Here is a 72,089-nt window from a genome sequence, read left to right on the forward strand (position 1 = left end):
TGCACCAGTTTCTGTTGACATTGATTACTTATATATTCATTCCTACAGGAATACTTTAGCAGCATTTCAATTTGATTCATTCAGTTAACTGTAACAGTAACCTTCACAGACAGTGGATTGGCAGCAGTGGAGTCTGATTTTCAAACTTGGCTATATATTTCTATGAAACTCTGCCACTTAAGACCAACAATACACATATTCTAACTTGCAGCGTTATTGTCCCCGAAATATAAGTACAGGTACCAGCACCGCAGTACACCCCTGTTGGGTGAGTGCAATAGCTATACCGCAGTATTACTGGTACACAATGTGTATTTTTGAAACTAGAGTTGTGCAGCGGAAAATAGGTGACTAATCTAGGAAATGGACAGCTGCGCTGTCTGTGAGGCAGAAAGCAGACAGTGACATCAGTGCATGTCCAAAATGGTAAAAAACACACACACACACAAGCTTTTTTTTCAAACACACAGAATGTTCATGCAAGTACTTAGACAGATACGTACTTGTCAGGGATTCACCTTCTTATAAGCAGCAGTGACATCACAATTACTTACTGATTTCTGATGATTTGGCACACAGAGGCAGATTCATGGTGCATCAGTTTAATTACGACTGTCTGCAATTTTAGGGCTGCATTTCTGCAAACAAAAAGCCTTCCTTTTCGCTCATAGCTTATCTTCCATTCAGTGTGCTGTTGCTTCTGCCTGTTCGTGTCAAGAAAGGATAGAGGAAATGTAGATGCTAGTGTCCTATAGGAGGTGGGACTTTAGGTCATAAGGGAGACACGCACAGTCACAGAAGAAGAGAGAGGTTGATAAAGTATCCGTACAAATTCTACTCTGCTACAAAGGGGTTTATCAGTTGCTTGAGGGATTAAAGAGAATTGGTATATGTCTACGCTTGTACATACTGCCCTTTTCGTATGGCCGGCATGAGCTGGTTGTTGAGAGGGGAGAAACAGACATGAGGAAAGGGAAGAAAGATGAAGCAGCAAAGGGATGGGTGGGGGATGAGATAAGGCAGGGGCTTTTAAAAGCAGCTATACGGTATGCTGCTAGTGAGCTAGAGTGAGCAGGATGGGGTAGGGGAGCAAGGGAAATGAAACACGCACATATAGAAAAAAAGTGCCACAGACACAAAATTTATGAACAAAAGTGGAAGCGTACAAGTCCTGCGGTGATTTTCCATGGGAGTTAACTTTTGAGAATAAGGTGGGACATGCAACAATCATTAGCCACTTAGAGGCTACGATTTTCTAATGGCACTGACAAAAGCCAATTTAAAGCAGGGGGCAGGATCTAAGCCCATAGACTGAATGCAGCATGTCTCTCAAGACAGTGCATGTATGCTGCTAGGCTTGACCTACATTTTTGGTTGGGTGAACCGTTCATTGCATGAATGGCTGTAATTTCCTATGAAAAAAGCTGTCCTTTAGTGATTTTGAAGAGAAGTACATAGAGGAGGTGTTACTTCTCTAGAAATAAATAAGAGGAAATATTGCTTCTCAAGCGGAAGACAATAGAAGTACACTGTATTGTCCTACACTAAATCTATACTTATAGGTTGTTTAGCAAATGTGCATTTTCTCATTTCAGTGTAATGCATTTCTGAAGGGTGTCCCTCTGAAGAGATAGGATAAATAGTCTACAATGCAATCTCTTGTGCCTCTTTTGGAGAGTAGGGATTCCATTCTCTAATTCAGCCCTTAACCTCTTGGCTGCTAGGCGTTTTCCCGCTGTGTGCTGGAAAATGCCATTTTAGTGGCACTATGACGAGCTCAGCTCGTCATCAGCACACGACACCCGTGGGTGATAACGAGCTGAGCTCGTCATCAGCATCGAAAGGGTTAGGAGTCATTTCAGCTGGAAAAGGGAAGAAGCAGAGCTCACAGCCTCTCTTTTCTGCAGCAGTGAATGCAGTCTTACATTTCTAGAGGTTGGCTATTGCTGTTCTTAGGGTCCTTCCTTAAAACACATCTGACATCATAGCTATAACAATTGTATGTCTGGAGGATCTGGGGAAGGATTTTACATTGTTAGTGAAACTTGAGCCTCAAATAGAGTAGAGGCCGAATTAAAGCAAACGTTGTTGCTGCACTCCTACATATCAATGCCCAATTTGGAGGCCCCTTCCTCCTATGCTCCTATGCTCAAGAGAAAAAACACCTATCACATCAAAGACACATGTTATGCCAGTATTGGACATGCCCCTTCCCCAAAGTGGGGATCCTTACCATGACTCACATATGTGACACACATGACATTGCAGATAACCCACGATGACCTTCTTATCTAGCAAAGCTGCTCCTGCCATGCAGACCGGGTAACATTTTTTATATAGGTCTGTGTAACAGGCCATCTTCATTTAGGTTCTTTATATTTGTTCATGGGCATATTCCAAATAACTCTTTAGGATGAAACATATATAAATAGCTTACTTTATTGCTGGTGTGTTATGATCAAGCATAGGCTAATTCACTTTGTACCATTTCACACTTTAAGAGAATGAGAGATAATCTGTAGGAGATTAGACATTTATTTGGCATATTACAGTGCCAAAAGCTTTATAGGGAAACAAAGTTCGATTAGCACTCTTAGGGTTTTCTGCAGGAACTGGTCCGGTATTTCCTGGTATTTTTCTCAGTTTAAGTGTCCCGGTGAAACGCACTGGATCTGCAGGGTTACTATGAATCTCTTAGCTTGATGGGGCCAAAACCTGCTGTTTTGCCTCAATGGTATTAAAATGGGGCTCATAACGGGTTCCTTAGTTAGGGGTAGTGTCCGGGGAGAAGTTGGTGTCATAAGTAACCTGATAGCCGTCATTGTACATATAGAGCTTTTGGTCGTTGGGGTTGTAGCTCAGGCTCTGCACTGTCTCCATCATCTTGTCAAGCATTATGCTCAGTTTCCCTTCTTTGCTGGTCTTGGTGTCATACATGTAGAATATCTCCTCCCGTCTGGTGTTCACCGGCCTGGTAGCATAAAGAACTCCACATATCATGAAGGCATTGGTAACCCCAGGTTTATACTGAGTGGTGGTCCAGCTGTTCTCCACGAACAAGGATGAATTAAGCTTTCCGATGATAATATTACCTGCACTTTCCTCTGTGGAGTAAAGGACCCAGGGGCCTTCTTCGTCGGCCGCGAAGTCAATATCCTGCCAGGTGACTGCAGCATAGGAGAATCGGTTGTTGAACGCCGCATTGACCAAGGGCTTGCGTTCCACTGCACTGGTTTCCAAATTCAACTTGCACATGTCCCTGCTGTTGTAGCAGTTGTAGTAAAGGGAATTGTTAAAGGCAATCATGCCACCACCCTGACCACAGCTGCTGTAGTCATACGTGCTGCCGTAGAGTAATCTGGGAAGTGACTTGTCTGTTGGACTTTTATACAGGAGGAGGTCATCATAGGACTGGTAACGGCGGAAGGATTCCATCATCCTTGCATCTCCGTTCAATGGGGCCACCCAGTACATGTCCTTATTAGGGGCCTGAGTGTAGGAGTCCTTACCCCAGCCGCCATATTTAAAGCTGAAACCTTTCCAGTTGAGCTGCACGACAAATGGTTTGCTGACATTCGTTAATCCACCATGATTGCAGGAACCTGTTGTAACAGGGACAAACAAGGAAAAAAATTCAGCATGGTGTGGTGTGACCTTCTGTTTTTATGGTGTGCAATGGCATTTATTATTATGTAAAGAAAGATTTAAAATTATCCCTAGATTAATGTTTGCCTAATTTATGAAAACGGTTGCATTGCTGTGTGAAAAAAGCGATGCAATTGTTTAAACTGCGCCCTCCTTGCGGCAAGATGGATGCATCATATTTACTGTATGACGCATCATGTCGCAAGGAATGACAGATACGTCAGTATTACTAACGTATCTGCCAGTGCAAAACGGAGCAATTGCAGGAGTTGTGTTGGAAGCGTGACGCAACTCGAACAAGGCAGGGAGAGGGCTATGATTATAGCACTGAATAACCCTTACTGCTGCTATGAGGCAGGCGTAAGGATTTGAGCAGTGGAGTCCTAGAATGGAGCCTGGAAATCTGATGGGCAAAACCTGCTCTTAAACAGGCGTAACAAGGGGCAATGCTTCATTTCGCCTTGTTTTTGCTGTTTTCATGTGGACTGCATTGTGCAGCACACATGGAAACAGCAAAACGCCATTGATTGTTGATGTGCAGGACGGTGTCCCTTCCTGCACATAAAGTAATATTTAAAAAAATTACGTTTTCCAACTTCTATGTGTGCTGCATTAAGCGCATAGAATTTACAAAATGCCATTTAAAGATTGTTTATGTGCAGGAAGGGATAACCTCCTGCACATAAACAATTACTTCCCTCAATGCAAGCACCCTTGCACTGTGGTGCAATGGTCCCTCCTTTGGCGCTACGCAGCTAAATTTAGCACCAGCACAGGGGGAAATGCAGGGCTGCACCATATACTTGTAAATATGGTGCAGCCCTGTGTTTCTAAAGTGACGGAGCGTGTTGTTAGACTAATGACACGCTTCGCCACTTTCTTGTAAATATGCCTCTCAATCTCTGTTCCCTAAAAACTGTTGAAGGCTTATTAATGTGCTTTTTCTATGTGCGTGTGTGGCTGTACCTTGTGCACAGGTTCATGCATAACTATGCATAAGCTAAAAACTATGGACTGAAACAGAGTTTGCTTAAATAGGTGTCTTAATTTCTATTGTTCAGAACGGTGTGTCCGGTAAATGGCCTAAGCTTTATTGTTTACTTCTAGAACATGTTAATTTTTCTGCTTTATGTCTCACTTTATGAGATTCCACGCTGCTGAAGCATAAACATTTAAGAAGCTTTTGGGCCAAATGTACTATGAAAGTGGTCACAAGCAGCAGTCGCCAATTGCATACTGGCATGTTGTAAACCACTATTTTATTTTGCAAAACAAAATGTATACGAATAGGCCACTTCACAAAATAATGAATTTCAGGGGGTGCAGAATGACCTACCTATCTGGTATTCATTTGTCAGTTTGCAATTTGTGACCCCTTGTGATTGGCTACAGTCACACAGATGATTGCATTTCAAAACAGAAAATCATTTTTTTCTCAAAAGCAGCCCAACTTCCTTAGGGGTACACTTCAGAAACGGGAGGACCCCACAACCTACTCCCCTGAACCTGCACCCTGATTCGCAGGGGGAAAGAGGTCCAGAGACAACCTTTCCCCATTGTGAATCAGTATCACCCCATTTGACAGTCTGTTATTGATCAATAATTTGCAAACAACATATTGTTTGTAAACCATTTATACATAGGTGACCAAATCATTATTACCCCTAACACTCCATCCAAACTGCTATACAGTAATCATTTGTAAACCTATTTCTGAATCACAAACTGGAGTTGATATTTAACCAAAATGTTTTTTTCATTCGCAAATCCTGTACTTTTGTCAAATTGGAAAGTGTGGAACAGTAAAAAAGCTTGGTACATCTATCTCCTTGTTCTCCAAACTCTCCTTCAACCCTAGCAAGCAATATATTTTATTTTAAATGTAATTTGTTGCACACTGGCGCCCTCTTTTGACTTTTTGTGCTGGCCCTTTATATATAAAAAACAACAGTTGATGGACAGAATGCAGAACAATGTCAAACATTCACCCCAGTACAGAGATCTGGGCCTAAATCCATCGTTTTTTTGCTCACCATGCCATTCCAGTTTGAACCCAGCCATATTTCTTGACCCTGTGCCCCATGGGAACAGTCCAGCCCGAAGGGCCAAGCCAGGTCCTCCCTGGACTGGAAACAAGCATCCTAGAACCGGTTTCGGGCTTTCAGCCCTCATCAGCCAGGATAGCTTGATTCCAGTGGCATGGAGAGCATGGGACTCACGTCTGAGCATACCCATCCCACTCGGGGTGACAAATGCAAAAACAACAGTTGATGGACAGAATGCAGAACAATGTCATACATTCACCCCAGTACAGAGATCTGGGCCAAAATCTATTGTTTTTTTGCTCACCATCCCATTCCATTTTGAATTCAGCCATATGAAAATCTGTCTTGACTGTGTGCCCCATGGGAACAGTCCAGCCCGAACTGCCAAGCCAGGTCCTCCCTGGATTGGAAACAAGCATCCTAGGACTAGTTTCGGGCTTTCAGCCCTTATTAGCCAGGATAGCTTGATTCCAGTGGCATGGAGAGCACAGGACTCACGTCTGAGGATACCTGGGGGTGAGTGTTTGATTTGCTCAAATGCTCCGTCCATCATCCCCTTTGGTATCACTTTGTTCGTCCTAAGTTGGCAGGGTATGCCTAGACGTGGGTCCCTTGCTCACTTTGCCACTGGATTCAAGATAGCCAGGCTGATGAGGGTTATGAACCCGAAACCGGTCCCAGGATGCTTGTTTCCGGTCCAGGGAAGACATGGCTTGGCAGTTCGGTCTGGACTATTCCCATGATGCACAGGGTCAGACTGATTTGCATATGGCCATGTCTGAACTGGGGTGGTGGAATGACCTAAAGAATGATGATGGATTAAACCCAGATCAGTTGACTGGGGGTGATTGTTTGATTTGCTCAAATGCTCTGCCCATCATCCCCTTTGGTATCGCTTTGTTAGCCCTAAGTTGGCAGGGTATGCCCAGATGTGGGTCCCTTGCTCACTTTGCCACTGGATTCAAGATAGCCTGGCTGATGAGGGTTATGAACCCGAAACCAGTCCCAGGATGCTTGTTTCCGGTCCACGGAAGACGTGTTTTGCAATTCGGGCTGGACTGTTCCCATGAGGCACAGGGTCAGACTGAATTGTATACGGCCATGTATGTACTGGGGAGGTGGAGTGAGCTAAAGAATGATGATGGATTAAACCCAGATCAGTTGACTGGGGGTGAGTGTTTGATTTGCTCAAATGCGCCGTCCATCATCCCCTTTGGTATCGCTTTGTTCGCCCTAAGTTGGCAGGGTATGCCCAGACGTGGGTCCCTTGCTCACTTTGCCACTGGATTCAGGATAGCCTGGCTGATGAGGTTATGAACCCGAAACTGGTCCCAGGATGCTTGTTTCTGGTCCAGGGGAGACATGGCTTGGCAGTTCGGGATGGACTGTTCCCATGAGCGACAGGGTCAGACTGATTTGCATATGGCCATGTCTGAACTGGGGTGGTGGAGTGAGCTAAAGAATGATGATGAATTAAACCCAGATCAGTTGACTGGGGGTGATTGTTTGATTTGCTCAAATGCTCTGTCCATCATCCCCTTTGGTATCGCTTTGTTAGCCCTAAGTTGGCAGGGTATGCCCAGATGTGAGTCCCTTGCTCACTTTGCCACTGGATTCAAGATAGCCTGGCTGATGAGGGTTATGAACCCGAAACCAGTCCCAGGATGCTTGTTTCCGGTCCACGGAAGACATGTTTTGCAATTCGGGCTGGACTGTTCCCATGAGGCACAGGGTCAGACTGAATTGTATATGGCCATGTATGTACTGGGGAGGTGGAGTGAGCTAAAGAATGATGATGGATTAAACCCAGATCAGTTGACTGGGGGTGAGTGTTTGATTTGCTCAAATGCGCCGTCCATCATCCCCTTTGGTATCGCTTTGTTCGCCCTAAGTTGGCAGGGTATGCCCAGACGTGGGTCCCTTGCTCACTTTGCCACTGGATTCAGGATAGCCTGGCTGATGAGGTTATGAACCCGAAACTGGTCCCAGGATGCTTGTTTCCTGTCCAGGGAAGACATGGCTTCGCAAGTCGGGATGGACTGTTCCCATGAGCGACAGGGTCAGACTGATTTGCATATGGCCATGTCTGAACTGGGGTGGTGGAGTGAGCTAAAGAATGATGATGGATTAAACCCAGATCAGTTGACTGGGGGTGAGTGTTTGATTTGCTCAAATGCTCCGTCTATCATCCCCTTTGGTATCGCTTTGTTCACCCTAAGTTGGCAGGGTATGCCCAGACGTGGGTCTATTGCTCACTTTGCCACTGGATTCAAGATAGCCTGGCTGATGAGGTTATGAACCCGAAGCTGGTCCCAGGATGCTTGTTTCCAGTCCAGGGAAGACATGGCTTCGCAGTTCGAGATGGACTGTTCACATGAGCGACAGGGTCAGACTGATTTGCATATGGCCATGTCTGAACTGGGGTGGTGGAGTGAGCTAAAGAATGATGATGGATTAAACCCAGATCAGTTGACTTGGGGTGAGTGTTTGATTTGCTCAAATGCTCCATCCATCACCCCCTTTCGTATCGCTTTCTTCGCCCTAAGTTGGCAGGGTATGCCCAGACGTGGGTCTCTTGCTCACTTTGCCACTGGATTCAAGATAGCCTGGCTGATGAGGGTTATGAACCCGAAACCGGTCCCAGGATGCTTGTTTCCGGTCCAGGGAAGACATGGTTTGGCTGTTTGGTCAGGACTATTCCCATGAGGCACAGGGTCAGACTGATTTGCATATGGCCATGTCTGAACTGGGGTGGTGGAGTGAGCTAAAGAATGATGATGGATTAAACCCAGATCAGTTGACTTGGGGTGAGTGTTTGATTTGCTCAAATGCTCTATCCATCACCCCCTTTGGTATCGCTTTCTTCGCCCTAAGTTGGCAGGGTATGCCCAGACGTGGGTCTCTTGCTCACTTTGCCACTGGATTCAAGATAGCCTGGCTGATGAGGGTTATGAACCCGAAACCGGTCCCAGGATGCTTTTTTCCGGTCCAGGGAAGACATGGTTTGGCAGTTTGGTCTGGACTATTCCCATGAGGCACAGGGTCAGACAGATTTGCATATGGCCATGTCTGAACTGGGGTGGTGGAGTGAGCTAAAGAATGATTATGGATTAAACCCTGATCAGTTGACTGGGGGTGAGTGTTTTATTTGCTTAAATGCTCCGTCCATCATCCCCTTTGGTATTGTCTTGCCCTTTTATATATAGGTAGTTATAGTTAGCTTAGCGTTTTCATAGGAAATGCAATTTTTGTTTTGCTTATAATTTAAGCAGCGTTTGACGAAACATCACAAACCTTTCTAGCAAAGTGCTCTTTTCTGCCTAATTTTTGCACAGAACGTGTAAAGGTTATTTTGTTAAGGGGGGGGGGGGTGAGAAAAATTACTACCCTAAAATATAAAATAACATGCATTTTCCATATACTTCTTTCAGAAGCACTATCTCAAAAACTGCTCAACGGAATTACTCCACATTTTGCAGGATGCTAGATCTTGGTCTGCAGAAGGTACATTTTGTGATCTGGTATAAGTCTGTTCAGGAGTTTTTGAGAAACTAAGGTTAAAAAATATTTGTATATCATGGGAGGCAAGCTTTATATAGCTTTGTCTGATCAGGTTAAATCTTTATTAAACTGGGGACAAGAAAGATTTGCAGGTATCTGCTTGTCATGATAAAAAAGCCATTTGCAAAGCTGTTTAATTGAACATGTTATGTTAAATGTTTGGTGCACAAGGGTGATTCCATGGTGGAGCTGGAAACATTGTGGCAGGTGGAGAGAGTGGAGAGAAATTGAATGGAATCTTGTTTGTATTGAATTGTATTGCATTGAAGCATTTGAAGTGTTTACTGTGTACCCTGTGAGTCTGTGACTGGGAGTGTGTTGTATTTTCATTGAGGATATGTGTACAGGGCCAATGTAGTCTATTGATGGGAGAGGTGGAGAGTTTGCAGCAGCAGGCTAGTAGAGAGGTACAGTGACAGCTGTATGTGTAGGTTAACTGTACAGGGATGGTATAGAGTGCAGCAGGGTTTGTCTTCAGAATTATATGTGCCAGCTCAGCAACTGTAATAGCAATGGGGTGCTGCTGAACAGTTTTGCTATTGCTTGACTGAAATGTATGTGTGAGTCCTGGTACTGGGAAAGCTGAGGTGCAGTGCAGCAGAAGATGTCTGCCCATTCCTAGCTGTTTAGATGGAGCCAGTACTAAGTGAACAACCAAATGTTGCAACATGACAGGATTGAGGTGCACGGGCATATCTCACTTCTTGAAGAGCATGTATGGTGAAGACAGGTTGAATTTGCCTGCTCTGCTGACTAGGGGGCTAACCCCAAACTGCTGCCCCCCAGCCCTTTTTTGGCTATTTGGGGTAGTTTGAGCTTAGGGCTCTATAATTTTTTTTTTTTACACAGAAGGTATGCACACCAAACATGTGTCCTTTTTTTCAACATTCCGGGGATTCTAAAGGTAACCAGAGTTTTGGATTCCCTTGGGGGACCGAGAAAATAAGCCAAATATAGCCACGTTTTGATTTGGGGGGAAAAATAGCAAGAAAGTGCTATGGATTTAGTGTCTTTTTTGTTTCCTTAAAATAGCTTCAATGAACAATTTGCTGTGCTAATTTCACTATTTTCCCAGCTTTCAGCAATATGCAGAGATGTATAAAAAAAACATATTTGTACTACAATTTTGGCATTTTTCAAAGAGGTAGCTGATTTTTCCAATATTTTGTGCTCTCAACCTACTTCCAGTGTGTGGTGGAAACCAATGTAAAACTGCTAAGTGATCCAGGAAAGCTATAGATTTCTAAAAAGTAGCCAAAATTCTAAATTCAGCAAGGGGTAATATCTGTGGATCCTTCAACTGTATAAATATAGAAAATGAGTAGGAAAAATGGCAATATGTTTTCATCTGTAACCTTTTGTCATGATTTCATTTACAAAAGTAATGTACCACTATGTCCGCTAGATCCTTCTTGTTCGGAGGTATATAGGGTTTGTAGGTTCTACAAGAACCCAAGGTACCCAGAGACAACAATTGACCTGCACCATACAATAGTTTTTCATTGTACTGAGTATGACCAATTCATATAGTGAAATATTTAGAGTGAAAAAACGGTATCAAGAAAACCTATGTATTTCATAAATGGGCACAAGATATGGAGTGTAGGAGCAGTGTTTTTATTTATTTGTACATCACTAAATTTGTGTGCACCCATACTAGCAAATGATTTAGAGGGTATTTTTCTTTCTTACACACTAGATTTCATTTGGAAGGCTCATGTTTTCGCTGGGGGAAATGGCCATGCCTATTGTGGGCAGCCCCAACAATATATTTTATTTAAAATATATAACCTGGTGTCTATTGGGCTCTCTGCACCCCCAGGGGTGCAGATTGGGGGTACTCACCCCATCCATCCCCCCAGGGGAGCAGAAAGACTGCTGTCCCGTCTATTAGAGGGTTGACACGTGGCCATGCCCTAGTGGGCAGCTTCCACTCCTATATTTTTACTTTAAAAAATCCCTTATACCTAGATGACGTAATTAGCCCCATCTGACCCCAGGAGAGCAGAAAGACTATCTGGCTTTTTTGTTTTTGGTGGGGGTATGGCCATGCCAATTGTGGGCAGCCCCACCTCCATATTTTTATTTAAAAAAAATAACCTGCTGTCTAGTGGGCTTTCTGCCTGCCCCAGGGCTGCATGTTGGGGGTAATTCCCCCAATCTGCTCCCATGGTAGGGCAGAAAGACTGTTGTGATATCCATTTGGGTTGGGGACAAGGCTATGTTTTGGTGGGCAGACCCCAACTGTATATTTATATAACAAAAAGTAGGCAGAAAGACTGACATTTTTTAGGTGGGTTTTGGGGGAGCACAAGCTCTTGCCTAAGGGTCAAATCCACCTATCCCTGGTGGGTAATGGGTGGCTAACTGTTTGGGGATCGCTCTCATGTGGTGATACCCAAGCATGGATCCTCTGAGCGGAGGTACCACTAGAGGGTTCCAACGATACCTCTCCCAAGAGAACCAATACTCGGGGCAGAGATATTACCTCGAGCACTGGTCGCTGAAAGTGAAATGAGCCTATCTGCTCATTTTACTTTCACTTATGCCCTGCGCACTGGTCATCATTACAAATAAAAAAACATTCAGGCTGCTTGGGAAGCTCTTCCCGAGCAGCCCGAGATGCAGAAAAATAGTAAACCCTCTAATGCAAAGCACCAGAGGGGACTTTTTAACCCTTCCCAGTGTCGGCCAATGGCTGACAGATGCATTGGTGAGGGAGTGCACTGACGGCCGTACTTAACAGGTTAATATGGTAGGTAACTCTGTAGTAAGATTGAAAAGCAGTCTCACTACGCACCGTAGGTGGGAGGCGAAGGAGTAGCCTTCCCTTGGTTTTTCTCGCAGTCCTGGAGTCGCTTCCGCAGGGCCATAATTTCTCGCCGCACTGCTAGCACGTTGTTTTTGTCGAAAGATTCCAGCTGATTCACCATCAAGGAAATGTTTTTTATCTGCAAGAAAAGAAAATTTAAGTGGCATCACAAGAGACTAAAACAATCAATTTGTGGTGGGGTGCCAATGGTGCAACCAAATGTGTTTTTGTATGTACTCATAAAAACGTTTGTATTTATTAATAAAAAATGTCTACAGGACTGTCAATGCCCGAAAAGGATTCAATGGGCTTTATTGAAGGAACAAGGAAAACTGCATTCATTTCATGAGGCAATTGAATTAATAAATGTAGGGGTGATGAATGGAGGAGGTATCTAGAGTGGGTGTGTACACACAGCTTTGGGATTGGACATAACAGACTGCCATTTTTCAAGGTGACCACTTGTAGCTTGTGGAGATGAGTATGAGTGGTGTGTTTGCTAGGTAAAGATAGGAATTCAATATTAGTACAACGTTCAGTAGGTTATGGGGTGAGATCAGCGGTGGCATGCATTCCCAATAAGAAGTTTCCAAGAGTCTGTCTTATGCGAACTACAGGCATTTCCAGGATAATGAATTGCCACATATCTGGTGGCAACCATGTCTTAACAGAGTGAGCTCTCATATCAGGTACAATATTCAGCCTGTTGGTACTGAAATATGGCCTCATTTTGAGTTTGGGTGTCCGTGGTGGCGGTCTGGCCACTGCTGCACCGGCGATCCGACCGCCGAATTACAACTTTGGCAGTCGGACCACCCTGGGACTGCTGAAACTGTCAGGGATCAGAGATCCCTGGTGGTAACGAGGCAGTAATGAGGCCGCAATATGCTTGGTGGTGCCCTGCAGCACCGCCAAGCATATTGCGACTTTTGTCACCGCCAGCTGTCTCATGGAGGTTCTTACTCCATGAAATTGCATGCTGTGGGGAAAGAAAGGAGGCCCTACAGGGCCCCCTCTTGGCCCTGTGCATGTGGGTGCAAACAGGGGAACGTTTGTTGTGCCCCCCTGTGTGCATGCACCCCATTCCTGCACGGCATAGACCTAACAGTCCATATCATGCAGGAACGTGCACTGGCGGTCCAGCGGTTGTGCAGTTTAAGGCTCACATATGAGCCTTTAAACTGCACCACAGATGGACAGCCACACTTCCCGCCCGCCAGACCACTAAAATACTCGGAATCTGGCGGGCTGGCGGGTGGGCATGCAGTGCTACAGTTTGGCGGTCCTGGAGCGGGCGGAGGCGTGACAGCCAACTCCAAGATCACCAAACAGGAAATCAGGCCCTTAGTCTGTAAAGAAGGAAGCCTTGATGTTCTTTGAAATATCACAAACGTGAACGTCAACAGTGTGAGATAAAAATCAGAATGTGGAAAATTATCCTCGTACTGGTCATGGTACCAAATTAATGCATAAAATAAGACTTGGAACAATAACAAAAAGAATCTAGATAGATAAAGTCAAGTTCGTCCAACACTGGTCCAGGAGGAAGTGTTCCATGTCATATTTTCCGGATTTCCATATAATATAATTTCCCTTGAAAATTATCTAAGGGCAAATCATTGCATAGTTAGTGGGTAACACCAGAATCTGAAGGGCATCTTTTACATGTGGACCTATGCTGGACACCTCTGGAACAGATAGTAGATTTGCCCACGGTTAAGGCTGAAAGACATCTGGGCTTGAGAAGCATCCTAAAGCTGTGACTGGAATTAATGGCTTTACTATCCAGCAGGAGAGTACTGGCGAGGCATAACAGTACTTTTAAGGTGAAAGAGGAACAATAGATTTGGATAGAGTGTGATACTGAAGCATTGTCAGTGGTTGGATATAGTGGAGGGGTGCAGTCCACATAGGTAAGAATGGGTGGCTATTATAATTCTTTTATGTGTGTGTGTTTGTAGCTCTTCCAACAGAAGGCCTCTTTATAGAAACAAAGGAGTTCAGAAGTTCAGTGTCATTGGGTTGGTTTACAAGAATCGTAGATGGTGAAACAATCATGATGATTAAGCTAAACAAGAACATGATATATATAGTTTGTTCCCATATCGAGCAATAGCACGTGATTACCTATAGACGGGCACCCTAGGGTGGCTTGGGGTGGTTGATAGAAAGTGCATTCAAGAGTAAGAAAGGGGAGTTGCTTGCACAGAAATGAATGTGAACCACAACCATTAGCAAAGTTCTGAGTGGCTCTAAGAACCTGACTCTTGGAATATAACAGAGTGGTGTTGAGATTTTCAGGAAGTTGTTGTTATAATGTGTCGTAATAAGTTATGATGACCAAATTGGTGCATATCGTGGAATGGTCTGTGAGACGTGGATAGTTTTTATGACTGAGCCCCATTGTACCCGTCCCACCACCAAACCTCTCACCCCATTGACTGTAGACAGTGGTTACCCACTGACCCGCACAGCCTGGTCACAGGGAAGAGTTGGTATCAAGAGACTGCAGCATTGAGGATGCGTACCATGGAGACTGTAGCCATTACGGGGAAAGCAATGCATACAACAGGGAGCTCCAACAAACAGACAAAATAGAAGGAGCTAGAAGCTTCTAGCAAGTAAACTCTATCTATCTAGTGAGGCCACTTTGGTGGTACCCCACCATCTCTCAGAGGACCAAGCAAAGCACTTGACAACAATTAGCCACCAGGGAAAGGCCTAGAAAAAGGCACAATCACAGAAAGGCAGAGTCTCAGTATCTCGTCCAGTACAAGATTAAAGTTGCTGAGCCTGCCTATGTTGTCTAGATCTGATCCTGCTTTACAGTCTTGACTGCTTAGATATTGAAGATTTACACTGCCCTTGTTTCAGTTCCTGCCTTACACTCCATCCGTCATTAGGATAGCTCCTTTGGTTCTTGTTCTACCCCTACTTTGTACCTCTCTCCTGACCTCTCCGATGTTGACACAGTCCATTTTAGATCCAAGGCGGTTATCATAAGGTGTCCCTCTGTCTCCTCTCACATGTGCTTGTGTCAGCTTCCTGCCATTCTACAGTGGAATGTATCATCATGTCTATGACGATGCTGCTCATAATTCAGATTATTTTCAGCATTGCATTCTGGAACAGGTAGTTCACCTGGGGAGTCTGGCAGTGGGACAGGGGGTGAATTAACTAGAAAACAGTCTCACATTGTACCATGAGGACTTCTTATTGAGCAACTGACCTTGTCTAATTTCAGCTCCCTTGGTATCATAGTTATGTGAATCTCTAACCCTAAGTGCTATATAAATGCAAATCTTTCTTCCCCTTTTATCCATCCGATATCCTTCTCACTCCAAGTAACAGACTAATATCCACCACTGAAATTACCTCATATTTCACCATATTAATTCACCACTAATCCTTTATAGGCTCCCTGAACAGCATGCGTCAACAAGCGAGCAATAAATAAATACTAATCTTTGTCCTACTTTATCCTTCTGCTATCATTCCAAATCCAAATAACTGACTAACCTATCCACCACTTAAAATGTACTTGCATGTTTCACTATACTAACTCAACACTAATCCTCTGTGGGTCCCGGAGTAGCGTGCTACCCGCCGAAAACGCGCTTCGACGCCTCGTCAGGGGGTAGTATGCGCTATATAAATGCAATGACAATACAATACAATACAATCATTTAGTGCTATATTTTTGCATGCAGTTTTGGACAATTTTGTGTCGGAAGCGTGACACAAAATTCCCAAAATGATGCCAGTGTAATCTAGATTTTTTCCAAGCCTAGTAGAAAGGCATCTCTTCAGGTCCATTACTGAAGATCACCTGTTTCCTGTCGCCAGAACCAGATGCTGAATGATTTGACTTGAGTAACAATTAACACTAAGTCGTCCAGTTTGGTAAACATCCTTTACAACGCAACTTTTACCACGCAGTGCCTTTATGACGCAACTTTTACAACGCAAACCATTACAACGCATTGCGCTGGGGGCGCTCTAGGATAGAGAATAGGTTTAATTTACTATCCAACACCTTCCCTACTATCCACGGGGACTGGAGTTGGAATAGTAAATTAAACTATTCACTATCCAGCGCCCCAAAGCACTATGCGTTGTAAAGGTATGCGTTGTAAAAACCGCGTTGTAAAGGCATGCGTGGTAAAAGCATGCGTTGTAACGTCATACATCCGTTCAGTTTTAATGTGGTGCTACATTTGCCTGATCCAGCCGCGGTCCGTGCAGGTAAGAGAGATGTGGCCCAGTGTGGGTGGCGGGGAGATTTCAACATACGACCACGAGGAAAAATTAAATATATAATTAATTTTCCCTTTTGCCCGTATTTCGAAATTCTCCCCACCCCACTGTGCTCACTGCCCCACTGCTCTTACCTGTGCATGGACCGCGGCTGTAACCAGCTCGCATTAAGTCATTTCTATGGGACGTCATAATGAATTGAGTTTTAGAGTTTTGGTTGTTGTGTTGTAATCTATGGTTTTAAGAGATTTCCAGCATGTTTTGAAGTTGCCACCGAGTTGATGCACAGAAACTCTCCCATCGGCTCTGTGTAAATATTGGCTTGTTGGAAAGAACCTTCCTCCTCATTTTTTGTGCTTCAGCCCTAAGTGTCCTCTAACTTCCTCTCGACAAAGCCCACCTGCTCATTGTACCCTCTAAGTACTGGTAGAAGTCATGCGAGTCCTTCTACATGAGGGATGGTTTCTAGTTTTGTAGTGAGATTGCCAACATTATGATAAGATACATAGTTGGTGGATCACAGAAATTGTGCTGAAAAGCGTACTGTACCTCGGTGTAGAGTGACTCCACAATGACATTGCTGCCATCCATGGACGCCCTCAGCTGTGTCACAAGTGACTCAATCTCCCGGATTTCGACCCTCAGTAACTCGAAGTCCAGCTCAGTGTATGAGACACCACCCAACTCCATCACCTCCACCCTGCGGGTCAAGTTCTGGAGCCGCTGCAGGTACAAGTTAAAGCTGCTCCGGTAGCTCTGTATCTATAGGTGCAAAAATATGGGACAGGTCACATAAATGAGAGAGAAGGCACAATCTAGTGCATGGAAACCCTATTAGTGATCAAGAAACTCGGAAAGTAGGTCACAACAAAGTATATAGCTTTTTTTGTATTTATTTAATGATTTTATTTAACCATTCACAGCAGTGTACATAATTATTTGTGTCTTAAACTGATAACAATGGGAAATAACAGGCGATGAGCAAAAAAGAAGGAAAAAAATCACAGAGAGAATGACCATTATGATAGAACAACAGGAACAGTAGCCTAATGTCAGGTAATATAGCCCAACAACTAGTACTTTGTTGCAGACATCACTTCTACTGGATTAACCCCGCACCCTGTAACAGCCCACATCAACACACTGTTACTTAAACAACATAGTACAACTCAGTGGTATTAAACATAACTCGTCCCGTCTACCTCCCTAGCCAAAATATATTGGGGCATATTAGCAAGAACGTCGTTAACATTATCACCGTTTTACGGCGATAATGGGCTTGCTAATATGCGTTATAGAATACCAATAGAAGCCCAGGTTAGATGTCCTGCACATCTAACCTGGGCTTCTAATGGAATTCTATAACGCATATTAGCAAGCCCATTATCGCCGTTTTAGCCGCAGTTTCCTGCCGCTAAAACAGCGATAATTGTAACGAGGTTCTTGCTAATATGCCCCATTGTTTGTACAAACCCCAGAAGTTTTTGGGGCGGCTCTGTGGGGGCATTAACTTGCTATATGTTTCAGTCTGTGTATTACAAAACATCGTGTCCTTTTCCCACTCAGATTTTGATGGAGGACGGCCACATGCCCACCGCATCGCTATCCATCACTTAGCAAGAAGAAAGTCCAAACCCAGACGTTTCCTTACATCTTTATCCCATATGTGTATCCCAATAGGACCAGTAGCGGGTCATGGGTGAGCGGAATATCCACAATCTTTCCTAGCTCTTGAAAGATCTGATTCCAGAAGGTGGCAATCCGGGGGCAGGCCGATGCCACATGTAAAAAATCTGCACTACTAGCACCGTATCGCTCACAACTATCTGAGTCTCTTAATCCATATCTATGGAGATGTGCTGGTGTGTAATATGTCCTATTCAGGAACTTGAAGTAGATTAATCTATGCCTGCCATTCAGCGACACTAATTGTGTGATCTCGCAGCAGTATCTCAATTGACTGTCATCTATGGGAGCACCCAGATCAACTTGCCACTGCTCTATCAGCTGAGAATCATTTGTACGGTAGTATTCTTGGGACATTGTGTATATATTGGAGATGACGTACATGGGGACTTAGCATGAAGTAGATAAGCGAAAGACGAGAGCGCAGGGGGCTCCATATACTCATATCCCAGCAGTGCTCTCAGAGCATGTCGTGCCCTGAAATACTGAAATTGCACAAGAGCGCTGGCACTATGCTCACCGACGGCAATCTCATCCCAAGTCTGGGCTTTACCCTCAGAGAAGAACTATCCCATATTATGGATCTGAACGTTCCCAAGTGATTGAGTCACAGCAACCTCAGAGCCCAGTGGGAACCAATGACACCAACCCAGAGGGATGAGTGGAGAATAAAGCAGAGTGCACTCCTGCCGTGTTAATAACTTGCACCACGCATGAACGATCGAATTGATAGAGTCAAGAACACCTTAATGCCTGTTGGGAAGCTGGGTGAGTTGCCTATGGAGCGGGCCAGATCAGACGCAATCCTCTCTAAGAGGTGGTGTGGAAGAGTATGTGGTCCGTGGCACCAGAAATAAGCATGTGAGCACAGAGCGGCTCAATAGTATAGATCGAGATCCGGGGCACCTAGTCCGCCCATAGAATATGGAAGTGTAAGCGTGTCCATCTTGACCCCAGGGGATTTTCTCACCCAAGCCAGCCTAACCATCAATGCTTTGAGTCTTTCGAAAAAGTCCTGCGGGACCACCATAGGGATGTTGTTGAAGAGAAATAATAATCTAGGCAAAACAATCATCTTCATCAACGAAATGCGACCCACCGGAGAAAGGGGTAACTTGATCCATTTCTCTATGTCACCCTCTAGCTTAGTGATTGCCCTTCTATAGTTGTCCCGCAGCACTAACTCTGAATCAGTGTGCACCTGTATACTCAAGTATCTGACAGAAACAGTGGTCCACTGCAGTGGGAAATCTAGATCAAAAGGAACCATAGAGGGTGTTAGTGGGAAAATTATGAATTTGTTCCAGTTCATTTTTAACCCCGAAATTCCTCTGCATTTTATAGCTTCATAATTTAACCCCTTCGCTGCAAACAGGCGCGGTGCGTCCATTGGGGCGTGGGGGCGTAGCCCCCCCACCGGCAGCTTCCTCGGCGTCCTTGAACCTAAGTAAACTTAATCAGTTTTCTCAAATTCAAATACGCCGAGGGAGAACTGACAATCATGTCAGTCAGCATGATGTCGGACCGCCCACCCCCTTCAGAGTCTGAAGGGGGTGGGCGGTCTGGCGTCATGTCGACTGACATGATTGTCAGACCAGTGGGGGGCAACAGGCAGCAGCACAACACAAGTGCGCATGAGTGGGGACGGAGGGCGAATTTTTGCACTGTGCTCACTCATGCGCACTTGTGTTTTGACTTATTTGGGCATGCCCATTAGGAGCCCTTTGGGCTCCTAATGGGTGTGCAGTGGGCGAAAAATAGCCAGTATTGGCTGAGGGGGGATGTAGGCGCCAACGGACCCAGATGAGGCGCGGACCTGCTCAGGACCTCAGGTAGGAATAGTATTATTTTAACACCCCCTCCCTCCCACCGGCAAGCGCCCCCCCACGAGGCCCGATGGCAGCATGCTGCTTTTCTTAGTGGACACCCCGTGACTTGAAAGAAATGGCCCCACAGTCACGGGATCAGTTAAAAAGAAACGCACATGGAGTCTGAGACTGGTAGTATCCTGGCGAAGGCTTGCATCGTTCTTTGGTATCAGGTTACACATTGCTGGATATTTATATGTCTTCTTAATGTTTTTCTATCAGACTACACCGTTGATGTCTGTCTACACACATACCTTGAGATGCCTGTAAACTAACTGGGCCATTCAGGAATGTGCGGACTAATGCACTGAGGCATTATGGTATGGGTAGTCTTTGCTGGGGTAGCGAAATATTGTTTCAGTTCCTTCCTTATTCAGTCTGGTACACGCAGTTTCTATATATGGAATGCCCTGTTCTCTAGTGGATTGCCCTGCGCAGGGCCGTTTTTTACAGGCCCTTATCTTTTCTTACTGTGTAACCCGTTTGATTAGAGAAAGAGTGCACGTGGGTTTTATATGTGATGTGATCTGTTCGCGTTATAATTGTGGTAAGGATTTTCTTATTTCCCGAGTTTCTTCCATCAACCTCCCAACATAAGAATGTTGTGGTTATTAGCTACCATGGGTTCAAATGCTTTCATATATCGGTTCCTAGTGGGAATGAGGAGAGCTTTTTTCAAACGCTGACCCCTTCAATCACCAGGCATCTTGTGGTCAGGGACTGCAAGGAAAACAAATGGGTGGATGTCTGGGTTTCTAGTACTTGTTGGGATTTGCTGGGGCCCTTTGGCTTCATTTACCTGCTGCAGTTGGTGACGGTTGCACCTGATGACCATGCAGTCGACCAGCAATGGGGTTCCTTCACTGGAGCGGTCTACTGTAGGTAATTCAAACTACCACACCATAGAACAGCAGCGCTGCTGATTCGAGCGTGGGTGCAGTTATCAGCAATTATGTCTAGAGTGTCTCTTGGTGATTCATCTGTACTAAATCCCCAGCATTAATCATCATTATTGCCATCCTAACACAATGAATTGTCAAAGCAATTATGATGTTACGGACTCTGACTTGTGCTGCTCCCTTTTAGAGAAGGAAGTAAATGTACTCCTGGAAGCCATATTTTAAATGCAGCATGACGTAGTTTTAGCAGTGTTCATTTTAAGATTAGCGCAATATGGTTTTTTATTTTCAAGATTTTATTGAAACCCTGTTTCTGATAACAATATGGCAAAACTTTCTATATACAATGTGCAGGGGTTTGGTTATGCACCAGGCATTTAAGGGGGGCAGCATGATGCAATATGCATTTTTCAAGTTACCTACTTGAGCCATGCCAGGTGCTTTGATTGAGCACACAGGCGGTAAGGCTAAAGCCAAACAAAGTGCCTGTCAGCGGGCTGGCCTCTCTGCAGAGCACACAATGTTTGTGTATTCAATTTCAACTGAAATTCTGTGGAAATATGTGTGAAGGGGGTTCACTGATGTCAAAATATTTAAGGCAAAAGTAAGAGAAATTAAGGTGCTTATATTTGAGGGAGTGCAGTACATGTTGGGGCAGTGAAGTGACAGATGTGAGGATGGGCATTTGGGGAAGAGTGAAAAGAGGATGCTGAAGAGATAAAAGAGGGGGTTGAAGGTGTGCAGATGGACAAGATATGCTGAGAAAAAGAAGATACATATCTAACATAAAGCACACATAATTGAAGGCCAAAACTCCTTCCACAGGCCTCAATGCTATTTAATTCACAGACTCACTATTTCAGAATTTAAACATTTTCAATGTTAATTATTTATAAGAAATCTTTGTTGTCATTCATTTATCTTAACCCGCTAGCACCCAGTGACAAAGCCAATCATACTGACAGGCTTTAGGCGTATGTCAGTTGCGGTGCCATTTATCAGGATAAAATTACATCTCAGAGAGAAACCTTATTGCAGTGGGGCTCGCTCGCTACGCTCGCTCGCATGTGTTGATTCGTTCTGCATACGCCTCACCCATTTCGAATTCCATCAGCCGCCCCTGGCTGCAAGGGGTAATTCCCCCGCTTTGCTGGGGGGCGCGCACAGCACCCTATGGTCATGAGGAGCTCAGCTCGTCATGAGGCACGGCTCTCCGGTGCTCATGACGAGCTGAGCTCGCACAGCTGCACCCGTTCCCGTGGAACGCTCAGCACAGCAGGGGAATTATCCCCGCGTGTGAGCATTCCACGGCTCATGACGAGCTGAGCTCGTCATGAGCACCGGAGCACCGTGCCTCATGACGAGCTCAGCTCGTCATGAGCATGGAAGGTGTTAAAGGGGAAAGGTTGGTGGTGGCGTCACAAGTGTACAGCAGCATATCATCAGCGTAGACTGACATGATCAGATTATAGTTAGGGAAACAAATACCCCGGTGTCCATGATATTCTTTCAGTGAGCGTGCCAGCAGTGCAGCCACTTTGGCATGTAATAACGGGGAAAGGCGGCATCCTTGACTGGTTCCCCGAGATATTAGAAATGGAGTTGAGACATGATTACCAGTTCTAACCCTTGCTGTCGGCTGATCATATAGTGCAGAGACCAACTCTAGGAAAATCTTCCCCCGACCCATCCTTCACAAAACTGCCATCATAACAAAGTATATAGGGGCGTATTATCAAGGGTATTATCGCCGCTTTCGCAGGACTTTTTCCCGCTAAAGCGGCAATAATTTTATCGCCCTATTAGCAAGCTGTCGCTAACAACAGTTAGCGACAGCTTGTAGGCGATAGCAACCGGTTTGGGGCCCGCTTTGTATGTCAGCAATATTTATCGCTAATGACATGCAAAGTGGGCGTACCCAACCTGTTAGCGGCTGAAACCAGTCGCTAACATCGCTATCGCCTATTATCAACGCAGGCGAAGTGATAATAAAATTTGCGCTAAGCGCGAATATCGCCAAAACCTAACAGCTGCTCAAACCGCTTCTTAACCTGTATATCCAATGGGAGGTGGATATTCAGGTTAAGACCCTATTGGCGATGATGCCTGAATATCGCTGGATTTCCAGGGATATTCACGCATAGAGCTGCTGTCGCTGGATATTTTATCACATTTGAGATAAACGTTGCCAATAGCACGTTATCTCTGCGATAAAATCCAGCGATGCGCGGCAATAAAAAATAATCGCTAAGCTCATTTAGCCATAATTATTGCTATTTGTTGCTAATATGACCCCAGTAGCAACAAATAGCAATAATTATCGCTAAATGAGCTTAGTGAATTATCAGTGAGACAAGTAACCAATATTCAAGCATGTTGGACCAGTAGGAGTCAGAGTGGCCAGAATGCACGATTGAGTGACCAATATGAGGTTGAGTGACCACTGTACCAGACTGGTTGACCAGTGTTAGGCAGAGTGGCCATACAAGTGTTGTTGACTAATGAGGAGTCATACATGTTTGGAAGAGAACTATGAGGTATAGTGACTAGTACGTAACACTGAATGGCTAGTGTCAGGCAGACAACTTATATTCAAGCCTGGTTGACGCTCATTAGGGACAGTGACAAGTGCACAAAACTTGATGATGACCAATATGGGGTGGAGTGACTAGTATTCGAGATTGGGAGGTCATGATGAGGAAGAATAGTCAATGTACAAAGGGCGACTCTTTTTTAGGTCAGACCTACAAAACAGTGCAAGTTGTCTCATTGCACAAGACCTACTGTCAGCTTACCAAGATCTTCCTGTAGGCTTAAAGCCCATCCACTGCTTACCATTGGTTGGCTTTATTGCCACTGTCGCTTGCTTGCAATTTGATGGTTTTATTTGTTAATTCAGTTTGCCCTTCTCCTGCAGCAGATCCTCTTTATTTGTAATCCTTCCACTGCTCACCTTTAGGGAACAGATTTTCTTCTTTTTGCTTATGCACTCCATTGAGGTACATGTTTTTCCAGCTGTCTCCCTGATGTGCTTCTCTCTTCCCCCTTCATCTTTCTCTCTCTTTCATCCACTGCTCTCTCATTTCTTTTTGCTTAAGCATTCCAAAAGTGCATCCGTTTTCCAACTGTCTCCCGTCTGTGATTTTCCTCCCTCCAATTCTGTTACTTGCTCTTGTCCATGCGCTACTCTCACCCCGCAAAACACTCCATGTGTGTGTTTCTCTCTCTCCTCTGTGTGCTTCTGTTTTGTTCTCTCCCTCTTGTACTTCTCTGCCCCCACCCTCCATGTGCTGCTCTCCCCTTAGTACCCCCTCTCACTCCTCTGTTAGGGCACCAATTCCCCCAACACTCGCAGTCTTTTTTTAAATTGCCTCTTTTCCACTAAAAAAATATATATATATTTTATTTACTGACCAAAAGAGCATCTGCCATCATGGATTTGTAAATAAAGAATGAAAGCAAATGGTGCCTGCATCATTCTGCTGTAACAATCATACATTCTGACACATATGCCCGTCCGTGGAATGACGCAACCACCATTGCACCTTTGTATTTTTATTTTGATGATTCTCAACTGAGTGCCAACCCTGTATCGCGCTGTCAAAAGCAATTGACAGAGCCAGTAGGACCCGCAGGCAAGACCTATTAGGTTTGCCAATGACCGTTTCAAAGGAAGGCAGCCATTTTGTCCCATCCCCTGAAGTTTCTGCTCTATGATCTAGGGCCACCTTGCAATATGATAGTTGATAAGCATAAAGATTCACTTAGCAGACACTGGGCCAGATGTAATAAAGGGTTTTACCCATTCTGTGTCTATGGGAAAATGTGTTCGTGCATATGGCCCACTGTTCAATAAAAACTACTTTGATATGAAAATCAGCATATGTGGTACCTGAGGCAAATGAACTACATTTGTATTTGTTTCGAAAGTTGATATGAATAATGATGGTTTAATAAATATTACAAATAGGTGGCAGCCATTTTTGTCCTACCCACTGACGGAGCAGCACAAATGTGGTTCCTGCAGGGTGGCGCGGCATTTTTCTCACCTTTGAGAGTTCCTGTTGGACGCTGACGTTCAGATGGTAGGCCGTGAACTCCAGGGACTCCATTCGATGCATGGGGAAGGTATTATCCGGGAGTATCACCTTACAAAGGCAGTTGCCACTGTCATCCACTGAACCGCTGACATTCTGTCCATCCTGCAGCAGAGAGAAGAAAATGTAGACAGATGTGAGACGGGTTGGCTCAATTCAGGGTACGATTCCAAAGACTGCTGGTTGCGTCCGGTGAGTAGTGGGGTTTAGGAAAAACAGACCCAAGCTTTGACACAGTCATACGATTTTGCTATGTGTTTATAGTGAAAATTAGTCCTTAGAATCATGAGGATGTGGTTTGTTAAAAAATGTGATTCTGGCAAGTTAGTTGCAAAAGAAGTATTGAACACCTGTGTATTCATGAAGTATTTTGGTAATATTTATGCCATATACTTTATTGGCATATAGGGATATCACATAGGTAGTGCATATCATAAGGAGTCCATCTGTAAGCTCCCTGCGTCCTCCTCAACCTGTCCACACAGATATAAATAATCCAAGTCACATTACTTGTTCAAAGGTACAGTTTTCTCAGAGACAGGGCTAAAACTCTATGTAGTAGTCAAAAAGACATATGTATTACCCCAACCACAATTTAACTATACGGGAGAAAGATAATGTGTGCATCATCTACTTAACTCCCATGCTGATGTATAACAATTTAAACCCCGCCTCCCTTAACCTGCTTTCGTGTTAGGCCAGCACAATAAAGAAAGAAGCAAAACATTGTAAGCGATTTCTGGTTACCCTTAGATTTCATAGCCTTCTTCCACCTTTGTTTTTTCCCTGCATTCACACCCCCGGGGATGAGGCGCCAACTTGTCAGCTTCTCCTTCAGATGCAGGCTCATCCTGTGGCTCCCTCAGCTCAGACAGCATTGAGGACCAGGCCATCACATTATCCTCAAGTTTTTTAATCTCTTCGCACTTGTCTCATCCACACCTCCTCAGCAGTCACCAACTCGCCTGGTTCACCGAAGAACTCCAGACCTCCAAACGCGCATGCCGGAAGCTGGAGAAGAAATGGCTCCAGGACCGCACACCAGACAGCCACGCAGCCCACAAGGACGCCATCCGCAGACATCACCACCTCATCAGATCAGCCAAAAGATCGACCTTTAAAACCCGACTGGACATCAATGCACACGACAGCAAAGAACTGTTCAACATTGTGAAGGAACTCTCCAACCCCAGCGCCAACACCAATGACATCCCGCCCTCGCAAGATCTGTGCGACTTACTAGCCACCTTCTTCCATCTCTTCCATCGCAAGATCGCCGACATCCACGACAGCTTCAACTCCTTAGCAGCCCCACCCACAACAGACCCCACCCCGAACACCACCTGCACCAACCAGCTGACCTCCTGGTCCCACGTCAACGACGAACAGACATGCAAGGTCATGAACTCCATCCACTCAGGATCTCCGTCTGACCCCTGCCCACACCACGTTTTCAACAAAGCTGACGCAACCATCGCACCCCATCTACGGAAGGTCATCAACATCTCCTTCAACACAGCAACTTTCCAGGAAAGCTGGAAGCACGCCGAAATCAACGCCCTCCTCAAGAAACCCAAGATGAACCCCAAAGCCCTCAAGAACTTCCGACCCATTTCCCTGCTCCCCTTCCCAGCGAAGGTCATCGAGAAAATCGACAACTCGCTGCTGACCCGACTTGCCACCTCAAGGACAACAACATCCTAGACCCATCCCAGTCCAGATACAGACGCAACCACAGCACAGAGACTACCCTCATCGCTGCCACAGATGACATCAGGCGCCAACTGGACAACAGCAAAACTTCAGCCCTCATCCTCCTGGACCTGTCAGCTGCTTTCGATACAGTCTGCCACCGCACACTAGGAAAACGCCTCAGAGAAGCCGGAATCCAGAAGAAGGCCCTGGACTGGACCACGTCCTTCCTTTCCGACAGAACCCAGAGAGTCCGCCTCCCGACCTTCCGATCCGAAGACACCGACATCATCTGCGGCGTACCCCAGGGCTCATCCTTCAGCCCGACCCTGTTCAAAATTCACCTGGCCCACCTTGCAAAAGTGGCCTGCCAACACGACCTAAACATCATCTCCTACGCCGACGACACCCAGCTCATCCTCTCCCTCACCAAGGACCCACACACCGCCAAAACAAACCTCCATGAGGGAATGAAGGGCGTCGCCAAGTGCATGAGGAGCAGCCATCTGAAACTGAACTCGGACAAGACAGAGGTCCTCATCCTAGGCCCCTCTCCCTCAGCCTGGGACGACTCTTGGTGGACAACCACACTGGGAACAGCCCCAACACCCACGGACCATGCACGCAACCTAGGATTCTTCCTCAACTCCTCCCTCTCCATGTCAAAACAGGTCAACGCCATCTCATCCTCCTGCTACAACACCCTCTGCATGCTTCGCAGGATCTACAAGTGGATCCCAACCGAGAGAAGAAGAACAGTAACCCAAGCCCTTGTCAGTAGCAGGCTGGACTACGGCAACGCGCTGTACGCAGGAATCCCGGCCAAACACCTGCAACGACTACAACGCATCCAAAACGCCTCTGCTTGACTGATACTCAATGTTCCCCGCCGCACCCACATCACCTCTCACCTAAGAGACCTGCACTGGCTCCCCGTCAACAAGAGGATCACCTTCAAGCTCCTCACCCACGCACACAAAGCTCTCCACAACACCAAACCAGCCTACCTGAACAACAGACTCAATTTCTACACCCCCTCCCGCCAGCTCCGCTCTGCCGGTCTCGCCCTGGCCTCCGTCCCGCGCATCCAACGAACAACCTCCGGCGGCAGATCAGTCTCCTTACTCGCCGCCAAGACCTGGAACACCCTTCCCACCCATCTGCGGCAGACAAAAGACCTGCTCACCGTCAGAAAGCTCCTCAAGACCTGGCTCTTCGAGCGGTAGTAGCACCCCCGTCCCCCAGCACCTTGAGACCCTCACGGGTAAGTAGCGTGCTTTACAAGTTGTTGATTATTATTATTATTTATATCTCAACCATGTACTTTAGGTGGGGGGAGTAGGACTAAGCCATGTGATGGCAATACACGTCTTCTCCAACACAAGACCCAAAGTGACGAACTCCCTGCTCATTTTCTTTTTCGCCGGGAATGGAAGCAATCCGAGCAACACTTGTCTAATCTCCATTGGGACATCCCACTCTGAGGACTCGTTAAGGCGGGCAAGTATTTCCTGCCAATAGGAGGTCAGGGAAGGGCAAGACCACACCATATGGATAAAATCTGCCCGATTGGGCTCTGCAACATGGGCACTCCTCTTGGTGGGAAAGATAGATAACTTGTAGTGTGTGTGGGGCAAGGTAGGTCTGATGTACAAAGTTAAATTGGAGGAGTTTGAAGCAGGCATTGCAGCTGACTGTTTGGACCCCTTCATGGACCTTCACTCATTCTTTAGCCGACAATGGTTCGTTCAACGGGTGTCCTATTTCGATTGCATAGAAAGCACCACCCGTGACAGGTCATCTCACACGGCCTGATAAAGGTGTGATATTAATCGGCTTCCCTGGGCAATATTTAACATGACTATCAACACATTTGACTTGGGAGGCTCAGCAGGAAAAGACAGCCACACTTCCCGGACAATGCTTGAAATTTTCATATATTGGAGACATTGCCCACTACCCAAATCAAAGGAAGCAGTCGCCTCTGCTTGCTTAATAAAGCGTTGGTCAATGCTTAGGTCCTCCATTAGACTGCAACCTCTATCCCTCCAACTTTGCACCAACATGGACTCAGCGATGCAGGAGAAGGGCTACAACGCCCAGAGAGGCATATCCAGTGCCTAGGGAGCCGGCCGGATGACTTGCTCAGCAACAGTTTCACAGATAGTTGCAACTTACCTTGTAATATAAGGAAACGATGAAGGGACTCAGGATCCAGACATCATTAGAGCCGGCAAAGGCTTCCCATCACCGGTGCCCAATAAGAGATGCGTTTTCCAGTTATCATCCTCATCCAACCAATGTACTGCATGCCACAGCTGGACTGCCATATAGTAAAACTCCAGGCAGGGAACTTCAAGCCCCCTCTGACTCCACGTTCCCTGAAAAGTAGCGAGTCCAACCCTTCTATGCCTAGAACCCCAGAGGAGGTCTGCTATCAAACTGCCTAGTGTGCTAAAATAATGCCGGGGGATCACATAAAAAGTACTGCGCATGGTGTAGAGACAACGCAGTAGTATCATTTTCACTATTGGAAATCTGCCCATAAAGGACAAAGGTAATTCATTCCAGAACCTGATTGAGGCTCGTATTCCGTCCACCGCTTTTCGGATGTTGAGATTTAAGAATTGCAGAGCTGTGCGAGCCAGGTGAGCTCCCAGATAGCGAATATCAGAGGTCACCCAGGGGAACCGCACCAAAGGCAGCTCAATCTTCCAGTAATCCGGTCGGCCCTCCTTGGGGAAACAGCTTGAATTTATCACGGTTAATCCGAATGACCATGATGTCTCCAAATGCCTGCATAACTCTGAGTAGAATGGGTGCCAAATAGGCCTGTTGTCGAATATATACTAGAGCATCATCAGCATAAAGGGAGACTACATGGTAAATTTCCCCTAAATATCTACCCCACAGTCACATCTAGCCGCACAGGGTCTCCACTAATGGCTCCATGGTAACGCAAACAAAAGCATTGACAGAGGGCGTCCCTGTCGGTTACCTCTGCATAACTGGAAAGGATCAGATATCACCCTCCCAGATCGTACCTTAGCATATGGTGCAGATTAGACTAAGTGAACCTATTGAGTAAATCCAGGGCCCAACCCTAGTTTTTGGAGCACTTTTCACAGGTAGGACCAATTTACTAAATCAAATGATTGCTCAATATCTGGGAGTGCCAAAGCTAAGTCATCTGTCAAATCCGCAGGGAATGCCATGAATTAGCCAGTTGCCAGGCACTTTTTTGCAATTTTAATGATAACAGTGAATTTTGTTTCGAATGCTGGCACACTATGGGCCCGATTCACAGAACTAACTTAAGACAAAATCCTAAACCTACTACTATTTTGGTATTCACAAAAGGCACTGGCTCATTTTAATATTCACAGAAGGCACTTACTCATTTCGGTATTCACAGAAGTTAGGGGTCCTAACTTTAGGACTCCTAAATGCCATCTGTGAATACCGGAAGTCTTAAAGTTAAGATTTTTCTCAGTTTAGGAGTAGTAAAGTTTTGTGAATACCAAAATGAGTATGTGCCTTCTGTGAATACCAAAATGGTGGTAAGTTTAGGATTTTGTCTTAAGTTAGTTCTGTGAATCGGGCCCATTTCTCAATATCTACATGAGCCCCCTCGCCGCCATTGCACGCAAACACAACATCAACATCATCTCCTACGCCGACGACATCCAACTGATACTCTCCCTCACCAAAGACCCAGCCACAGCCAAAACCAACCTCCAGGAAGGAATCAAAGACATCGCAGAATGGATGAAGCTCAGTCGCCTGAAACTGAACTCAGACAAGACGGAGGTCCTTATCCTCGGACAATCCCCATCAGCCTGGGACGACACCTGGTGGCCCACAGCACTGGGCTCAGCACCAACACCCATGGACCACGCACGCAACCTGGGATTCATCCTGGACTCCTCCCTCACGATGACCAAGCAAGTCAACGCCATCTCATCATCTTGCTTCAACACCCTGCGCATGCTCCGAAAAATCTTCCGGTGGATCCCTACCGAAACCAGAAAGACCGTCACCCAAGCCCTTGTCACCAGCCGACTGGACTACGGAAATGCCCTATACGCAGGAACCACAGTCAAACTACAGAAACAACTACAGTGCATACAGAATGCCGTCCGCACGACTCATCCTCGACATCCCCCCGCCACAGCCACAGCCACATATCCGCCCACCTGAGAAACCTGCACTGGCTCCCCGTCAACAAGAGGATCACATTCAGGCTCCTCACCCACACACACAAAGCGCTCCACGACAAAGGCCCCGAATACCTCAACAGCCGACTCTCGTTCTACACCCCCCACCCGCCAGCTCCGCTCCGCCAACCTCGCCCTCACCACCGTCCCACGAATCCGCAGAACCACCACCGGAGGAAGATCGTTCTCCTACCTGGCAGCCAAAACATGGAACTCCCTCCCGGCACACCTACGACTGACCCAGGACAATCTCACCTTCTGGAGACACCTCAAAACCTGGCTATTCGAGCAGTAAGCAACCCCCCCCCCCCCCTTCAGCGCCTTCAGACCCTTATGGGTGAGTAGCGCACTCTATAAATGTATTGATTGATTGATTGATTGATTTCAGTATAGGAGACAAAAATAACTCTGGGACAAACGGACCCTAAAATATTTTAACAGAAAATAAATGTCCAGAATGCGTGCTCCAAGAAGTCCTTATCCGTCTTCCATGCCTCTTGAGTTTGATATCTCAATATATAAAACTGTTTTCTTGTGAAGATTCTAGCATTGTGTTTTTTACGTTGGCCTGCTACTGAAGCCTGCATAGTTGTACCCATTGCTTGCTGCTTGAAATCAGCTACTGTGTGTGCCCTGAGTGTGTGTTCTGTATTCCTCAAATCCACTGTAATGGAAAAATCTTTTTGTTGGTAGAGGCACACATTATATACCGAGAAATGAATAAAATTACTGGCAGAAATGCCATTTTAACTCGGACGACATAGTCAGTCCTTTTTTTATTTTTAATGTTAACATAAAAAGTGTAAGCCACAAATAGCTAACATTCATTATCGCCTCACCTGAGAAGTTGCATATTTGAGTGTCGGTTGGATATTTAAATATATACATAGGCAAATAGAAAACACAATGTTTTCACCATTTTACCAGTTTGCTGAATGTTGGCGGCTGTGGCATTAGTGACAACCCGTCTGAAGGGGAGCACCAATATTATACCTGTCTCGAGATTTCCTGTGCATACTGCTATCATGGTTGTCACGAGTGGTGCCAAGACAGGACAAATACCCAGTGCTTCAGGCTGCAAGGTGCCGTGCAGTTCTTGTTTTTCCTCAATCTGCCAGTCCTGCTGGACCCATTTTGGGCGTCACTATGAGGTCCCCGGTAATCCAAATTAGATTGGTAATAGGAGTTACTGGGCGGATCAGGATTACAAGATCCCCAGTAGCGCCCCGTCCCCTGGTCTGTTGTGTTTGACTCGACTTAAAATTAGATGGAGTCTCCGTGTAAAATACCTTGGAAAATGAGGAATTAACTGGACTATGGCCCCAAAATAATAATAATAATTTGCATTTGTTAAGCACTAATATATCACCCCTGAAGGACTTCAAGGCGATGGGGGGGGGGGGGGGCGGCATCGGGGGGATTAAGTGAGCTATTGCCCAGAGTCACATGATGCTGAGCTGAAATGCCACCAGCGCCGGGGATCGAATCGCGTGCCCTGCACTCTGGAGTCAGCCGCTCTCGCCGCTGCTCCACACCTCTCCACCCAAAATGACTGATTACCTTGGTTAAGTCCCCACTTTGAATGGGATGGTCAGGATCCCACTTGTGCCCCCAGGCACCCCAACCCCTGTAGTTCCAATGCCCCCGGTCAGTAACTGCAGAAGGGGGGGGGGGCGGGGTTGAGTTACTGTGGAGACAACAGGGTCCTCAGAATGACACCTAGTCCTGGTGCTCATGCTGTTGGTTTTACAGCTGCTGGATGAGCTAACTGAGCACAACCGCTTTGCTGATAAGAAATGAGATGCAAATTGAGTCAATAAGCAATGATGCTGGGCCGTGCAGCTCTATGCAGCTACAAAGCATCTCAAGGTGTGTGCAGCCAAAAGTCTCTGGACATGTTGTTTTGAGCTACTCAGTAATGAACTTATTTGGGTACATTAAATTGTTCATCTCAGAAGAAGTGGTTTCATATTTACAAGGGTATAGCACCACCAGAACGTCATTTTTAGGTCGAGCTGGAGTAAGCATCCGTAGGATGCTCCAGTCCAGCTCGACAACTATAGTGATCGACTTCGGGGGGATTAGGAGGACAAGAGGGTGCCACGCGCTTTAACTTGTGGATTTGACCTCGTGCACGAGCACGTCGGCTCCGTCCACATCCACAAGAATTCCCGCGCTGTGCACATCCCCACACATACACACATGCATGCGCATAGACACACACAGACACTCGCTCGCACACACTCTCTCCCCCCCCCCCAGTCATCACACACGCATACACACACGCACGCATACACACAGACTCCAAGACACATACACACACACACGCACGCACGCTCACACACATACAGAGCCCCCCGCCGCCCCACGCACACACACGCCCCCCGCCCTCGCAGCTCAGTAAAGGCCCCCACTCACCGGTACTCGTCTCCAGGCGGCGGCGGTCTCTTCCTTCTGTGCGTGCGAGGCTCTCTCACCGGGAGCCCGCCCGGGCTTCCGGTGTGTCTTGACGTCCCGCCCCCGGGCTGCCTGACTTCCGCCCGGGATTGTACACCTTGTTTTTCTCGCCGCCTGTCTCGCTGTGTCTCATCTTCCGGTCCTGCGAGAGGTTTTATGTTCCACCAGTCCGCCCACCCCTTGCTTTTTAATGCTGGAAATAAATCAATTTCATCTGCTGGTAGTTTGATTTCGGCTTTTTTTCCCACCTCTCTTTGTGGGCCTCTCTCCCCGGCACCATATGGCAGCTGAGCGAAGGCTCGTTTTGCATTCTTTCTGCCAGACCCGCTCTTAGTCTTTGTGCGCCTGTTTCAGCTACTCTGTTAGGCCTGTCAGTAACTGCTACTCTACTCTGCCTGTATCTGCGCACTCTCCTCTGCCTGTATGTGTCTGCGCACTCTCCTCTGCCTGCCTGTATCTGCCCAATCTCCCCTGTACCTGCACGTTTTGCTCTGCCTGTCTGTGCGTGCTCCTCTGCCTGCTTGTCTCTGCGCTCTCCCCTATGCCTGCTTGTCTCTGCGCTCTCCTCTATGCCTGTATCTGCGCATTTTGCTTTACCTGCCTGTACCTTCCCACTCGGTTCTTGCTGCCTGTATCTGCTCACTCTGCTCTGTCCACTTGTACGTGTGCTGCTCTGCCTTGCTGTGCCTGCGCCCTCTGACTGTACATGTGTAGCCGGCTCTATCTGCCTGTGTCCTCACACTCCTTCTCCACTCCTGGGGCCCCACACTCGCTTACTGAGAGAACTTCGAGGGTACTGACAGAAGTATCGGGGGAGTGAGGGTCTAGGTATAGTAGCTGCCAAGAGAGTGGGCGCACCTCGCGGTGATGAGTGATTGATAGGTTTGCGCTGGAGTGCCTGTAACAGGAGCCGGTGTTTCCCAGATGTTGCTTCCAGTCCTTGTGCACTCGGGGGAGGCACTCAGTGAAGCTGGTAACCCATCTCTTGTAGCAGTGATTAGTGAATAACGCCCCGTGCAAAGGGATCCTGGGCCTCTCCCAGGGGGCATTGAGAGCTAACCCCACCCCTTTCACTTTTAGTGGGTAAACTCTGTACTCTAGGAGGCTGCCTCTGTACCCCTGGGCCTCCTAGAATAAGAGACACCCTTTTTTAACAAGCATTTGCAATGCAATAGGTCTCGCATTTGCGAGAGATTAAGCTATTGGCATTGTAAATGACAATGCCATTTATTTATGTTTTAAAAACTAACATGTAAATAAAAGGCATTGCCATTTACAATGCCAATAGCTCAAACTCTCACAACTGCGAGACCTATTGCATTGCAAATGCTTGTTAATGACGTTTTGGTGGGACTATGCCCTTCTCCATATTTACAAAGCAGCTCTAAGACACTTTGAGTGGCTTAACGCCACCTTGTAAATATGATTCAGAAAAGGGGGTGGTGATGAACAGAGTGTCTGAATTAAGCAGACCACTCTTACCCAGTCCAAAGATCAGGGCTTGATCCATCACCGTTATTTAGCTCACTGCACCATCCCAGCTCAGAACCTGGCTATATGCAAAATAGTCTGTCCCTGGCCCAGTGCATCATGGGAACAGGCAGACCAAACTACCAAGCCAATTCTTCACCGGAAAGGAGACAAGCTTCCGGGGACCGGTTTCTGGCATTTCAGCCGTCGTCGGCCCGGCTTGCTTGAATCCTGATGGTGCAGTGAGCAAGGGACTCATGTCGAAGTATACCCTGCCACACCTATAGTGGCCAAAAACGATTCAGAAAAGGGGGTGGTGATGAACAGAGTGTCTGAATTAAGCAGACCACTCTTACCCATTCCAAAGATCAGGGCTTGATCCATCACCGTTATTTAGCTCACTGCACCATCCCAGCTCATTAGTCTGTCCCTGGCCCAGTGCATCATGGGAAAGGGCAGACCAAACTACCAAGCCAATTCTTCACCGGAAAAGAGACAAGCTTCCGGGGACCGGTTTCTGGCATTTCAGCCGTCGTCGGCCCGGCTTGCTTGAATCCTGATGGTGCAGTGAGCAAGGGACTCATGTCTGAGTATACCCTGCCACACCTATAGTGGCCAAAGACGATTCAGAAAAGGGGGTGGTGATGAACAGAGTGTCTGAATTAAGCAGACCACTCTTACCCAGTCCAAAGATCAGGGCTTGATCCATCACCGTTATTTAGCTCACTGCACCATCCCAGCTTAGAACCTGGCTATATGCAAATTAGTCTGTCCCTGGCCCAGTGCATCATGGGAACAGGGCAGACCAAACTACCAAGCCAATTCTTCACCGGAAAGGAGACAAGCTTCCAGGGACCGGTTTCTGGCATTTCAGCCGTCGTCGGCCCGGCTTGCTTGAATCCTGATGGTGCATTGAGCAAGTGACTCATGTCTGAGTATACCCTGCCACACCTATAGTGTGAATCATTTTTGTCCACCATAAGCATGGAAGGGTATACTCAGATGTGAGTCCCTTGCTCATTGCACCATCAGGATTCAAGCAAGCCGGGCCGAAGACGGCTGAAATGCCAGAAACCGGTCCCCGGAGGCTTGTTTCCTTCCCAGTATAAGAATTGGCTTGGCAGTTTGGTCTGCCCTGTTCCCATGATGCACTGGGCCAGGGTCAGACTAATTTGCATATAGCCAAGTTCTGAGCTGGGATGGTGCAGTGAGCTAAAAAACGGTGATGGATCAGGCCCTGATCTTTGGACTGGGTAAGAGTGGTCTACTTAATTCAGACACTCTGTTCATCACCACCCCCTTTTCTGAATCACCTTGTAAATATGGCCCCTTTACACGCATCACTTTGCGTGAAATGGGTGTTGCTGTGGGAGTTCCACCTCAACACCCATTGCATTTTGATGCTGCCCCAGATTTATAAGGATGTGTAATGCAATAGCAGGTATTAAAATTGCGCAACAAGGAGGAATACTTTTATTTCTCCTCGTTTTTGCTTTTTCTAAGGGTGCTGCGTTCTGCAGCACAGATAGAAAGAGCAAAACACCATTAATGATTGTTTATGTGCAGGAAGGTGTACCTGCCTGCCCATAATCAATCATTCCCTATAACACAGGCGCTCTTGCACTATAATTCAAGGGTGCCTGCGTAGGAGCTAAGCAGCGAGCTCATTTTAGTGCCAGCACTAGGGAAAACAAAGGGGTGCCCTGTAATTTTGTAAATACGGAGCATCCCTGCGTTTTGGAAATGTCAGAGCGCAGCGTTGCCAAATGTGGTGCAGTTCCGTGCTCTGACATTTCTTTGTCAATATGCCCCTTAGTGTGGCTATTTTAGTTATGCATTGGGAAGCATTACTCAGTTAAATTGTTATCAAGTTGTTCAATAGACCATGTAAAACGGAGCATGTGCACTATAAGTTATGCAGTGCTTCTGAGTGGATGCTGCTAATGGAAACGCAAATTGCGGTAGGAAATTGATACTTGTATAGCGCACTACTCACCCGCACGGGTCTCAAGGCGCTTGTACGAATACCGCAGTGGAACCCATCCTGGCTTTCCCTGTGAGGCGTCCACTCCTGGGCACCCCCAAGGTGGAGGCCAGGCATCCTTAGCATTGTGGGGGCTGTTGTGGAGATTAAGCAAGCTATTGCCCAGAGTTGCAGAGTGGGACTCCATGATTGGAATAGGCACTGATGCGAGAATTATCAGGTCCGTGGAATTTTGAGCCCAAGACACGCTGAGGCGGAGAATTGAACCCTGGTCCCGGGCTAGACCTCTGCATCAGGGTCTGCCGCTCTAACCATTGAGCCACACTTCTCCACCAGGAAGTGGGAGGATGGTGCCTCTGTGTTTTTCCCCCTTTTTTTCAACTGAAGGAGTGAAGCTTTGGACTAGAGTTCTTGAGGCCACCCACAGAATAGATATCCTTGGGCAGTCCCATACTCGACAGCTCGGGGTATGGTGGGTGCCCCCCTCCCACAAACTGTAAATGGATGAGGCGGACCCGGAAGTAAAGTAACTCAGGTGGGCTCCCGACAAAAACCATTGAGCATGTATCATATACGACAGTGATGTCTGTATTGGTCTAGCTCAGGCAAGAGTGCAATCCCGTTTTACATACAGGGCTGAGAGCATGAAGCGAGTAGGTAAGATGACTGGGAGCAATCAGTCTGTTTCCATAGTGAGTCACACGTACAGTGGAAGAGACCCTACACTATACCTGTTTTCTCCCATAAACTCAAGGACACAATTTGGCTTGGGTTAGGATGTAGCAAGTTTGCTTCATACCGAGCAAGAGATACAAGTTCAGTAAGGTGGCGGCCAGGGCTCGAGTCGGGGTATCACGCGGGTGGACAGTGTCCCCCCACTTATTTTACCAGGAGCTCGATAACTGGAACAAATAGAGCCACACATTCACTCTTTGGCCTCTCTAGGGCGAGATCGGAGCCCATTCAGAACGCTGCTCACGTGTTGGCTTCTCTGATGCAATCGTATCTAAGGGATGAGCGAGGGGAGGCAATAAGTCTGATGGCGCAAGCCACTTTTCGTGACGTCACTTCCTGTCGTGACGTCAGCCTCCCCCACTAAATTTTTTTAGGACTTGTTTCCTAGAAAGGTCAAAATGCACATCAACGAAGCAGTGCACACATACACCACACAAAATGTTATAAATAAAATTGCACACATTTCCGATACACATCCCCTTTTCACACATCCCCTTTTCAAGGGCAGGCTGTTGGTGAGTCCCAGGCAACATGGCATAAAAGATAAGATACGTGTATGAACAATTCATAAACACGTCAGCTTTATGGTTCCAGAGGGACCTCATACCTCCTGGTCCCTACCAGGGCAGCTTGTGACATCTTAGCCCATGCACTAAACTTCTGGGATACCCGAGGTAGATCTACAAGTGAAGGACCACCAGCAGGTCAGCAGCCCACTATCAACCAGCCTGGTCCCCTAGGCAACCTCCCCCTGATGAGAACTGGTGATAGTGTCCCAGTATCGCATTGTCATTTTTTGCAAATGCTGGTCCTCCTATTCGCTAGGAAGGTGTGTCTTTCTTCGCTCCCTGTTTCGCAACTCCTCAGGGGATACGGAGGGTGTACCCATGACCCACCCTGGCTCCGTGGTCAAGACGAATTAACCTGTAGGCCCAGTAGACGGGACAATGGCCCAGCCCCTGGCATAAAACTTGAAAATGCCCTCCTCCATGGGGATCAACTAATGGCGTCCTTCCACTATTTGCAATAGACTTGATTCGAAGGACGGTGCAAGAATTTTCAGTTAAAAAACAGAAAAAGATAAAAGAAACCCCTGTTTTTCTGTGGGAAAGTCTTATCACAAAATAAAATGTTATAAACGTAATTTCCATTCCATTCCTTGCCTTTTGATGACACCTAGTGGTGAAGAAATGTCTTGTTGCAAACGTAAAGCTGTTTCTCTAGATATGCGCCCTTTGAGTGGACGGCGCGGTGTATTACTCGCTCCCGGCAATCCTTCTATATGCTGTAACTCTTGCTGATAATAATGATAACTGTGCCAAAAAACGCTCAGCAGTTTGACACTGGGATAAAGACCATGACAGATCTGCCGTCACCGGCTGCACTAATCACACAGCTGAAAACAAAGTAAGCCTACGGCACGATTTTTTTCCTTTGAATAAAATCACAGATTTTTTTAGACACGTGCAAGACATGGCTACGGCCCCATTTGTAACCTGAAGGTGCAAAAAGGGCACAGACACTGGCGCAAATGTCTAATAAACTCCCGGAACACTTTCAGTGATACAGCTCTTTTAATACTATAAGCCTTCATAGTGGATGCAAGCAGAGGTGAGCTGTCTGTCAGTCTGATCATATACGACTTCCTGAATGGCAGGAAGCATTTGATCTGAGGCCGTTCCGTGTAACCCACGATGATACTTAATCAGATTGATTGACATATCCAAAGAGAGGTGATATATTACACGAAGCTGAGCCCTCTAATAATCATGCCAAAAACAGGTTAGTTTACACTTCTTCCTACACCAACAGAACCCCAAGACACCATGCCCACGCCACTATCATACGCACCACAGCTTTATACCAAACGAAGGGCCTCATTTATGAGGCTGTGCGTCACTTTTACGCCGCCGGTGCGTCACTTTTTGTGACGCACCAGTGGCGTAAAAAATGCGCCTTGTTGCGCCATATTTACAAAGTGACGCATCTAGGTAGATGCGTCACTTTGTAAACCCCTGCGCCACATTATACCTGTGCCAGGTATAATGTATGCAAGGTAGGCATTTTGACGCAAGAGAGAGTCATAGAAGTGACGCAGTGAAATCTATAAGATTTAACGGTGCCATTTCTTGGCCGCTAATGCATCAAAATCTTACGCCTGCCTCATGGCAGGTGTAAGACTGACGCAGGCACGAATAACATGGGACTTGCCCATGTGAAAGGACACATTGCTGGAGTTGCGTCACTTTTGTGACACACTCCAGCAATGCGTCACTTTTGCGCCTACAGATACGTCAGAAATGCTGACGTATCTGTAACTCCTTGTGACATGATGCGTCATACTGTAAATATGATGCATTGTTAGTGTCGCAGGGAGAGCACAGTGAAAAGTGATGCATCGCTGTTTTCACGCAGCAATGCGTCACTTTTCATAAATGAGGCCCTAAGTGTTTTCACCATAGCAGCACTTTCAATGTTTAATTTGTAAATAAACAAGTGCCAGGGCACAAGGAATAGCTAGGGAGGTCACTGCAACTTGCATTCAGATTGGAATTTCCAGCACTGGCACATGCAAGTATAAACGCTCCCTATTAAAAATCACACTTCTCTAAATGTTCCTTTTTTGTCAATTTCAGGCCACCATAGCAGTAAGAATGGCCTGGTAGTAGAATTATCTTTCAAATATGTATTTAGTTGTTAAACTAATTTTCTCGCCTCAAAGTTGAACAGACGGAGCCACCATGTGGTGACTGTCATAAGTGCCTTTGTTGAAAATTAGTTTCCAGTGCTAAGTAATGGCAAACCCCTTCACAAATTAAGCAATGAGCATATTAATATCCTCTCATGAGCCTACATTTCAAAACCATTTAAAATATTTTACCTCAAACTTACCACACCCACAGGGGTGTAACACAGGCCCCCTTAGCACCCTGCAGCACGGGAGAGGGGGGCATGCTTTAAGGGGGTGGTCTCATTTTAGCTCCCTAAGAATAACTGTGAGATATGGGAGTTTTAGAGGCCAGTCCCCACATTCTGCAGTGATGCCTCCCATTTTGTGTAGCTCCACTGCACATCCTCACAATCACAGCATTACAACAAATCCATTAAGTGAGCTAGTATTAATTTTGGGCACACACCTGTACAACAATTACTCTTTGCTCATCTCCTTAACTCGGAAAAATTCACCTTAATGAAGGGACCTTAACTCAAGATGATCCTAAATTACACTGATTGCCCAAGCGATTGCCAACCGTCGTAGAATAAAGGGGCACAGCTTTTTTCAGACAATGGACAGGAAGAAGTTGGAAGGGACGCTGAAGAGTGTTCAGACGTGCTGGGAGGGAGAAGGGCTCTGCTCTCCAATGTAGGAGAAAACTGACCAAAATGTTGAAATGTCCAATGTACGGCAGGAAATGAGGGGTTTAACCAGTGGCGGCTGGCACAAATCGGGGGTAGCAAGCTGATGGTGAATAAAAATAAACGTATCTCCTCGCCACGTCTCTCCTCCGTCGTCTCTCAGCGTCCTGCCATAGGAAGTACCCAAGCTCTCCTAAGCCAATCACAACGCTAAAATGCAGCGTTGTAATTGGTCTGAGCGCCATGGTTTGGTGCTCAGATGGGGATTAGGAGCATGGGCATGTACCCCACCCAAGCTGTAATACAGCCTGGGTGGAGAACATGAAAAGTGCGCATGACGATTTGGCAGGCCCAAGAAGGCCGGCCAAACACTCATGCAGGCTTACAGAGTGCCCACCACTCCTCCCGTGCTCTGTGAGCAGAACAGCCCTGTCCTGCAAAGCTGCTGCAGCAGGAAAAAAATGATATGATAATAACATTGAGTTATTATCCTTTTATTTTTTCTTTATTTACTCTGCTGTAAAGCAGTGGGGCGACACTGTCTACTCCGCCTTAGCAAAGGAGCCACCACTGGGCTTAACATCCAGTGTCCAAGGCACTGTTAGGGAGTGTTTTTTTATAAAATATGTAAATACATCGAGAGTTCGGGGCTATTATCACAAATTACCTTTTTGTTACCCCCAATTAGCACCTGATTTCAGGTTCTCAGAAGAAGCAAAATAAGATAATCGGTCAATCGTGAAAAAAACACGAATCAGTACAAATCACACTTGAATTACAATAGAATGAAGAGCGTGTAACTGGCATAGTTAACACACAAGGCTATCCTAGGGATCAATGTAGCCTGTGCAACATTGGGATCCGAAGCCATTTTAAAGTATTTTCCCAGTTTTGAAAGAAACCCAAAGACTGCACGAATACTTTGGTCCTAAAAAGTATTCTGCATTCTGGAGATTAAAGCAGCCAGATTCCTAAAAAAGAAACCTGCTAGCCAGATTTATATGTAGTCACCACGAACTGAAACTGACAGGTGACAGTGATAGGGCAAGATTAATGTTGTCTACCTTGGATGCATGACAGGCTTGGCCCGGAGGCAGAGCGTGAAGCTGTTGAATGCACACAGATTTCTCGAGCAGGCGCATTAACCAAAGGAGCTATCTCACCAACTGTCCCGCCTTACTGCAATGGAAGTGTCTCGAGCTCGAACTCGCGCGAGAAAACGGGGAACGCACTTAAAAATACCTCAGGCGCGGAGATGAGTAAATACCAGTCTGAATAAAAGGTGAGCGCCTTTATTCAAAGATCCTTCTGCGCGTGTCCCATTCAGCCAGGGTTTGTCATTTGCATTCTGACATTAGAAAGTGAGAACTACAAGTTCCAAACCCCAAAGAAAAAAAGCTGTCTCGGATGAGATACTTAGACGTGAGAAAGAAAAATAGTAGCTCTGGAAAAAGCATTCAGATGATCGCGCCAATCAAACATACGGGACCAGGGTGAAAATGAAAAGAGCCGAGAAAGCTGTAATACTTTGGAGTAACGCACGTGAAGGTGTGCGGCGCCTCTAGATTGAGTAATACTCACGGCAAGTCTCTGAAGGAGGAACACGACGAGGAGGTACGGCAGCATCTTGCTCACCCAAACTGCCCTCTGACTCGCTCTGCCCGCTGTACAGCATCACTCGCCCTTTTATAGCCCTCTCTGTCCAGGAAGGGCTGTACTGAAATGTCCCCCTAGAGATAGAAAAAACTAGCTCTCTTGAGCAAACACAGGTTAAGAAATCCCCTTCCTGTAAAAAAGATAAAGCTGCCCTGCCCTGAGGGGATCAGGCCTGGGGCATTTCTGGAGGAGTTGCTTGTCCTCAATCAAAGCCTCTTTCTCCTTCCACGCCCACTCCCTTCTGCAAACATTGGTGACTGAGTTACAAGATGCTGGAATTTCCCCCCAGGACTTTGTTTTGTTGCATTATTCATTGTAGTATGCTTAACGCACACGAGCACATTTGTAGGCTTAAATGCCACCGGTGAATTTTGTCAACCCTTGCGGTGTGGCACGTGCGGCATGTATAGACACTGTTTATGGTAATATATACGTACAAAAAACAGGAGGGGGGAGGTAGAGTAAATACGAAGGATTCTTACTCCACAGATGTACTTGTATAAACAAAAGGAATCCAACTTAAGGTATAAGGGAAGTGTTCACCACAGTGGTGTGGGAGCACTTAGTGTTTTGTAAAATACCCCTCACACACCAAAAGGCCCCTTGGTGTCATTTCCCGTGTGGTAACTGCAGCAGTTGCCATTTAACACAAAAGAGCACCACATTAACTTTTAGGAATGGCACCACATGGGAGCAGCGCAAAATGACGAACTGCAATAGCAAAAACGTAGTTTACCTTATCACGTGTCCGTGTGGCTTAGGGTATGTGGGCATGACCATTAGGGCAGTCAAAACACGCATGAACGAGCATAAAAGCAATGTGCGCTGCAAAAAGAGCACAACAAAGATGGCAACACACTACCTCAATGCTCAACACTGCGTCAATGATTTAAGGTGGACAGTGATTGAACAACTGCCATCAGATGTGGGCCTTTTTCACAAAGAACAAAGATGGGTGTTCCGTCTGGGCACCCACATTACGGGTCTGAACAATGATGTTCCATGGGGACAGCTGTCCCACTAACTGGTCTCACGATGCCCCTCATCTTACATATAGCCAACACGTAGATTGATTAACAAACGTACGCCCCAACATTAGAAAGTACTTTAAAAGGGGCTAGTTTGTACTGCAATCTCAATCTGCTGGGCATTAGTATCCTGGGCATTATGACATCATTTCTACCCAACAAAGTGCCCTACTGTTTGATTTACAAGTACATTTGCACATGATGACTTTCTCCTCGTTTTTCAGGATATGTCTGACAAAATCATTCAATTAATCTCGAAACGAGTCTCCAATCTCCAGGTTATATTTTCGGAACTACACGCATGCGCGTGGGACATCATGTACACCAACGCGCATGCGCCATACTGATAACGCACCAAGAAGCGGTAGAGCAGTACGCAGGCGCACAGCTCTCACACCATCAAACGGGCCGAATACTTACGAGTCTCCATTGTCCAGGTTATATTTTCAGAACTACACGCATGCGCGGGTGACAGCATGTACACCTACGCGCATATGCCATACTGATAACGCACCAAGAAGCGGTAGAGCAGTACGCAGGCGCACAGCTCTCACACCATCAAACGAGACCGAAATACTTACCGAGTCCGGTCGGACATCCCATACAAGGGCTTACAATGATTCAATTAACACCATTTGGGCTCAATTAAAGGCGGTAAACCCTTCTTTGGGCATTTACCTACTTCCGTTGTTCCGCTAACGAGGCAAACAATTAACAGAGAACAGGGTATAAATACCGATCGCCCTGAGCTGTCCTCACTTCAGCGGAGCAGCGTGTGAAGTAAGACGGAGGACAACTCATCCCGAGTTCGTGAGTATGAAGTGTGCAAACAAGCATTTCTAAGACCTAGACAGCAAGTAAGGACATACTAATACCTGTGATGTTTCTTACTTAGTTTGCATATTAGCAATCACCCCCAGACGTTCCAAATGCTCATGAAGCAAGAAAGCAATACTTGACAAGTATGACAAAAGCTTCCATTACATTACTAGAGTATTTATGTTTCTATGTCATGTGTTTTGTCAGTGTCTTTCCTTTACAGGGCTTATAAAAGCGCATGGTTTGGTTCCAGGTGATTGCACCTGTCTGAACTACCCGGTACATGGGTAACCATTACATTTTGTTCTTTTTCTTTTCTCAGGCATTGTACCTGAGTAATACCGCTGTAGGCACATTGTAGCCTTTATTACTATACACATAGATATTTTTCTTTTTCACTTTTTGTTATTAACATTAATACAATTTTTGTAATAATACTAGTGAAACGTGAGTAAGGTGGGGAAGTTGTGCCCCCGTCCTGAAGAAGGAGCTCTGTCTCCGAAACATGTTGATGCACACACGAGGTACTGTCCATTAACACAACAGAATCCACCTCACACTGCGCTTCTTTTAACAGTATCAGCCGGGGTTAGGAATACATTGTTTTCAGATATATACCCACGAGCCAGGTACTTTTTAATTTTTCACCACGTCCCACCACTCACATAAATATCCCACATGCACCACATGCACCACACATATTCAAAACCAAAAAAAGTGCTCCTGCGTAACCGTAGGTCGTAGCACGCCGCATTCCGTTAGAGGGCTGCGAAGACCCCTATCATGAAGCATGACACCAAGGGGCCTTTTGGTGTGTGAAGGGTATTTTACAAAACACTAAGTGCTCATACACCACTGTGGTGAACACTTCCCTTATACCTTAAGTTGGATTCCTTTTGTTTATACCAGTACACTGTTTATGGTAAGGCATGGAAACCAACCGTGGGTCCGATTTATGAAGGTTTTGTGTCACCCTTGTGCCACTCAAGGGGGCGCCAGGGCGACGCAAAACCTAAGTGAGATTTATCAAGCCACTCAAGATCACCTTGTATGGCAAAGTAAAAATCGCTGCCTTGTGTTACTCTGCCCCAGGGAGGCATTCCACGTGTGGTGCGGAGGTGCTCTCATGCATCCACCAGTGGGTTTTAGTGCATTCCCAGATTTACCATTAGTGGTAGACCTGGGAATCAAAATGCGACGCCTCCCAAGGTGGCGCGTAAGAAGGCGGAACATCTTTATTTTTCCTCTTTTTACGTGTGCTGCAATGCATTCTACAGCACACATAGAAAGAGGAAAATGTCTATCTGGATTGTTTATTTGCAGGAAGGTAGTCCTTCCTGCACGAAAACAATCCTGCCTACAACGCAGACACAATTGCACCATGACGTAATGATGTCTGCTTTAGCACTAGGCAGCAAAAAGTTCGCCAGCGCTAGGTAAGGTCAGGAATGTGAGGTTCCGTGACAATTGTAAGTGGTGTTTTCGACTCGCACGAATATGGTCGAGTCTGGTATCTATGAACCGCAAATGACGAGTTTAGTAAGTGTGCGCAGTTTCGCTGTGCTAACTTAAACCGTTCGTTTGTTATGTGGGTTTTTCATCTGTACCCACGGGTTCCATCTTAGATACGGCATCCATTTTGTCTCTTGCCCTCAAGTAGCCAGCGAACGGACGCTGTCCGCTTCGCGACCCTGGGACTCCCAAGATATTTGCGGAAGACACATGTTCTTTGTAAGTGTCTTTATGATGAGGGGGATGCCACTGTAAGGCAGATGACGCCGCTTGAGGCTCATCTTGCCGCACGGGCTTATTGTCTCAGCCGTGCATCTCATTAGGCACGTCCCTTTGATGCCTGTATCTCGTGTTTCCCGATACCTCCCCTTTTACACCCTTTCCGATCTCCCCACTGTCTCCGTCTTCCTCTGCACCTGTCTTCGTTCTATTTCGATCTATTTTACTGCTGATTGGAATTTGCTAATGGTGGGAAGATGGTTTTTACAGTTGGGAACCGCCAAATGTTTCCGCACTTATGTTCCGGACCTTGTGTGTTTCAAAGTGACCAAAGCGACCCCTCTGGGGGATAATTGTGGGAACCGGGTTGTAAACTTTTGTGTATCATGTTATCCTATGGGTAAAAACTGTATAAAAGGAGCGATCCACAGAACCAATTTGAAGCAGTCTCCCCAAGTTGCACGCTGTGTACTTGTCGTGATCTCTGTGTTCCCTGCAGCAAATAAACCTTGAATCTTTGACGTCAAAGGAAGTGTCCCGTGTCTCTGTGACTTGTACGCCGGAGCAGGTTACCCACGAAGGTTTCAGGTGTTGTGCCCTGGCACCGCTGGGTCTTAAAGAACCCAGTCCTTCAGTTGGCGCCCAACGTGGGGCTGCATCAGTGGTACCGGTCCAAGCCCGACGATCGTGAGGAACTTCGTGTGAAATCTCCGAGGGAAGGTGCACTCCGCTTCATCGATCCTGTTGTCGAAATAAGTGGCCCGAAGACTTTTCCCGCGAAGATTCCCGCCTCCTGACGGCTGCGACGGACTGCTGCCCTGACTGTAGACCTGTTTTGGCGCCTGACGTAGACCTTGGTATAGCGAGACGATTGACGGGCCTTCCTGGTGACGCCATCGATCTTTGAGTTAAGTATTTGTGGGTCGCTCCCAGAGTTCTTGGTTGTTGACACTTTAGCGAGTGTCTTTGTTGTTAACGCTGTGTGAGTGTTTTTGTCGGTGACACTTTGCTAGCGTACTTTGTTGTGTTGTTTGACGACTGCAGCCGCCAAAAACCGAGGGTTTTGTTCTTTGCTGGGACTTGGTAAATCCCGTAACCCTTGAAGTTTGTGAAACTCGGCTAGTGTGCAAGATGCCTGGTCGCAGTACTTTGTTCAGTTGTTTTAGACCTTGTGGTGCGGATTCCCGACTGGAGGACTCGTGTCCGATACCTCCGGTTGGAACTCCTACTTATGACTTGTATAGCAAACACGGGCTAGGCCCGATTACCTTTAACGATTATTGGGTTAAATATACAAAGAAAGACGGCGACCTTCGTTGGCCACCTCACGGTAGCTTCGAGGCGTCGATCTTAGACAATCTAGAAATGAAATTGTTCGAACGTAAATCAAGGCCGGCCATGTTTGATGCTTTTCGGTTGTGGCGCAAAGAAGCCCGACAGAAAGAGATCAGACAGAATAAACGTAGTCTGCGAGATAATGTTGCTACCATAGTGAAGAAAGCTGAGCAGTTCCAGCGCGATAAGGAGGATAAGGATAAGGAAGTGTTTGAAAGACTACAGCGTATGTCCATAGATAAATGTTATCCTGCTTTGCCTACGGAGTCGGATAAGAAGGAAGAAGCAGTTGAGGATCCTTTAATGTCCTATCTTATGAAGTCGCCACCTCCGTACGTACAGGGTACCGCAGCTCCTGTGGTCCCTGCCGTACCTGTTCTTCCACCTATTGTTCCTCCGCCTGTTCCTCAACCTGCACCTGCCCTTCCGACTGTTCCTGCTCCTTTGTCTGTTTCTATTCCTACTGCTCCTCCGCTTCCACATACTCCTGCTCCCGCTACTGCTCCTGTTTTGTTAACTCCTGCTGTTGCGACTGTTTCTACTCCTTCTCTTGTTAGCCCTGCTCCTGTTTTGTTAACTCCTGCTGTTGCGACTGTTTCTACTCCTTCTCTTGTTAGCCCTGTGTCTTATTCTTCCCCCTCTACTCGTAGTCGCAATTCTCCCCTTGCGGCTAGCTTCTTTCAGTCACTCGGACCTGTTCACGGGTCTGCTGGTTCCGATGGTCCTCAGAGACGTAGTCAGCTTCCTGGAAATAGAGAACGTGTTGCGCTATATAATATGGCAATGGGTTGGATGGTAAACCCTCTTAGAAATCCACCCCGTGTTGTCCTCGAAACGTTTAGTCAATTCAATATACCAACTCAGAGATATGTGTTTGACGAAATGTGCAAGTTCCTACATGATCAGATAGCGGCCGATGCGCCTGACGAGGTGCTGACCGCCCTGTCTGAACTTCGGCTTCAGTTCGCAACTGGACTGATAGTAGATACTAATGTCCGACGTGCTATTGAGCGGTTGCTATCTCTTCGTCCCGCTCCCATTCCTCATGCACTGTTTGTTGAGGATATTGAAAAACAAGACGAGTCTGGCCAATACCCTATGTGGGAAGTTCCACCAGTGTGGATGCCAGGCGATGCTGCTGCTATTCCTATTGTTCCGCCACACTTCCAGAGAGTATGGATACATCTCCCATGGAAAAGATCGGAAGTGTTACAAGTGAAGCAGTCCTTGCCTGACCCTCGCAAGAATCCTGCAGGGTATTACAAAGAATTATCGCAGCTCGTAGATGCTACGATAATGAATCTTGCTGATATCGATATGTTGTTTGGTAATGTCGTACCGCAACCGGTATGGGCTAAGATTCGTCACCAGGATCACGCAAATGAATTAGGTGGTGATTGGGCGGCCATTGTAGCGGCGGATGGGTTGCAAGTTGGTGGTGCAAAGCCTGAGCAGTTGATTGCTGCTCTTCCCCAGCGAATCATTACATTGATGAAGACTCTTATGCCAGCTATGAGGGTTAATTGGGACAAATTATCAGCTTGCAAACAAAAGAAAGATGAGAGTGTTTCCGACTTCTTTACGAGGTTTGAGGAATCACCACTATATCGGCCCCCCCCCAGGAGTCGGGGATTGATTCCCCTAGCTGTGCCTTAATCATCACATCAAACATATCCTCAGTCAACAATTCAGAGAAAACTTTATAAAATTCCACTGGTAGCTGGTCGGGACCTGCAGCCTTTCCGGAAGGAAGAAGTTTTAATGCTTCTATGAACTCCTCTTTCTTGAATGGTTGCTCTAACTCCTCCTTCCTTTCTGGAGAGATACCCTCTGGGGCCACCCCTCTCAGATATCCCTCTATCTCATGCGAGTTCCCCTTTATGTTTTCCGTATATAATGTTGCATAAAACTGCCTGAAGACTTTCTGTATCCCATCTGCTCCTACCACTCGATTTCCAAATTGATCTATCATCTCGAGGATATCTGCTGCTGCTGCTCGCTGCCTGGTGCGAACAGCCAACAGGTGCCCTACCTTTTCACTGAACTCATATATCCCCTCTTTTCGGGCCAGATATTCCCCCACCGCCTTGGATAACATATGTTCAGAGGCCTCTGCCTTTAGTGACACCGTCTTCAATAACACTGGCTCTAAGGGGAGTTGCTGGTATATTGCTTCGCCCAACTCCCTCTCTACATTGAGGAGTTTCGTATTCCATTCCGCGATCTTATTTTTTTCCTTTGTCCTTGCAGCTGCCCCATAGCTCATGGTCTCCCCTCTTACCCCCGCCTTAAAGGCGTCCCAAACTATTCCCGGGCTAGCGGTACCCCTGTTGAAATCCCAATAATCTCTGATCCATGATCCCATACGCTCTTTGTACCCCTCCTCCTGCAGTAATGCCCTTTCAAAAGTCCACTCCCTTTTTTCCCTTCTATCCAGCCCTATTTTAATTGTTAAAACCAAAGGGTTATGGTCTGAAATTAGGCGGGGGTATTTTTCTATTGAAACTGCATTAATGAGGGATCCAGAAACCAGAAAATAATCCAGCCTAACCATCCGTTTATGAGGGGCAGAGTAAAATGTGCTTCCATCTAGAGCTGAATGCAGCTCTATCCAAGGGTCGAATAAAGAGTTGTTACTAACCAAATCACACAATGCCCTATAGGTTCTTTTTTTCCTTCCTGCATAAAGAGTCCCTGACTGTAGGATAGGGTCTCTAAAATCATGTATGTTCAGATCTCCGCAAAGTATAATCGGTTCAGGCCAATTAACCAGCTCTGAATCTACAAATTGAAACACCTCCGGGTCATCTTGCGTTGAGCCATATATAGTTACCAAAGAAAACCTCACTCCCCTAAAAGTCAAATCCAACATGACCCACCGCCCCAACTCATCTTCCAGTTTTTTATTCACAACCATATCCCTAATCTTCCCTAGTATCGCGACCCCTTTAGTCCTTATAGCCTGTTTTGATTTAGCTAAGACTGTGAACCCTAGTTGCCCAAGCAAATAAGCCTGAGCCACCTCTATATGGGTCTCTTGTAAGTAAACTATATCCAGATGCAACCCCCCTAACAACGCCGCTACCCTATTTCTCTTATTGGAGTCATTTAGCCCACACACATTAATACTCGCAATTCTACAGTTCATTGCAAATTTTCAGTTTTCGAAGTGTCCCCAAATTTTTAATACGATATGCGTGACCATATAACCTATGAATCCTACCAAGTGTACTCACAACTAGCAAAAAAGAAGACAGTGTGGTGTGTTCAAACATTCCAAAAAAATTAACCAGTTTTTTTACATTTTTCTCCCCCCTCTCCCCCCCCCCTTGACCCCCCCCTCCTGTCCCCCCTTGTCCTTCCCACCCCAGCAGCTCCCCCCCCCCCTGTTTCCTGGCAAATAGGTCAATTAGACCTATGTGTGGTCGCTTTGGGTAGTGCTAATCGCACCCTCCTCCCCCCCGGGATCTCGCCAACCCATTGTATAGTCCTAGCTAGGTATCATCTCAGCAAAGTACCATTGCTCTGTTACCCTCCCTTTTGTGTTTTGAGATCATCTAGGAACTGTTGGGCCTTAATCTCTGACAGAAAAAATCTAACTCTTCCCTTTGTTACGACCTTAAGCTTTGCAGGGAAGAGAAGATATGCTTCAGACCCCTGCGCCTGGAAAGGCGCTATCATTTGCCTTAGTCTCCACCTTCTCTCTACTGTGGCATGACAAAAATCGGGCCTGGCAAAGAAGGTGATGCCCCCTGCTGTACACCGTTTGTCGGGTCTGGCTTTCTCGATGATTTCTTCCCTTAGAAGGTAGTTACCTACATTAACAAGAATTGCCCGGGGTAGATTGCCCTGCCCTTCTCCTCCGTAGCCTTTCTTTACTGCAAAGGGAAATCTGTGTGCCCTTTGTATCTCTTTATCCCACTGCCAGTCGGAGTCAGGAAATGCACCCTTTAACAAGCCAACCACAAAGCGTCGAGTATCCTGCCCCTCAAGCCCTTCTGCCACACCCAGGATTCTAACGTTGTTCCGCCTCTGGCGGTTTTCAAAGTCCTCCAGCTTCCACTGGAAGTCTTCAGATAGTTTTTCCTGGGCCGTCTGGAAGGTACGCCAAGTCCCAACATCATCCTCCAGTTTGCCAGTACGTTCCTCTACCTCTGTAACTCTGTCCGCGATCTCATCGTACAGCTTATTCATCTTCCTCATTGTGTTCTGAATCTTTTTTGAGGCCTGCCTCGCTCTCCGGCTCTCTGTCCTTGCTTCTGTTTGAATTTGTTTTAAAGTACTAAACAGTATGTCAAAGGGGGCTGGTTGCGCTGTAGATTCGGAAGGCATCTCCTTCCTATTATTCTCCTCAGAATATGCTAGCGAGGTAGCGGAGTAATCCCATGTTAAACGATTGGAATCCCCAGATTGTGTCTCAGTGTGGCGTCTGCTTAGCATTGACAGTCTTTTCAGTTTTTTCCTGGTCGTATCATTGCCAGCCACACTTGATCCTGAGCTAGACAGCTCCTCTGAACTGCCCTCGGGGCTCTGGCCCGTCTCCGAACCTTCATCTGGAGAAAAAAACTCTCCCTCTGTTGAAGGCCCTTCCCCAAAAAAAGGGAAACCACTAAGTCAGCCAGGATCATACCGCCCAATAACGCTAATGAATGCGGACTCAAAAATCTATTCCAAAATTCTGGCTAGAAGGTTGGCAGGAGTTATTGAGGAACTAGTCGTTCATTCCCAACATGGGTTCATACCAGGCAAGGACACCACGCAACACACAAGACAGGTCTTAACTCTCTTTGACGCAGCTAGTACCCCAGGAGACCCTATGGCTGCGATCTTCTTAGACGCAGAGAAGGCTTTCGATAGAGTCTCCTGGGAGTATTTGTGGGAAGTATTGAGATGGAATGGCATTGGCAACAGGTATATCAAAGCAATGCAGGCATTGTATAAGAACCCTACGGCTAGAATTAGGGTGTGTAGGGGATTTTCAGAGGGAATTAGGATTGAAAGAGGCACGAGACAGGGCTGCCCGTCGTCTCCCTTACTGTTTGCGCTGTATTTGGATCCTTTTCTGCGCCGGCTTGAATTGAATGATGGAATTGCTAGGATGAGCTTGAATGGGTCGGAAGCGAAGATCTTGGCGTATGCGGATGACGTGGCCATCCTAACCCCATATCCAGATGAGGCAATGGTGGAAGTAGAAAGGGAGGCCGAGTCTTTTGGGAAAGTCTCTGGGTATAGCTTAAATAAAACCAAGACCCAAATAGTGAGCAATCGGTATGTGCTAAATGACCAAAACAACGTAGATTTAAGAAAGGTTAACTCAGCAGTTTACTTGGGGGTAGAGATATCTGCGAATTTGGAAGTAGCAGTACAGAATAATGTGGTCCCCCTGTTGGCGAAGGTAAAATCAGATCTAGAACGACTAAACAACCTTCACCTGTCCTTGCTGGGATGTACGAATGTGATTAAAATGTTGATACTCCCAAGATTTTTGTATTTTTTTAGGGCAATTCCACTATTCTTCGAAGCAAAGTGGTTTTCAGCATTAGAGAGGATTCTTAATAAATTTATTTGGGCCCATGGGAAAACGCGCAGGGCTTATCGCTATATGACACTTCCGAGGGAAAGAGGGGGATGGGGTGCACCTGACTTCAAGCTGTATTATTGGGCGGCGACCATACAATATATGCAAGGCTTAATAGGGGGGGGAGATGATTCAAGGGTAAGAGAGGGGTCTACTAGAATCTATAAGGCTGTATTAGGGGAAGAGGCTGAAAATTGCTTTCTGGCTTGTGTGGAATACGGGTGCTATAAAAGAACCAGGAGGAGGCAGGAGTGAAGATATGGACGGCATATATGAAGAAAGTGGGGCTAGGAAGATTCAACCGCTATACAAGACTGTTTAAAAATAGGTCATTCCCAGACGAGGTGTTCGGAGATAGAGTAATGGAAAGCTGGATGAAAAAGGGGGTAACAAGCATTGGAGATCTGTGGGGGATCCAGGGTTTGGCTACCTTTTCGGAGATATGTACTAAGTTTGGTTTAAATAATAAGGATTTCTTTAAGTATTTACAGATTAGGAGCTTCTTAGGGAATAAGCAAGGAGGTCCGGCCGGCTATAATAAAGTAGAGATAATGGAAAAAATAAGACTAGGGGGGGACTGTTCCATAAGAAGTCTATATGCTAGCTTTGTGTCCGGTATGCAGGACGATTTGGATAAACACAGTGAAAAATGGGCAGAAAAGCTGGAAGGAGAACTAGGGTGGTTCCAGGATTCTTTGGAGCTAGGATGTTCAGTGTTGTGTTCGGCATCTTTACAGTCGCAGCACTATAAAACTATATACTCCCTATATTACACGCCAGCAAGGATAGCGAAATGGGGAGGAACAGAGGGTATAACCTGTCCGCGTTGTAACTCAGCAGAGGCGGATATAATACATATGTTTGCATTATGCCCACAACTACACACACTGCTACGAAATCTTGAACATTTTATGGAGGCTTCACTTAAGATCAAGTTGGAACTTAAGCCAGTCCACATTCTTTTAGGAATAGTACCAGAAGAAGGTGAACATCATGAGTTTGTTTTTTTGGCTATGGCAGTATATAGATTGTGTATTGCTAGGGCATGGCTAGACCCTAACCCCCCGACTCTACAGGTTTGGTTGGCTAATTTATTGTCCTCATACAATCTGGAAAACCCAATTTATGCAAGGAAAGGTAGGAGGGGGAGGGAAAGAGGGATGCGGATTTGGAAACCAATAGCTGATTGGCGGTTGGGGATAGGTTAGGATATATTTCAAGAAAATCATACATTATGATGGACAGTGTTTGAAAAGATGATTAACTCTGAAATGTTTTTTCTATTTTTTTCTTTTTGTTGTGTTAAACCGGATGTTTTAAGCCACTGAGTGTACACTTATACATGGTGTGTTGTAACCTAAATCTTTTTTCTTTCTGAATAAAAATAAGTTTAAAATACGAGGTTTGAGGAAGCATTCATTGACCACAGTGGACAGGATATGGGTACTGAGGGTGGACAGAGGTTGTTTGTGGATAAATTTGTGTCGAACTTGTTGCCCGATTTGAGCAATAAATTAAAGAATTCGGAGAGTGCATGGGCCGTTTCTACCTCAGCTCAGATATTGGCTACGGCACAATATTATGAGAATAGGGAGAAAGAGGAGAATGACCGTGCTGACAAAAAGACGAAAGAACTAAAAACTAAAGTGTTGTTGCAACAAGCGTATCCTTCGCGGTCAAATCAGAATAATTCGCAACAGAATAGGTCACAGCCGCAATCAAACAGATCCCAAACCCGTAACGATTCCTCCTCCCAAAGATCCTCGTTAGGGTACAATCAATGTGCTTATTGTAGACAGGAGGGACACATTAAATTCAATTGCCCTGTTTTAAGCGAACGTAATAGTGGTGACTCATCTAGAGGAGGTCGTGGTGGTTCGCAGCAAACATCACGTGGTAGAGGCCGTGGTGCTCAGAATGATCGCTCAGATAACTCCTCTAATTCTAATAATTGTTTCGATCAACGTGGATCATCGCAAGGACGATCTGCGCAGTATAATGTAGACGATTATTACGTCGATCAGGGAACTGACGACAGTAATTACTAGGACAGCCAGAGACAAGGAGAGGGAGTGGTATCAGTTCCGGTTGATCAGAGAGGGCCTTACGTCGCAGTTGCTACATCGGGCGTCGTTGAGCCTTTTCTGTTGGACACTGGTGCAGCGAAAAGTTCTATCATGCATTCGAAACTCCCTGGCGCACCTTTGTCTGGCTTAACAAATGTTTCCGTTGGATTCTCTGGCGCCCCCGTTAGCAATCCTGTTTCACGCCCTTTGCCCCTTCAAATTGGGCCACGTGAGCTAGAAGCTCCGTTGATTTTAACCACGGGTTGTGGCGAAAATCTTTTGGGCCTGGATTTGCTTAAACGTTTGCATGCAACTTTGTACTGTTCTCCTGCGGGTGTAAAGCTTACGTTAGGAGAGAGGGTAGTCTCTCCCATGTATTTGTCCCTCGATAAGCTTCCACCGGAATTGAGTTCTCTTCCTGCGTCTTTGTGGGCGACGGGTCCAAATGATGTGGGCCTACTTGATATCTCCCCTTATGTTGTTCAGTTGAAATCTAATGTGCGACTGCCACGTATTCCCCAATATCGTATCTCCCTCGATGGTGAACGAGCACTGTTAGCGATCATCTATGATCTGATCGAGAAAGATGTTATTGAAGAGACTCGGGGAAACGTGTGCAATAGCCCTGTACTGCCCATTCTTAAACGTACTGACCCTTCAAAACCGCCTGTTTATCGTTTTGTTATCGATTTACGGGAGGTAAATAAAATTGTGGTTCCTCAATTTCCTGTTGTGCCTGACATCACGGCGCTACTGACTCTGATTCCAGCTACTGCATCATGGTTTTCGGTGATTGATTTGAAAAATGCGTTTTTCAGCATCCCGATTGCCGAGGAGAGCAGGGACCTTTTCGGTTTCTCTCTCGGTGGACGTAGCTTCCGGTTTAAACGCGCTCCTCAGGGCTACTGTGAAAGTCCATCTATTTACAGTCAAGCCTTGAAGGGTCAACTGGATGCGTTTAGGTTGCCGGTCGGTGCGGCTTTAATCCAATACGTCGATGACTTATTGGTGGCCGCTGATACTCAGGACATTTGCAAAATTGCGACAGTGTCATTGCTGCAACATCTCTGTGAGTTAAATCACAAGGTGTCACCTTCTAAACTCCAATATTGTTGTCAAGAAGTAACCTATCTAGGTCACTTATTGCCAAAGGAGGGAAGGAGATTGACCCCAGAGAGAATTGCAGCGATTGCGCGAATGGCTGTGCCAAAAACCCAAAGAGATGTGCGTGCCTTTCTAGGTATTACGTCGTACTGCAGGCAATGGATTCCAAATTTTTCCTTACTAGCGAAACCATTGGTGGCTCTTACGTGCAAGGATGTTTCAACTCCTTTACCATGGACGGAAGAATGTCAGAAAAGTTTCTCTGAACTACGTGATTCATTGTGTTCGGCTCCTGTGTTAGGTACCCCTGACTACGGCAAGCCGTTCACGTTATATGTTCACGAGAGGGAGGGTTGTGCTTTGAGTGTCTTAACGCAACCTTTTGGTGGTAAGCAACGTCCATGTGCATATTTTTCCTCGACCTTGGACCCAGTAGCTAGAGCATTGCCGAGTTGTTTGCGAGCAACAGCGGCAGCTGCGGTCTCCATCCGACAATCAGCAGGATTGGTCATGGATAATATGCTTACGGTGATGGTCCCGCATGCAGTCGATACTCTTTTGAATCGAACGAAAACTCAGCACTTGACGAGTGCGAGGTTGTCTGGGTACGAATTGACGCTCTTGGCAAGCCATATTCAGATAAAACGATGTAATGTCCTAAATCCGGCAACTTTGTTACCAATTAGTGCAGAGTCAGATGAAGTAGCAGAACATGACTGCTACTTGAGGACTGAAGAGGAAACAAAAGGTCGAGTGGACCTTAAAAACACCCCATTGGAAGATCCGGATGGCACTCTGTATGTGGATGGGTCATGTTTTAAGTTGCCGAATGGCGATGTGACTACCGCTTATGCTGTTGTAACACTGAATACAGTTGTTGAAACTGCAAGATTGAATCAGAATTCTGCCCAAGCTGCGGAGCTGATTGCTCTTACTAGAGCATGTGTGTTGGCGAAAGGGAAACGTGTGAATGTGTACACTGATAGTCAATATGCTTTTGGTGTAGCGCATAGTTTTGGACGATTGTGGCGAGAGCGTGGTTTCTTGACATCGCATGGTACGAAGATACAGCATGGCCAGCTTGTGAACGACCTTTTGGATGCATTGACTTTGCCTACACAAGTTGCGATTGTTAAGTGTAGTGCGCATCGTAAAGTGACGGATGATGTTGGTCGTGGTAATGCGTTTGCAGATGAGATTGCTAAGGAGACTGCCCGGAACCTTAGCACTCGAATGTATGTGACGAGTTCGGTTAGGTGGCCTACAGAATCAAGTATGTGTGAAGATACTATTGAGAGTGTGAAAACAATTCAGAATGAGGCCACTGAGACTGAAAAGGCGAAGTGGAAAGAAAGTACGGGGAAGTTGGATGCGAATGGTTGTTGGATTGATTTGTCGGATCAGAAAAGATGGATGTTGCCTGATGCGTATGTGCTGGCTGTTGTGACAATGGCACATGGGTTAGCACATATTAGCGCGAAAGGTATTTGTAAGTTGTTGTCGCCTGTGTGGAAGAATGATGGAATTACAAAATGTGCTGAACGTCTGGTGAAGAATTGTATGGTGTGTATAATGTACAATCCTGGCAAAGGAACCCCAACTCCTCCTGGCAGTTTTGCTCTTCCTTCGTATCCCTTTGAGGTGATTCAATTGGACTTCATCCATATGGAGCGATGCAATAACCTGAAATACGTTTTAGTCGTGGTTTGCGCATTCTCTCGATGGATCGAGGCCTATCCCCTCAAAGACAATACTGCTTTGTCTACTGCGAAAATCCTACTGAAGGAATATTTTCCTCGGTATGGAATGCCTAGAGTCGTGTGGTCAGATAACGGAAGTGAGTTTGTTGGAAGCGTGATGAAGAGTGTGTGTAAGGGCCTTGGAATAAATCAGAAATTCCACAGCGCCAATCATCCCCAGTCAGCTGGATTAGTTGAGGGGTACAATGGCACCCTTAAACTAAAGTTAGCAAAGATTCAGGCTACGACTGGTCTTTCGTGGCCTGACGCTTTACCTCTAGCATTACTGTCAACTAGGGCGACTGTACACTCCCGAGTAGGGCTTAGTCCCTATGAGATAGTGTTCGGCCGTCCTGCGAATGTGTGGGGGGTTCCTAGGCCAGGAATGTTTTCTGATCTTGAGTATCCAATGTTGATTGACTATTTACATGACTTGACTGCTAAACTGAGGTTAATTCACCAACAGGTTTACGACGCATTGCCGACGCAGACGGAGGGTCCAGGCCACCAGCTCCAGCCCGGAGACTGGGTGGTAACTCGCAACTTTTCACGTAAGAATAATCTGGACCCAAGATTTACCGGACCTTACCAGGTGCTCCTGGCCACGAGGACTGCCGTTCGTCTCGAGGGGCGTAAAAATTGGGTGCATGCTACGCACACCAAGCGAGTCCCTATCCCTTTGCCGGCAGACCCGTGGGTAAGGAAAGGCATTGCGTCAACAGAAACAGAAACATTGCCGGCGTTTGTACCTTTCAGCGACGCACAGCCTGTTGGAGAAACCTCAGCGCAGCAGAAAGCCACTGTTGAAAAATTGTCAGCAAAAGACTCAAGACCATCAACTGATCAGCAGGACGCTGTCTCTTCAACGGATCCTTTGTTCGACGAGCAGACACGTCCCGGGAAACACCGATATTCTTTGCGATCTCGCACTAAGGACAAATAAAATTTTCCTTGCTTTGCTAAAATTGACAACTGCACTATCCCCGTTTCCCGTGATCAGTTTTGAACATTCGTATCACTGTGATTTGTGTATATATATATACATATTGAGTTTCCTTCCTCGCATTTTTTTTTTTTTTACTTCCACAGCCGAGAGACTTTGTGCTTGTATATACATATTGTGTATTGAAGGCCGTAGGGCCGCGCGCGTACTTCCTTCTGGACAGTAGGTCTTGACGCTAGGTTAAAGGCCGTCGGTTCCTAGGAACTCCTGGGGATTGACTATTGCTGCACAGAACGAAGTGCGTCAAGAAACGTTGCGGACGGTCATAGGGAATGGCATTCTCGAAGCTGAATGATTTGGAGGGGGCTCAAGTCTATAGATTCAAGCTGCAGCAACTCAGTCGTACCAAATGTTTTATATTCCAACTGTTTGTATTGTTTTTGACTGCTTCTGCATTATTGGCGGGTGGGGTGTATTACACGATGTCTTATTTCTTACCTGCTACACCTACTCCTACTCCTTACCCTAACCTTACCTCTACTGTTTCTCCCCATTCCTTTCACATGTTACCGGAACACGAGCAGGCTAGACGTGTAGAATTCCGCAACAATTCCTTTATTCAGCTCCTCCATCAGCATCAGTTAGTGGTTAACACTACTAATTGTTGGGTGTGTGGGTTGATGCCACATACTACGGATAAGGGAATTCCATATCTGGTGTTACCGTATAGTTCCCAAGGGTCAGCTCGAGCATTTCAAACAATGTTTCGAAGCGCACTGGGTTTCCACCCCATTCGAGAACCACGTTCCCCCTACTCTGGTCCTACCTCGTACCAAAAACCTTTGTCGATAGCAATAGAGGATTTAGATAGTGAGATCTATGATCCTTCGCTTATTCCCGAAGAAGAGGTACAGGCCTATAGAGTCCTAAGTAGAGGTGAATATAGTGTGTTCACTAGTGAGAAGCAGCTTAAAAGCTCGCCTCCAATATGGGTCGTACCCCACACTGGTAATTTTTGTCTCATGGGTCGTGGCCGAAGATCGCAAGCCCGACTTGGAGCAAGTGCTTGCACTGAAAATTATATTCTGCCAATGTTCTCGTCCCCTGTGTTTTTGGCTGCCAAGGGTACATACTTTATCTGCTATGATCGTGCATACACATGGTTGCCCGCTGACTTCATGGGCTCATGTTTCATTGCAAATCTGTTGCCTCCGACGTTCACTGTAGATGCCGATTATCACAAGACTAGAGTTGTACGAGGCGTAATTAGCGAAGAGGATACTGCCGGTCAAGAGGCAGGAGACTTTTTCAAGGGTTTCCTCCCGTTTTGGGGACCTATGGTTAACAGTAGGAACCTGAGACAGTTGACTCGAGTGGTAGAATCGACAGCTAATATTACTGCCAGTGCCCTTGGTAATATCACCATAGAACTTCAGGCGGAGAGACTTATGACGTTACAAAACCGTATGGTTTTAGATGTCATCTTAGCAGATCGTGGTGGGGTATGTAAGGTGATCCATTCGAGCTGCTGCATTTTCATTCCAGATAATGCTCCTACTGTCTATCAAGCCATTTCGAGGTTGCATAAGATCTCCGAATCCATACACGTGGATGTAGGGGATTGGACGCTACTTGGATGGTTTTGGGGCCTGATGTCGACCTGGGGTTGGAAAATTCTGATGATCATCGGAGTTGTGGTAGTGTTCCTGTTCACGTGTTGCCTTTGTGTGCAGTGTGGTCCTGCCTTATGTGGCCTCTGTGCTACAACGTGTATGAGACAACCATCTGTTACCAAGGGGACTCGATTGGACAGAGCTATGCTACAGCAACATCTCGATGGTCTGATGAATATCGAATATGATTCCGACTAGTGCTTGCCTACATGAGGGCAAAAGGAGCGTCTGAGGTTCCGTGACAATTGTAAGTGGTGTTTTCGACTCGCACGAATATGGTCGAGTCTGGTATCTATGAACCGCAAATGACGAGTTTAGTAAGTGTGCGCAGTTTCGCTGTGCTAACTTAAACCGTTCGTTTGTTATGTGGGTTTTTCATCTGTACCCACGGGTTCCATCTTAGATACGGCATCCATTTTGTCTCTTGCCCTCAAGTAGCCAGCGAACGGACGCTGTCCGCTTCGCGACCCTGGGACTCCCAAGATATTTGCGGAAGACACATGTTCTTTGTAAGTGTCTTTATGATGAGGGGGATGCCACTGTAAGGCAGATGACGCCGCTTGAGGCTCATCTTGCCGCACGGGCTTATTGTCTCAGCCGTGCATCTCATTAGGCACGTCCCTTTGATGCCTGTATCTCGTGTTTCCCGATACCTCCCCTTTTACACCCTTTCCGATCTCCCCACTGTCTCCGTCTTCCTCTGCACCTGTCTTCGTTCTATTTCGATCTATTTTACTGCTGATTGGAATTTGCTAATGGTGGGAAGATGGTTTTTACAGTTGGGAACCGCCAAATGTTTCCGCACTTATGTTCCGGACCTTGTGTGTTTCAAAGTGACCAAAGCGACCCCTCTGGGGGATAATTGTGGGAACCGGGTTGTAAACTTTTGTGTATCATGTTATCCTATGGGTAAAAACTGTATAAAAGGAGCGATCCACAGAACCAATTTGAAGCAGTCTCCCCAAGTTGCACGCTGTGTACTTGTCGTGATCTCTGTGTTCCCTGCAGCAAATAAACCTTGAATCTTTGACGTCAAAGGAAGTGTCCCGTGTCTCTGTGACTTGTACGCCGGAGCAGGTTACCCACGAAGGTTTCAGGTGTTGTGCCCTGGCACCGCTGGGTCTTAAAGAACCCAGTCCTTCAAATGTGCCATATAATGTTGAATACTGCACATTCTTGACCTTTCCCTTTCACGCATCTGAGAAAGTTGGCTTGCTGCATTGAGCTGCATGAACAAATGATAAATATGGACCCAGATTTCTAGCCTGGGTTCGGGAAGAAGAGTACCTGCACATTGGGTTTCTTTCAGGTGTCTCATCACACACATTGACCCGCTGCTGCAACAACATAGTGCCTAAGGCAGCAGAGCTTCCAAGTTTCTTAAATCTATACTTGATCAACTCATTCAGTACATGTTTTTACTTGCCATTCTGGGACTACTTTTCACATTATAGTGTTGTAAATGAATCTCGGACCATAGTATAAATTTCCCGATTCATGCCCTTATATAGGTATATTTTATCATTTCCTTATATAGGCATAGACATCATTACCATATTTGGCCTAAACCATACAGCCCAAATACGGCATGGATACTTCCACTAAGCTCCAAGAATTAACAAAGTTTTCTTAGAAAAACCCGCCTTCAGCAGCTCGGGACTTCCCCCTGCTTGAATATTAAGTTCTCCTTGAACTCCCGGCGTTTTCCAAGAAATGAGCCTTTGAGTGACGTTATTAAGTCCAAACATGCGTCAAACTCGGCACCTTTAAAGTATAAATATGCCTTGATTTGCCTAAACAAACACACAGTGGTTTGGAGCAGATTGACTATCTACTTGCCCCATGCCCTGCAGCAGCAAGTGCCGAAGGATGCCGACCCTCCAGCAGACGCACTGCGAGACTCTGTCATTTCTCCTGCCGAGAAATCCAGCTCCAGTTTTTCCAGGCTACCCTTGCGGGTATCTGGGAAATTGAGTCCCGAGAACGAGATACAGGACCACCTTCATTCTACAGCCAAAGGTACGGAGCTGATTAGACCTCTTAGAGAATTATTGGAATCAGATTCCTGGCAGAGAGCTCCTAAAACTTAACCTACTCCTCTTATACTTCCTCCCTCGTACTAGACCTAGGTTAGGTACACCGGGGTAGGCGTATTTAGAAGCACCAGTCGAGTATTTTAGTCATCCTTTTATCATTGTATGTATTTTATGTATTTTATACATTTTATGCACTTTATGGATTAGAAACCATATCATGCTTTTATCTTACTACTTTATAATACTGTTCGTATTATATGCATTGTACTTCATAGTAAGCTTTACTATTGTAGCAGTTCATTTTCAATGCTTGAGAAAGAAGAGTGTTCAATAAATACAATTTTATTGAAAACGCCCATCTCTCTATTCCTCTTGCACCTCTGGTGAAACTAAGCATGCACGATTGACTGAGTGAAATAGTTATCTATTGTTTCCGCGACTCTAGAGATTTGATTTCTTATTCTTGGGAAACAAAGTTGGCATGTTTTAGGTGGTTGTCAGAAATGAATCCCTTCTTGTTTATTCGAGAAAGTTTCTAGTGACCTCTGCTAGCTGGCACTCACAAATAAGTCTAATATAACCGGTAGAGACCTAGCAGACCTCAGTCCTATGTCTAAGCTACAGGATATATTATTCCAATGCGCAGAGCCTATTGGGAATATAGGAACTACACTACATGGCGCCCAACGTTTGTTAAGGCGATAATTTAACGCTAGATACTAGAGTAACTCAGTCGTGCTTTTCACACAGACCCCTCTTTCCCGTAAAAACTCCAATAGACGTCTGGAGTGGGTGAAAGGGCATAATATCCACCAAAACTTAGTAGGTCGAGAATCCTATGTATTCGTTTTTGGATTATTCAATGTTGAAGGATACAGTGTTCCAAAATATTGTGCACCTAATCTTTGTTTCCTTGAAACTTGTTCTGCAAACTTTCATTAAACAATGTCGGAAAATGGCGACAACAACGCAACCGGTGGAGCTGCAGTAAATGCGCACCAATCAGGTATAGACGTTACAGGGTTTAATGAAAGTAGCCCGGATGATATAAACATCCCGGCAAATGTAAGGAAAACCATAACTATAAAACTTATAGAAAATGGAGTATCATCGAGAGGTGGTAAAGTTATATTTGTGATAGAGGCACATGAATATCGGCAGACAGAGGTATTCTATTCATGGATTACTTTTCCTCAAGCAAATCCTGTAACACAGGAGTTCCACTACTACAAAGAAGAGGAACCTCCAGCGGAATACGTTCCTTTCGAGGACGTTGAAATTCCACTAACTTACCAAGAGCATCAGCTCTGGTTTAATGGCGCCCTAAAACATCAAAATCACATTACCAGGCTCGGTTCACTAGGTAGACCAGGAGCTACATGGCCGGTTCTAGCCAACTATACACCACATCCTGACATTGAAGAAATGTCAGATAGAGAAGTTTTAGCTCAGCTAAAACAATTAACAAAAGCATATTGACTATTAGTTCAATTGACAATTGACAGTCCAATCTGCTGCCAGAAGTTAAAAGAAACAGATATAGCAGACCAACCATATGAACTTGCTAGAATTATTGAAAAATCATATGAAGAATTAGGTAGAGATAGTTTGGGTGGAAAACCATTGAAGCCCCAACTAACTGAAAATACTGAAAAAACATTTATTGAGAATAATCTCACTACTCCAAAGAAGAAGTGGGAGAGTAATAAACAAACTCTTCCTAGAGAAAAATATTCTCAACCCAGAGGAAGGTCTCCCCCACACAGAGGCAAGTCTCCTCAAAGGGAGCCCTTTGAAAAGAGATATAATCTTAGGAATAGGGATAATAACACACACAGAAATTTTGCGTTCAGTCCAAACGGACATGTTAGCAAAAACTAAACTAGACACACGCGAAAACGTGCGCAACCTTGTAATCCAAGTCACCCCAGGAAGATGCGGATTTACGTACCTAACCTTTAATGAAGGAGAAACGGTACCAATAGCTTACAAATCACACTTGTACACACAAGCAGAAATGAAGTTCACTTCTACAGAGAAAATTCTGACAGCGGTTCAAACTGCTGTAGCAATAGAGAGAGCTCTCGCGCAGGATAAACGCATAATGATTGTTACACCTGTACCTGCTTTAGAGGCAGTGACAAGAGCAAGCATTCCTAATTCGCTAAATCGAAAGCTCTACATCCGAGATGGATACAATGGGTTAACTCTCTTGCTGCAACAGACGTTCAATACTTTTTTGACACTAGTCTAAAGACAGAAGAATTTCTCCAATATGAACACAAATGTCCTCTGCGGATCGAAATTCTTCCTCTTGAACATTATGGCTGTATAATATATACAGATGGATCAGCACAGCCTGCAATTGGGGGTAAACAAGCCTATAGTGCTGCATGTGCGATTGTTAAAGTTCGCTGGCGCGAAGGCAAATTTAGACCTATGGTCACAAAAACTCAATCACCCGGAGATTGTACAGCTCAGCGAGCTGAACTACAGGTTTTCAAGATGGCGCTTGAAAATACCGATCGCGAATTCCCCACACTTATAGTGTGCGATTTGTATTACTGCATCCAATCTTACAATGAGTATTTGTAGAACTGGGTTCAAAACGGATTCAAAGACGCTAAAGGTGGCACAATCAAGCATAAGTTGCTTTGTGAACCAGTAATTCTTTTACAGAAAGAACTACAAAAGACTCACGTGATACATACACTGAGTCATCAGCGTGATGGCGTTCAGATTGCAGGGAATTCATTGGCTGATAAAGCCACGAAGTCAGCTGTGCAAGCGCCTTCCGTAGCTACAATTAAACGCTCAAAAAGATCGATAGATGGTGAAACACTATTAGCAGTAAAAGCCTCAATGGATGGCTATCATGCAGCGTTGCCTCTAAACTATCCCCTTGGAAATACATACATAATTGATGCAAACTCCGTTCCTTTTGCTCAAATCCCTGGAGTGGGGGACAGAGTAATTCCAAACAGGAGGCGGAGAGCTTACTTGATTCAAGAAGCACATATGGGAGAGGGTCTGAGACATCAAGGGATCTTGAAATCTTTAATAGAGTTAGAAAAGATGTATTGGTGTCCAAGACTGGGAGTTGATGTATACAATTTTGCAATTATTTGCCCAGACTGCAACAGAGATCGCAGTAATGAACCGCCCCAGACACCTGACTACAGAGTAGCCAGCCAGATACAGACACCTCTGTTAGACAGCCTTAGGCTATCTACCCGCAGGCGTCCCTACAGACAAATCCCGTCCCACAACTACTAGGACGAGATTTATTTGGTTATGGCCCCAGCTCGCCGCTGACGCCAGAACTGTTATAAAGGATTTGCGAGTCTTTATCGGCACATACGCAATAGGCACGCTACATTCTGATCAGGGTCCTGCATTTAGCTCTCGATCTTACAAGGAGCCCATGGTTAGTTTGGACGTTGCATTGCTGTATTCTAGTCCCTTCCATCGTGAGGGTAATGCGGTAGTGGAAAGAAAAACCATGACATAAAGCAATCCATAACAGCAAAGGTATTAGGTTCGGGTGATGGGTGGGTCAAACATCTAATAAGTGTCCAACGTAGCCTTAACAATCTGCCGATAAATTCTCTGGGGGGAATCACTCCTTATGAGCTACTATTTGGTACTAGAATGATGATCGAGGATCTCGATTGTCAGACTTCAGTGGTAAAACAGAAACCCTTTGATATCAAAGATTGTTTGGCTGTCTTACAGGAATTAAATGTAACAAGAAGAAGTCTGAGTAATACAACACAAAAGCCAACAGCCACTGAAGATAAACCACCTGTCCCAGCAAGACCTGTCTGGATTCCAAAAATTGGAGATCTAGTCAGGGAAAAGATAGTGGTGAAGAAGGAATTTGGGCCTTCTTACAGAAAAGCAGTACCTGTCTTAGCAATCCAAGGAACGAGATCAGTAGTACTACCGCCCCTTGCTGGTAAAATGGAGAACAGTCGTGTCCATCGACCTGGTAAAACCACAACATGTGGCCAATAATAAGTACTAGGCAAGTGGACTCCCAAGATGTAGCAGACAGCCAAATCTTGCTACAATCCAAGAGGTTCAAACTGAAAGACTTATCACTTTTGATAAACCTGCAGTAACAAAAGAAGGACTATGCAATAAAGCAATGGAACTCGTGCCTCTTGAGACCCAAAAATCTGTTCGACCAGAAACACCAGTCTACAATGATGTAGCACCTGAATACACTAACATGACAAAGGAGAAATCAGTTCCAGCGATTTCAACAAACCCCGATGCCATTCAAACAATTGACAGAACGGCATCTGGATATTTCATCAGCTTTGATAACTTTTTCTGAGGATCCAAGTGAACCTGAATATGCAACAACAAAGAAAACTCTCAAAGAAAAAACAACAGAACTTTTTCATGAACTTGAAAAAATATATCTGGTTTCACCATGGACTGAATTTTGGATTGGTTCACGTGCATTTTTCCTCCTGCTCTGTCTAATATTGGTTTTAAGCCTGGGACAAATGATAGATGGAAAATCAACTTGGTCCTAAAACCGCACAAATCATCACATGTTGAAAAAAGAGAACTGTTATCAGTAAACATCACATACCAGGCGGTATAGCATGGGATAGAACTGATTATGATATCTATGCCCCGGTAGAGATGCTGAAGATTCCACATCAGTTAAAGGTTTCTTTGAATGTCTCTGTAACACCCAGCACATTCTCTGATGATTGGGACTTTGAGACAATTAATAATATGATGTCAGATTTAGAAATGTCTGTGAAATATACTGAACATGACTATTTAGAAGGGTCATCAGACTATGAACAAATGTATTGTTTTAACCATTTTGGTCATAACTATTTGCACAAATCTGCAAGCCCTAGAAATGTTTTTATGTATAATTAATGGGAACATTGTCCAACACCACAAAAAGGCAGCTCTAAAATATTTTATGAAAAGTTTCCTTACTTCTCAGGGTTTAATGTTACAGATCCAGAAACGTTTTATTTAAAAAAAATTTAAATAAGACAGGATTAAAAACAATGTTGACCAATACCAAACAAATTTATTCTGCAAACTTTTTTGCTAAATTATCCACATTGGGTTACGACTTCTGGAAAGACAACATTGAGACAAAAACTGTCTGGGGCACTAAAGAATGGCAGGTGCAAGGTTTGGAAGCTTTATTCAGAGCCTGCAGTATACCTGAACAATAATGTTTTTAAATGACACTGTGCAACAAACCTCTTGTCTTGGCATAGCAAAAATAAAATATTTAAATAACCGTCTATACCAAAGCCCATACCTGAAAATAACAAAACGACTGAAGGGGAGATAGACGTACAATGTGTTTTCAAATTGAACCGAACTAGTCCTGATTGGAAAAAATGGTTAATCTGGCCCACATACACCAATAACTGGTGTCAAGATAGATTCCTGAACAAAACACAGGGTTTAATTCTTAAAAGGCCAGATCCAAGATACTCACAGAGACAACATCCAGGGGTAGTAACAACATATAGTGTAGGGTAACTATGCCTTGAATGGCTGAAAACTTCTACACTTCCAGAAATTAAACAACACTTGACTTTACTTAAAGAAAGCAATGATTTGCAAGATTTCCATTGCAAAAATGTTTTATATACACCAGTATATATGCTGCGTACAATGAGGCTTGGAAAATAAGACAATTAGAAACTGCCGAAAGAATACGAGAAATTGATCGTATTAACTTGGAGAAAGCTCTCTCTGTAGTGGACAATGGGTTAACTACTCTGTCCTCCAGAATATATTCATTGGACAGCATTGTATCCTCTGCAATTGACATAATGGAACAAGACTTGCTAATGTTACAACATGGCCAGTCTCAATTACGTTCTATAATGCAGCTAGGCTGGACATTACAAAATCTGCGTTCAGGCTACTTGCCATGGAGGCTTATCAACACAAAGTCATTGTTTACTGGGTTTAACCTTACAGATAAACAAATCTTTTTGGCACAAAGAGGAGCGGACTGTACGGTGCTGAGCATTAAAAAACTAGAAAGATTACCATTGACAGTTTCAGAGAAACCTGTAATAGAATGGATAATTCATGGCACCATCATGATTCCAGTGACGGTTTTCCAATTTCAGTTTTGTCTACAGCATATACCAGAAAGCCTATATGAAAGGTTGGGTAAAGAATACATTAAGTCAACATGGACTTTAGCATATAACCACAAATGTTGGAATAAGGGGAAAGAAGTATTCCTTAGTGGGAAAAATTGTAAAAATTCACTAAGTGGTACACTTCTGTGCCAGGGTATTAACTTACACAGAGCCTGCGATGGTTCTGCAAACAACCTTTCATGCCACCTGCACGGTACTCCCTCCATACTGATAGAACCCGTTTTCAGGCAGCTATCCAATAGCAGTTACATTATGTTGAATGATCACAGCTGCTGTGGAATGGTGCCAGGAAAAGTTTATCTGGTTAGTGTGTCGTCCATGGTCACTTGTATGCAAGTATTGTATTCAACTCGCAAGTCATACAGTCAGACGGCAATATGGCCTTCACTGAATATCTCTTCTATACGAATTAATACTTTAAGCAGACTAAAGTCTATTCTTTTGCAAAAATCAGTGCCACTGACATCATCAAAAGAATTGTATGATCTGCAAGTTGCAAGGACATCTGCAGAGATACATGCATTATTATCAACAAACTGCCCTGTACATTTCACAGAAATGTTAAGTCAAATCTTAAACATGTCTGATACCAGTGGCATCACAGATGTATTTAAGATGATTTTTTCGGGACTGTTCGCACCATTTGAAGCAGTCCTCGGCATTTTCCCAAATTTCGTGCACTCTGTGTTCGGCGGCCTGCCTCTCATCTTGGGACTCGTAGCAGGAATACTATTTTTATTTCTTCTGCTCCAATATGGCAAGTCCAGTAACCGGCGATACCCAGAACCTCATGGAACAAACGGTCTGTGCCCAGAGGTATCATGAGAGAATAACACATATTCTCGGCTTGGCTCGTTTAAGAGATCGGAATACGACATGGCTTCTCTCGTTCAGACCAATCTGGCAAGATTGCATCTTACCTGTTCTACGATGCCTGCTTTGCGGAGAGGAATGCGTGTTAGACATTTGTCTTACACTGCCATCAGTCCTGCCATCGAATGTCGACGCCTTGCTAGGTCCTGTAACGGCTCATGCATTGTGTTGCCCCCAACGGCTACAGATTCTGATGACGGCATTCATTGAGATCTCACCAGTAAGTCTAACTGAAGGTAAGGTACGAGAAACACCAGGCACACAGGTACCATCTGATATGACCATTGCAAAAGCGCTGACGGCAATGCTTCTCATCTATGCACATTTGATCTGATAGATAAAGTGGTTCCACTTTTACCTACTGTGGTAGAAGATCTCTTTGCCAGCCTAGACGACTTGATGTTTTCTGCTGACACCGAGAATAACTCTTGAGTCATGCACACAGTGGGCCTAATTCGCAGAATGAACTTAAGACTCAATCCTAAACTTACTACTATTTTGGTATTCACAGAATGCACATACTACTTTTGGCATTCACAGAATGAACTTACTACTTTTGGTATTCACAGAAGTTAGGATTTTGTCTTAAGTCTGTCTTAAGTTTGTCTTAAGTTTGTCTTAAGACAAACTTAAGACAAAATCCTAACTTATGTGAATACCAAAAGTAGTAAGTTCATTCTGTGTATGCCAAAAGTAGTAAGTGCATTCTGTGAATACCAAAATAGTAGTAAGTTTAGGATTGAGTCTTAAGTTCATTCTGTGAATCAGGCCCATAGTTCTCTGAACTCTGAAATTCGGCCTTCGTTTTTCAAAACAATGACTTCTGACATTTGGAACTCTATTTTCACAACAAATTGAATTTTTTCTCTCTTTTCAAAAGATTGAACCTTTTGGCACAGACTAATCTGCTTAAAGTAGAACTATTCTTAGAGAACAAGTCATTTTTTGAAGACTGACTAAAATAACTATTTGGCCTCGTCCCTATTAATAGTGAGATTGCTATGACATGGTATGTTATGAAATGATCTTGACTTTTCTTCTGTATTTAGGAGACGTTATCATAAATGTAATCTCATGATTCTTTTCAAATTGCATAAATTCGATTTAAGACTGTATGCTTAGAAATTTTTCCCTTAAGTATATTGTGTACTGTAGAAAATGCTAAAAATATTTTTTCTGCATACCCAGTTCAAATGCATTCTTTGTATTGGGGTGGGATTGTAAACACTAGCTTTAGATATGTTCAGTGCTTGCTAGGTTAGCTTTATTGAACTTAATATCCGTGGAGTGGGTGTTGTAAATGAATCTCGGACCCTAGTTTAAATTTCCCGATTCATGCCCTTATATAGGTATATTTTATCATTTCCTTATATAGGCATAGAAATCATTACCATATTTGGCCTAAACCATACAGCCCAAATACGGCATGGATACTTCCACTAAGCTCCAAGAATTAACAACGTTTTCTTGGATAAACCCCCCTTCAGCAGTTCGGGACTTCCCCCTGCTTGAATATTAAGTTCTCCTGGAACTCCCGGCGTTTTCCAAGAAATTAGCCTTTGAGTGACGTTAGTAAGTCCAAACATGCGTCAAACTCTGCACCTTCAAATTATAAATATGCCTTGATTTGCCTAAACAAACACACAGTGGTTTGGAGCAGAACGACTATCTACTTGCCCGACGCCCTGCAGCAGCAAGTGCCAAAGGAAGCTGACCCTCCAGCAGACGCACTGCGAGACTCTGTCATTTGTCCTGCTGAGAAATCCAGCTCCAGCATTTCCAGGTTACCCTTGCGGGTATCTGGGAAATTGAGTCCTGAGAACGAGATACAAGACCTCCTTCATTCTAGAGCCAAAGGTACGGAGCTGATTAGACCTCTTAGAGAATTATTGGAATCAGATTCCTGGCAGAGAACTCCTAAAATTTAAGCTACTCTTCTTATACTTTCTTCCTCGTACTAAACCTAGGTTAGGTACACTGGGGTAGGCGTATTTAGAAGCACCAGTTGAGTATTTTAGTCATTCTTTTATCATTGTATGTATTTTATGAATTTTATACAATTTATGCACTTTATGGCTTAGAAACCATATCATGCTTTTACAGTACCACTTTATAATACTGTTCGTATTATATGCATTGTACTTCATAGTAAGCTTTACTATTGTAGCAGTTCATTTTCAATGCTTGAGAAAGAAGACTGTTCAATAAATACCCTTTTATTGAAGAAGCCCGTCTCTCTATTCCTCTTGCACCTCTGGTGAAACTAAGCATGCACGATTGACTAAGTGAAATAGTTATCTATTGTTTCCGCGACTCTAGAGATTTGGGGCCAGATGTAGGAAGGCAAATACCAGTCGGTAACGGCCGATTTCGGGCGTTACCGACCGGTATTTTGATTTTGGGATGTAGGGGCATGTTAAAATACAGATTCGGTAATTTTACCGATTCAGTAAAATACCGACTCTGTAAAATTACCGAATCTGTATTTTGACATGTAGGTAGCACTTAAATCAGTGCTACAGGGGTTTAAGAAGTCGTTATTTACCCCCAACT

At 45.4% G+C, this 72,089-nt stretch overlaps 1 protein-coding gene across 1 annotated transcript; it reads right to left on the reverse strand.

The window, feature by feature from the left end:
• Nucleotides 1–2,423: 2,423 nt before the first annotated feature.
• On the reverse strand, nt 2,424–42,496 carry LOC147692403 (olfactomedin-4-like). The gene is made up of 5 exons (XM_086938619.1): nt 42,364–42,496; nt 24,823–24,975; nt 16,870–17,082; nt 12,052–12,202; nt 2,424–3,602 (listed from the first exon to the last, which is right to left on the reverse strand). Exons 1-5 carry the CDS (start codon nt 42,406–42,408, stop codon nt 2,764–2,766), a joined length of 1,401 nt encoding a protein of 466 aa, XP_086794745.1. The 5' UTR covers nt 42,409–42,496; the 3' UTR covers nt 2,424–2,763.
• Nucleotides 42,497–72,089: the final 29,593 nt, after the last annotated feature.

This window comes from Lissotriton vulgaris, chromosome 9, assembly GCF_964263255.1.
Source record: "Lissotriton vulgaris chromosome 9, aLisVul1.2, whole genome shotgun sequence".
Taxonomy (NCBI): Eukaryota; Metazoa; Chordata; class Amphibia; order Caudata; family Salamandridae; genus Lissotriton; species Lissotriton vulgaris.

Excerpts from the sequence above, each read along its gene's own strand:
- LOC147692403 (XM_086938619.1), bottom strand. The coding sequence starts at position 42,408 with ATGCTGCCGTACCTCCTCGTCGTGTTCCTCCTTCAGAGACTTGCC. Across the intron at positions 17,083-24,822 it reads TCCAACAGGAACTCTCAAAG|ATACAGAGCTACCGGAGCAG; the intron begins GTGAGAAAAATG and ends TTGCACCTATAG. Across the intron at positions 12,203-16,869 it reads TGGAGTCACTCTACACCGAG|ATAAAAAACATTTCCTTGAT; the intron begins GTACAGTACGCT and ends CTTTTCTTGCAG.